Genomic DNA, 72,089 nt, shown 5'->3' on the forward strand with positions numbered 1-72,089 from the left:
CGATAAAAACATTCCCAAACCAGAAACCGTGGATTGATGGCAGCATTCGCGTGAAACTGAAAGCGCGAACCACTGCTTTTAATCAGGGCAAGGTGTCTGGTAACATGTCCGAATATAAACAATGCAGCTATTCCCTCCGCAAGGCTATTAAACAAGCTAAGCGTCAGTACAGAGACAAAGTGGAATCTCAATTCAATGGCTCAGACACAAGAGGCATGTGGCAGGGTCTACAGTCAATCACGGACTACAAGAAGAAACCCAGCCCAGTCACGGACCAGGATGTCTTGCTCCCAGGCAGACTAAATAACTTTTTGCCCGCTTTGAGGACAATACAGTGCCACTGACACGGCCTGCAACGAAAACATGCGGTCTCTCCTTCACTGCAGCCGAGGTGAGTAAGACATTTAAACGTGTTAACCCTCGCAAGGCTGCAGGCCCAGACGGCATCCCCAGCCGCGCCCTCAGAGCATGCGCAGACCAGCTGGCCGGTGTGTTTACGGACATATTCAATCAATCCCTATACCAGTCTGCTGTTCCCACATGCTTCAAGAGGGCCACCATTGTTCCTGTTCCCAAGAAAGCTAAGGTAACTGAGCTAAACGACTACCGCCCCGTAGCACTCACTTCCGTCATCATGAAGTGCTTTGAGAGACTAGTCAAGGACCATATCACCTCCACCCTACCTGACACCCTAGACCCACTCCAATTTGCTTACCGCCCAAATAGGTCCACAGACGATGCAATCTCAACCACACTGCACACTGCCCTAACCCATCTGGACAAGAGGAATACCTATGTGAGAATGCTGTTCATCGACTACAGCTCAGCATTTAACACCATAGTACCCTCCAAGCTAGTCATCAAGCACTCACACTGACAGCGTCGTGAAGAAGGCGCAGCAGCGCCTCTTCAACCTCAGGAGGCTGAAGAAATTTGGCTTGTCACCAAAAGCACTCACAAACTTCTACAGATGCACAATCGAGAGCATCCTGGCGGGCTGTATCACCGCCTGGTACGGCAACTGCTCCGCCCTCAACCGTAAGGCTCTCCAGAGGGTAGTGAGGTCTGCACAACGCATCACCGGGGGCAAACTACCTGCCCTCCAGGACACCTACACCACCCGATGTTACAGGAAGGCCATAAAGATCATCAAGGACATCAACCATCCGAACCACTGCCTGTTCACCCCGCTATCATCCAGAAGGCGAGGTCAGTACAGGTGCATCAAAGCTGGGACTGAGAGACTGAAAAACAGCTTCTATCTCAAGGCTATCAGACTGTTAAACAGCCACCATTGAGTGGCTGCTGCCAACACACTGTCATTGACACTGACCCAACTCCAGCCACTTTAATAATGGGAATTGATGGGAAATGATGTAAATATATCACTAGCCACTTTAAACAATGCTACCTTATATAATGTTACTTACCCTAAATTATTCATCTCATATGCATACGTATATACTGTACTCTACATCATCGACTGCATCCTTATGTAATACATGTATCACTAGCCACTTTAACTATGCCACTTTGTTTACTTTGTCTACATACTCATCTCATATGTATATACTGTACTCGATACCATCTACTGTATGCTGCTCTGTACCATCACTCACTCATATATCCTTATGTACATATTCTTTATCCCCTTACACTGTGTATAAGACAGTAGTTTTAGAATTGTTAGTTAGATTACTTGTTGGTTATCACTGCATTGTCGGAACTAGAAGCACAAGCATTTCGCTACACTCGCATTAACATCTGCTAACCATGTGTATGTGACAAATAAAATTTGATTTGATTTGAATTTGATTTGATGATTTTGATTTGACTTAGTGTGGACACCAGGTGAGACCACACACACACAATAACTGTCTCTCTCCTTCACTTCATCCCTCTACCAATTCTCCCAAAATCCTCTAGGTTATATCAGCTGTGTCGGTGAACCCCTCCCGCATCTGATCTGGCTGACAGAGGACACAGCATGATCATAGGTGAGAGGTCAGGTCAACAGGAAGTATTATTAAAGAGATGCTTTACATTGAAAATACAGATAGAGATGTAGTAGTACCAGAGTTAATGAGCCAAGGTCAGTTTTGAGTTTCACTTCCTGATTATCATGACTGAAAAAACAATGCCTAATCATGCTCTCTATCCATCTGGCTCTCGTCTGCATGTATGTTTTGATGTGAGTGAGGAAGCCATTCCCCCCCATCACCACCTCACCCGCTCTTAAGATAACCTTCGGGCCAACCGGGGGCTGGTTAGGAGACACCGCTAGAGACACTGAGAGAGAATATTAGGGTAGCACTGTAATTCATGAATCATATGCTGTCTGCCTCTGTTTTACCTCTTTCTGTCTTCTACACCTCTCTCCCCACCTTGTCTTTCTTACTCGTTTTATAATGCACACCATATGTGCATTTAAGTACAGATTGAACTTGTATTTATAATATAACATTACAATTTTCATAATTATAATGCATTATGTATTTATAACACCTGGATAATGAACTTCTTTCAATAAAGCGTTTCAAATTCTCCACTGGTTAAGTATCTTGTTGAAAAACTATCCTGTGTCCTCAGATTAATGCAGATAAAGGGAGTTAGATATGCATAGTTTTCTTCTTCTGGATATGTGAATTACAAAGCAGCCTTTACTTTAAATCATGTTTCTAGTCTATTGCATAGTTACAATGTGTAATCATTGATGTCCCAGGAGCAGGAGTGGTAAACACTGTTGAAGTGTATAATTGTAATACATACATGCAGACACAGCATCATTCAAATAATGGAGTTTGATACACGTGGTATTGGATATGACTGAAAAAGATTATCTCTGAGATTTATACCTGAACCACACCTTTATTTGCCAAGGAAGAGTAGATGATCAGTGAATATATTCAATGTAGAGGCTACAATGTGGGGGATCTCATGCGTGGTAATAACTACAGAACATGTATATAAGACTTGCGTCCTTGGCACAATAAAATGATTATATTCTACTCAATCCATAGGCTTCATTAATGCCACTCAGCCTTGAAGTTTGATACAACAACTTTGATAGCTGAGGTTCATAGATAGGTTCTGACCTAATATTCATACCAAACATTTTAGGGTCCAAACACAGATCGGCAACATACTGCTAGCTACAAATCCATAGGCATAAAGTAATTTTTATCCTCCACTACACAATAAGCAAGTAAATAGTTAGCTAGCTATGTTACTTCAGCTGCATTGGAAGGCAAGCTTACGTATTTGTACTTTTCAATTTGCAGTAAATGCGTTAGCTAGCTAGATTCTTTACATCCACTGTTTCACAAGACGACAGCCTGGTTTTCTCAGAATTCCCTAAAACATTAAACCACAAGAATTACAAATTCAATTTAGCTAGCTAATTGTAGCTAGTCAGAACATGCTAAATAGCGATTTTCATGAAATAACTTTATGACAAAATGCACAAACATTTGTCTCTACATTAACTAACATATTCCTCTCAATTGTACATATTTTGCTTGACTTATGACGTTATAACAACTTACATTTGGTGACACTTATGTTGTCAGCCATCTTTGCTGAAGAAAGTCACCAGGGACCGGTGGCTCGCATCAAAATTCGTCATTGGAACCACTCGATATGATTGGTCATATAAAAACCTTGGGACCTAAATGCATAATGGGTGCTCTACCTCCCCCTTGTGGTTGTCTGGAGCAATGAAGCCGTGATGCTGGGTACCTCTAAGTCCCTCTGTGTAAGCTTGCAACTTTTAAAGGAGGAACCACTGTATGTTATCCAGAGCGTTGGTGACTGTGACTGTGCTGTCAGATTCTCCCCTCATAAATTCAAAATGTGTCCCTCTCGGAGTGTTCAGAGCGCACACCAGACGCTCTGGCAGATGAGTAGGGTTGATCCGAACGTTCTGACTTCACAGCGGCCATCAAGCACCCAAGCTAACTGGCTAACATTGGCAAGCTTGTTAGATACTTCCAGACACATAATGAGAGAACCCCCAACTCTGACCATTTTTCTTGCCCTAGCAGAGCTAGTTAGACTGTTTTCATGTCATCCAGAGCGTGACTAACTGTGCTGCTGGCAACAATTTAAACACGCTTTTTTTGACAATGTTTACTGACACGGCCATATTGAACAGGTGTTGAGCATTCGTAAATTTGTCAGTTGTTCTGCGCTCTGACACACTCAGACGAGACTGGTCTGAAATCGGTGTTGATAGCCAGAGCGAATTTACCACCTATGTCAATCAACAGTTGTCTCGGGGACCTCATGAACATTCTATTGAAATGGTTATTTGCATAGTGGAGTCTTTTGTTAAGACATGTAGCTAGCTAGCTAAACAATGAAACATAATCCCAACTCATGATGTTACTACCCTGCATGAATCTGCAGGTAGCGAACCAACCAGGTTCAATGTTAACTAGCTAACAATAGGCTATAACTAGCAAAGCAAATGGGTCTGTGATACGAATAATATTACTACACAGATCATACACGTAATGTTAGTTAGCGAGCCAGCCAGCTAACATTAGCTAGCTAGCTAACAGTTTGCTTTAACTGTAAATGAAAATTACTTTCTGACAAAATTTGAAACGTGAAATCTGAAAAATGTAGCTCGCTAGACTATGTTACCCGTATACATGGATGGACGCTTCTCCCTCTCTGTCACGAATGCCATGGTTGCCCTTAGTTTGAAGATGTAATCTGCAGACAGGTGTTTTCTCCATCTCTTTAGCTATCATACTCAAATTCCACTGATTTCAAAACCCGGTCCTCCAGAAAGTGGAGAGCAACAAACATTTATGCAGTTCACCTATGTGATATCTTTAAAAAAAAAAGTCAGAAAGAATTACCTATAAATACTGACCAGCTCAAATAAAATGGCGCACGACATAGCAGGTGACCTTAATCATACATTCAATTAGATGCAGCAATAAAAAAGGCAAATTCAAGCAAATCCAAAGTGCAATCTAAAACGTGACAATTTGAGATTACTCCTCCCAACTCAAAAAGACTAGTCCTTTTTTCTCTCAAAGTAAAACAAGCTGTTCAAGAATTGACTACATTTTTATTTCCAAAAATGCTCTGAACAATTTACTGAAAATGTTCTGAACAATCATGCTTAACTATACCAATAGAAATTACACTTAGCGACAGAATATAGATAATGAACAGAGCATCTTGAAGACCCGAAATGTATTAATTAAAAACCTAAATTAAAAAAGAAAATTTTACCAATACAAATGTAGACATAGAGAACAGTGAAAAGCCACCCCCCAATATAATTTGGGATTCTTTTAAGGTGTACATTAGGGGAATGATAATCAAACTCTGCAAAAGTTCAATCTAAATTAGACGTTTTAATTAAAGAAAAATAAATCACTATTTTAGAAAAAGCACACAAAAAATGTTACAAGGTAAAGAAGAAAATAGCATTTCTGAACTGATTTTTTACTTTTGAAGAGAGCTAACATCTACAGGTTAAACACAAATAAAGAGTCCATGCAACTTATTATGTGACCTCTTAAGCACATTTTTACTCCTGAATGCATTTATGCTTACCATAACAATGGGGCTGAATACTTATTGACACAAGACATTTCAGCTTTTTATTTTTTATTAATTTGTAAAAATGCCGCTTGCAGAAAGAATTAGACAGGACCAAAAAAATATATAAAATACTTAAGATGCTTAATAAGTAACAGGAAACAATATAAATATTTATAATAAATATAAATATAATATATAGAATCTTATAGGTAGAATAAATCTCTTCAGAATGGCTTGACTCCCAAAGTTTTTACATTTATTCTGGGTAATCCCAATTAACCCACTGAAGATATTCTTTCAAAAATAATATTCAATCATAACAGTCTTTATCTGGACAAATAAAAGGAAAAGGAAAGTTTTACATCTTCCTAAATCAGAGGGTGGTTTTAACCTTCCAGTCTTTGAATTGTATAACTCGCCACCCAGGGCTTTTACTTGCAACATTTAGTTAAATGCAATAAAGAGGAACAATGGGTAGATATTGAAGAAGCGCATGCTCACCCACAGAATCATTTTAATTGTCTATTTTCTAAGCGCAAAGCTAAGAACATGAACAACTTCATAGTTAAGATCACTATAACTATACGGCAGAAAATGAAACGTATTCTACAAGAACCAACATCACTCCCTAAAAACACAACCATATGGAAACATAATTTGATAGCTTTTCAGAATTCACCAATAAATTGGCTTCCATGGATAACTAAAGACATAGAAACCGTAAATGACTTGGTAACATGAAATACATTTATTACTGACCAATGCAGATCTTTTCAAATACATGCAACTTAAAGACATTTCTATTTGAAATCTTTTGGACATCAGAGTAATCTTTGGAACCCAATTTGAGTCAGAAAAGAATGTACATGTCAGAGGTAAGATATGCAAACCTTGCAGAGAGCCTATCCAACTGACAATCTCAGAGAAAAAAATATACCCGGACAAAAAATATAAATGCAACATGCAACAATTTCAAAGAATTTCCTGAGTTACAGTTCATATAAGGAAATCACTCAGTTGATATGAATTCATTAGGCCCTAATCTATGGATTTCATATAAATACATGGCGACGTGCATTATCATCCTGAAACATGAGGTGATGGCGGCGGATGACTGGCACGACAATGGGCCTCAGGATCTCGTCATGGTATCTCTGTGCTTTGAAATTGCCATTGATAAAATGCAATTGAGTTCGTTGTTTGTAGCTTATGCGTGCCCATACCATTACCCCACCGGTGCCATGGGGCACTCTGTTCACAACGTTGACATCAGCAAACCGCTAGCCCACACAACAGCATACTGTCTGCAGTTGTGAGGCCGGGTGGACATACTCCCAAATTCTCAAAACGATGTTGGAGGCGACTTATGGTAGATACATGTATGTATTGTCCCCAGCACAAGGTGCACCTGTGTAATGATCATTCTGTTTAATCAGATTCTTGATATGTCACAATGTCAGGTGGATGGATTATCTTTGCAAAGGAAAAATGCTCACCAACAGGGATATTTCAGCTCAGGAAACATGGGACCAAAGCTTTACCTGTTGCGTTTATATTTTTGTTTAGTGTTCAAACTACTGGAACCAAGACTAAGAAATAACTGATATTGGCACAAGATGGAGAGAATGTTGGAACATAACTAACAAAGTTACAGTTAACGAAAGTGTACGCTTAATCCAGTATAGACTATTGTATTGAATTTATTATACAAGAGTGTCACGATCGTCTAAGGTGAAAACAGTGGACCAAGGTGCAGCGTGGGGAGCGTACATACTTCTTTATTGTAAGATGTCACCAACAAAACATTGGTTAAATAAACATCAAACGAAACCATGACGCCAACGTAGTGCTCACAGGCAACTATACATGGACAACTACCCACAAATACATGTGGGGAAAAAAGGTACCTAAGTATGGTTCTCAATCAGAGACAACGATAGACAGCTGCCTCTGATTGAGAACCACACCCGGCCAAACACACAGAAATACAAATCATAGAACAAGGAACATAGAATGCCCACCCTAGTCACACCCTGACCAAACCAAAATAGAGACATATTAAGCTCTCTACGGTCAGGGCGTGACAAAGAGACAAAATTCACAATTTTACAGCACAACGGCAGAGTCATGACTGAAGTGTAAAACTAACAATGACTCAATAATCCATGCCTCCTGGAATGCTATGAAGTCCAAAAGTTATGGGTGGAGTTAGAAATTTGGCTCTCAGAAGTATTACAATGTAAATATACTTTTAATCCATCTGTCTGTATATTTCAACCCAAAAGCTAACGGGGATCCAAATAAATAAATACACCCCCCCCCAACACACACACACACACATACTATACAGTCAAACACAGTACACATCCCATCCCCCATCCCCCCTCTCCCAGTCACACTGTATACACAGGGGTAAACAGGTTAGTATAGACTCTCCCTCTAAATAGAGAGAGCATGGCAGCAGTGTCCCGCGGAGGAGTAGAAGAAGGAGGGAGGACGATGTGCTGGTGATAAGACGGCAGCAACACGGGCGTCTTGGTTATCCCCCGTGGGCCCCTGGAGGCTGGGTGAAACACCGTGAGCTCTATTCCCGGAAAGGTTCCTGTCCTGACTGGACAACTAGCCTCTTTAATGGCCCCGGGCGGAGAGAGTGGTCCTCGTATAAGGGCCTCACTGTTGGGCCTTTACGGCCCCAGCTCTTACTGACATGCAAATATTTCCAGTGGTGGCCCAGATAGAAAACACAAACACGCAACCGTTGAAATTAGCTCGGAGGGAGGGGAGAGAGGGAAAGAAGGGGGGGGGGGGGAAGCCCTGCAGTTTCTCTCTCTCTCTCACGCTTTCTCTCTCTTGCTCTCTCAGTCATGTATACAGAGAGATATACAAACACTCACAAACATTCTGTACAGTGTACACACACTATACAGACTTGCACAGACAAATGCATACACTCATTGGTTTATGTCTGTATGTGTTTAATATTTCTAACACGAGTACGGAAATAAAGAAATGTGCTTAAAATGAACACGAGCCCGCACACACAAACGTGCAGATAATCAATTACATATGTTACATATACAATAACGTATACATATTGAATGTGTTCTAAAAGCCAGAGTACAAACAGTCTATTCTCCAGTCATACACTCTTTCCTACCATGGACATTCAAGTCAGGTATTGAGAGACCTAAGAAAGTCAACACCAGTTGACGCACTGAGGTTTTTAGGCACACACTCTAAAACTCATCCCACACCTTGCCGTCAGGAATCCCACTCGGAATGTGGAAGCGACTGAGGGCCGGGTACATCTAAATAGCCTAAATGGGCTTCCTCTCCTTGTGTCCTTACTGAGAGAGAGAGAGAGAGAGAGATTAAGGGAATGAGAGAGAGAGGAGAGGAAGAGACAGAGCTCGAAAGAGAGAGTGCGAAAGAAAAAGGGAGATGAAGGAGATAAAGGAAGAGAAACAGATATCGAAAGATCGAGAGAGAAGAAGAGAAATAGAGAGCTGTTCTGGCCACTCATCTCTTCAGCTGTTGACTTGGATGACTTCACACCACTGATCTCATTGGCCCAAACACACGGCTATGGTTACACACACTGACATCCGGCCTGGATGGGGGGTCCAGCTGCCAACCACCACCCACCCAATACCATGGAAGACGGAAAGTTGAAACAACGTTGGCATTGGAAATTCTGCTCAGAGGACACATTAGATGGTTCAATGAGAATGACACACACATTAATGGACACATAGGCACGAACACACACACACACACACACACACACACACACACACACACACACACACACACACACACACACACACACACAAAGGAGGGGATAGAGAGGTGGACTTACTGGAGGGGGAAGCGCAGGACAGGGTGGAGGTCTGGGCAGGACCCCATCCCTTCATGTTGTAGGCAGACACCTGGACATAGTAATATGTCCCCTGTCACAGAACAACACAAAGAGATGGCATTAGCACAATGCACTATGAAATACAATGTAATTAAATCAATTATACAAAATAAATTAATAAAATGTTAACATTTTAATGGGTCTTTTTAATTATTACTTGAGTGTCTCTAATAGTGATACAGTTGACAAATTAAATATTCTCTTTCATAGCATATACAGTGCGTTGGGTGGCAATGTTTGTCCCTGCATGTCTTATACTGTGTGTGTGTGTGCTTTGGTGTAACAAAGCCCAGCGGAAAAGCATTGTAGAGATTGTATTTAATATGCGTGTGTGCTGCTTACTATCGAGTGCCTCCGCAGCTGACCATAACTCACTGAGGCCAGGCCCAACATCCTTGACCCCTCGATGAACTACAGCTATTACAGCATGACCCAACAGCCACTTCCATTTCCATGTCTCTATGCATCCCTACGTGTCTGTGATGCAGTGTGTATGTGTTTCTATCGCCATCTCTATGTGTGCAAGCGTCCCTATGTATCATGCATCCCAGTGTGTGTGGGAGGCTCCCATTCCATGTCTACAACAGCCTACCACTACAAGTAACACGACACATGGTCTTGCTGTGGAACCAGCCTGCCCTCCCCTTTTCAGCCAGATCGATCAGGCAGCCGCCAGCCACTTCCTGACCCCACGCTGACTGCTGTCATGTGACGGTGGCTCCCGGGTCATACTGCACTGTGCCAGGGGGCGGTATATGGTGACAGGAGACACTCTTTTCACACCACTTCGATACAGCTACGACAGGAAGTGATTTTCTTGGCAGGTGAGTAGAGAATTTTCAAAATCAAATCAAATCCAATCAAATTTTAATGGTCACATACACGTGTTTAGTGTAATGCGGGTACAGCGAAATGCTTGTCCTTCTAGTTCCGTCAGTGCAGCAATATCTAACAAGTAATATCTAACAATATCACAACAAATACCTAATACACACAAATCTATGTAAAACAATTGGATTTAAAATGTATAAATATATGGATGAGCAATGTCAGAGCGGCATAGACTAGGATACAGTAGATAGTGTAGAATACAGTGTAAACATATGAGATGAATAATGCAAGAAATGTAAACATTATTAAAGTGACTAGTGCTATTATTTAAAATGACTAGTGATCCATTTATTAAGTGGCCAGAGAATTGAGTCAGTATGTTGGCAGCAGCCTCTCTGTGTTAGTGAATGCTGTTTAACAGTCTGATGGCCTTGAGATAGAAGCTATTTTTCAGTCTCTCGGTTCCAGCTTTGATGCACCTGTACTGACCTCGCCTTCTGGATGATAGCGAGTTGAACAGGCAGTTACTCAGGTGGTTGTTGTCCTTGGTGATCTTTTTGGCATTCCTGTGACATCGGGTGCTGTAGGTGTCCTGGAGGGCAGGTAGTTTTCCCCAGTTGTGCAGACCTCACTACCCTCTGGAGAGCCTCATGGTTGTGGGTGGTGCAGTTGCTGTATCAGGCGGTGATACAGCCCGACAAGATTCTCTCAATTGTGCAGCTGTAAAAGTTTGTGAGTGCTTTTGGTGACAAGCCAAAATTCTTCAGCCTCCTGGGGTTGAAGAGGCGCTGCTGCGCCTTCTTCACGACGCTGTCTGTGTGGGTGGACCAATTCAGTTTGGCCATGATGTGTACGCCGAGGAACTTAAAACTTACTACCCTCTCCACCACTGTCCCGTTTATGTGGATAGGGGGGGTGCTCCCTCTGCTATTTCCTGAAGTCCACGATCATCTCCTTTGTTTTCTTGATGTTGAGTGAGAGGTTATTTTCCTAACACCACACTCCCAGAGCCCTCACCTCCTCCCTGTAGGCTGTCTCGTCATTGTTGTTAATCAAGCCTACTACTGTTGTGTCGTCTGTAAACTTGATGATTGAGTTGGAGGCTTGCATGGCCACGCAGTCATGGGTGAACAGGGAGTACTGGCACCCCGTGCGGCCCCAGTGTTGAGGATCAGTGAAGTGGAGATGTTGTTTCCTACCTTCACCACCTGGGGGCAGCCCGTCAGGAAGTCCAGGACCCAATTGCACATGGTGGGGTTCAGACCCAGGGCCTCAAGCTTAATGATGAGCTTGGAGGGTAGCTTGGAGGGTACAATGGTGTTGAATGCATTCTTACAATTGAATGGTAGATTTGATTTGATTTGAATTGTTTGGGGTCACTTAGAAATGTCCATGTTTTTGAAAGAAAAGCACATTTTCTGTCCATTAAAAGAAGATCACATTGATCAGAAATACAGTGGAGACAATGTTAAATGTCTACACAGTGTAGACAATGTAGGAAATTACTACTGTAGCTGGAAGCGGCTGATTTTTTATGGAATATTGACATGGGCGTACAGAGGGCCATTATCAGCAACCGTCACTCCTGTGTTCGCTAATCCAAGTTTGTCATCTTAAAAGGCTAATTGATCATTAGAAAACCATTTTGCAATTATGTTAGCACAGCTGAAAACTGTTGTTCTCATTAAAGAAACAATAAAACTGGCCTTCTTTAGACTAGTTGAGTATCTGGAGCATCAGCATTTGTGGATTTGATTACAGGCTCGAAATGGCCAGAAACAGAGAACTTTCTTCTGAAACTCGTCAGTCTATTCTTATTCTGAGAAATGAAGGCTATCCCATGCGAGAAATTGCCAAGAAACTGAAGATCTCGTACAACGCTGTGTACTACTCCCTTCACAGAACAGAGCAAACTGGCCCTAACCAGAATGGAAGTACATTAAAGTGTCTAGTTTGAGAAACAGACACCTCACAAGTCCTCAAATGGCAGCTTCATTAAATAGTACACAAAACACCAGTCTCAAAGCCAATAGTGAAGAGGCAACCCCCGGGATACAGGCCTTCCAGACAGAGTTCTTCTGTCCAGTGTCTGTGTTCTTTTCCCATCTTAATCTTTTCTTTTTGTTGGCTGGTCTAAAATATTGCTTTTTCTTTGCAACTCTGCTAGAGGGACAGCATCCCGGAGTCACCTCTTCACTGTTGACATTGAGACTGGTGTTTTGCGGGTACATTTACATTTAAGTCATTTAGCAGACGCTCTTATCCAGAGCGACTTACAAATTGGGTACTATTTAATGAAGCTGCCTGTTGAGGACTTGTGAGGCGTCTGTAAGCACACCAGCCAGCTGGTCTGCGCATGCTCTGAGGACATGGCTAGGGATGCCGTCTGTGCTGGCAGCCTTGCGAGGGTTAACACGTTTAAATGTTTTACTCACATCGGACATGGGGAAGGAGAGCTCACACTCCTTGGTTATTGGCTGTGTCGGTGGCACTGTGTTATCCTCTAAGTGGGCAAAGATCGTGTTTAGCTTCTCCGGAAGCAAGACGTTGGTGTCCGCGACGTGGATGGTTTTTCTTTTGTAGTCCGTGATTGTCTGTAGACCCTGCCAGATACGTCATTGAATTGCAACTCCACTTTGTCTCTATACTGACGTGTTGCCTGTTTGATTGCATTGCGGAGTGAATCACTATTCTGTTTGTATTCTGCCATATTCCCAGTCACCTTGCCATGGTTAAATAGGGTGCTTCCTGCTTTCAGTTGTTTTGTTTTTTTTTCCCGAAAGGAGGGTGTGGGAGGGTCTTGCATGAAGTTGGAATAACAATGGTTGAGTGTTTTTCTAACGCGAGTACTACAGTCAATATGCTGATGGAATTTAGGTAGCCTTTTCCTCAAATTTGCTTTGTTACAATCCACAAATACAATAAATGCAGCCTTAGGATATATGGTTTTCAGTTTGCATAAAGTCCAGTGAAGTTCCTCCTCAAACCCTTGTGGTATCGGTTTGAGGGGGGAAATATGTGGCTGTGACAATAACCGAAGAGAATTCTATTGGGAGATAATATGGTCGGCATTTGATTGTGAGGTATTTTAGGTTGGTTGAACAAAAGGACTTGAGTTCCTGTATGTTATTACAAATACACCATGAGTTGTTAATCATGAAAAATACACCCCCACCCTTCTTCTTCCCGGAGAGATGTTTATTCCTGTCGGCGTGATGATCTGAGAACCCAGATGGCTGGACCGACTCCAACAGTATATCCCGAGAGAGCCATGTTTCCGTGAAACAGTATGTTACAATCCCTGATGTCTCTCTGGAAAGAAACCCTTGCCCTGATCTCATCAACTTTTTTATCCACAGACTGAACATTAGTAAGTAATATACTCGGGTGGTGTGAGCGCCTCCTAAGTCGGACTAGAAGACTGCTTCAAGTTCCTCTTTTTCGCTAACCCTGATCCTTTTCCTAACCTTAACCTAAATATCCTAACCTGCTACATTAACCTGCTGTGTAAAATCTCCTAACCTGCTACGAAAAAGTAACTTCTGTATCGAAGTGGTGTTAACCTCTTGCTTCTACCTGAGACGCTTGCGTCCCAACTAGAGCTCTGGAAATGCAAATGCGCTACGCTGAATGCTAATAGTATTAGTTAAAACTCAAACGTTCATTAAAATACACATGTAGGGTATCGAATTAAAGCTACACTCGTTGTGAATCCAGGCAACAAGTCAGATTTTTAAAATGCTTTTCGGCGAAAGCATGAGAAGCTATTATCTGATAGCATGCACCAATACACTACAACACAAAAGCCACGCAGGGGACGTAAACAAAATAATAAGCATTTCGGCGTTACACAAACCGCACAATAAAATAGAAAACAGTCCTTACCTTTCACCATCTTCTTTGTTGGCACTCCTAGATGTCCCATAAACACTATTGGGTCTTTATTTCGATTAAATCGGTCCATATAAAGCCTGTGTGATGTAGACTGTGTGATAAACGAAAAAAACATTGTTTCAAAACGTAACGTCATTTTTTAAAATTCAAAAAGTCGACGATAAACTTTCACAAAACACTTCGAAATACTTTTGTAATGCAACTTTAGGTATTAGTAAACGTTAATAAGCGATAAAATTCATCAGGAGGCGATGTAAAGATCATTAGCTGTCCGTCTGGAAAAATGTCCGGCTAGAAACTCAACGAAAATATCCGGTCCTAGACCTGAAGAAATACGGTGCCTCGCATGTGTTTGACCAAGAAAAAACTCAAAGGGAAATGACAAGACTCTAGACACCGTGTGGAAGCTGTAGGTACTGCAACCTCAGTCAATTAATTGTGGTTCACCTTTATCAATGGGTTCAAGTAGCGCATGGATATATTTTCCCATTTTCAGTGATCAGTTTTTCCTGTGCTTTTCGATGTAAATGCCGTTCTGGTAAAGCCACAGCAGTGATTTAACCAGTTTTATAAATGTCTGAGTGTTTTCTATCCACACAGACTAAGCAAATGCATATACTATATTCCTGGCATGAGTAGCAGGGCGCTGAAATGTTGCGCGATTTTTAACAGAATGTTCAAAAAAGTAGAGGGTCGACTTAAGAGGTTAAAAGAGTGTTTCTCATGGTGACAGGGCTTACTGCACAATAATGTCGGGGGAGTGGGGGCGTCTGTCTAAAACCAGGTTGTGTATTAGGGGGGAGCTGCTCTTTAATTATGATATATCAAATCAATCACTAAATCAAAGTTTATTAGTCACCTACACATAAACTCAGCACTGTCCTCTCCTTCCAGTTCTCTGCTGCCAATGACTGGAACGAACTACAAAAATCTCTTAAATTGGAAACACTTATCTCCCTCACTAGCTTTAAGCACCAACTGTCAGAGCATCTTACAGATTACTGCACCTGTACATAGCCCACCTATAATTTAGCCCAAACAACTACCTCTTTCCCAACTGTATTTAATTTATTTATTTATTTTGCTCCTTTGCACCCCATTATTTTTATTTCTACTTTGCACATTCTTCCATTGCAAAACTACCATTCCAGTGTTTTACTTGCTATATTGTATTTACTTTGCCACCATGGCCTTTTTTGCCTTTACCTCCCTTCTCACCTAATTTGCTCACATTGTATATAGACTTTTTTTTTTTACTGTATTATTGACTGTATGTTTGTTTTACTCCATGTGTAACTCTGTGTCGTTGTATGTGTCGAACTGCTTTGCTTTATCTTGGCCAGGTCGCAATTGTAAATGAGAACTTGTTCTCAACTTGCTTACCTGGTTAAATAAAGGTGAAATAAAAAATTAAAAAAACTGTCAAATGTGTTTACTTTCAGCAAACTTAACATGTGTAAATATTTGTATGAACATTACAAGATTCAACAACTGAGACATACACTGAACAAGTTCCACATACATATGACTAACATAAATGGAATAATGTGTCCCTGAACAAAGGAGGGGTCAAAATCCAAAGTAACAGTCAGTATCTGGTGTGGCCACCAGCTGCATTAAGCACTGCAGTGCATCTCCTCCTCATGGACTGCACCAGATTTGCCAGTTCTTGCTGTGAGATCTTACCCCACTCTTCCACCAAGGCACCTGCAAGTTCCCGGACATTTCTGGGGGAATGGCCCTCACCCTCTGATCCAACAGGTCCCAGACGTGCTCAATGGGATTGAGATCCGGGCTCTTCGTTGGCCGTTGCAGAACACTGACATTCCTGTCTTGCAGGAAATCACGCACAGAACGAGTAGTATGGCTGGTGGCATTGTCATGCTGGAGGGTCATGTCAGGATTAGCCTGAAGGAAGGGTACCACATGAGGGAGGAGGATGTCTTCCCTGTAATGCACAGTGTTGAGATTGTCTGCAATGACAACAAGCTCAGTCCGATGATGCTGTGACACATCGCCCTAGACCATCACCCCTGGTGAGACAAAACCGCAACTCGTCAGTGAAGAGCACTTTTTGCCAGTCCTGTCTGGTCCAGCGACTGTGGGTTTGTGCCGGTGATATCTGGTGAGGATCTGCCTTACAACAGGCTACAAGCCCTCAGTCCAGCCTCTCTCAGCCTATTGCAGACAGTCTGAGCACTGATGGAGGGATTGTGTGTTCTTGGTGTAACTCGGGCAGTTGTTGTTGCCATCCTGTATCTGTCCCGCAGGTGGGATGTTCGGATGTACTGATCTTGTGCAGGTGTTGTTACACGTGGTCTGCCACTGCAAAAACGATCAGCTGTCCGTCCTGTCTCCCTGTAGCGCTTTCTTAGGCGTCTCACAGTACGGACATTGCAATTTATTGCCCTGGCCACATCTGTAGTCCTCATGCCTGCTTGCAGCATTCCTAAGGCGCGTTCACACAGATGAGAAGGGACCCTGGGCATCTTTCTTTTGGTGTTCTTCAGAGTCAGTAGAAAGACCTCTTTAGTGTTCAAAGTTTTCATAACTGTGACCTTAATTGCCTCAGGGTCCTGAAAAGGGGACGTTTCTTTTTTTGCCTAGTTTATTTTCAGATGTTATCGCAGGTGCAGTAAAATGCTTGTGTTTCTAGCTCCAACAGTGCGGTAATAATACCTAGCAATACAAAACAATACAAACAAAATCCACAAAGTAGAAAGAAAGAATATTAAGAATTATCGGAATGAGCAATGTCAGACTCTGGAAGAAATATACATTGAGTATACAAAACATTAAGGACACCTTCTTCATATTGAGTTGCGCCCCACCATTTGCCCTCATAGACTCTACAAGGCGTCGAAGGCGTTCCACAGGGATGCTGGCCTATGTTGACTACAATGCTTCCCAAAGTTGTGTCCACTTGGCTGGATGCCCTTTTCTTGACACTTGTTGAGCATCAAATCTCAGCAGCTTTTCAGTTATTCACACAAACCAGTGCATCTGGCACATACTACCATACCCAGTTCAAAGGCACGTAAATAGTTTGCCTTGCCCATTCCAACTTCTGAATGGCACCCATACACACTCCCATGTCTCAATTGTCTCAAGGCTTAAATCTCCTCCCTCTACAAATCAAATTCAATCAAATCCCACTTTAACAGACCTTACAGAGAAATGCTTACTTACAAGCCCTTAACCAACAATGCAGTTCAAGGAAGAAATAAGAAAATATTTACAAATTAAACTAAAGTAACCAATAATAAAAAGTAACACAATAAAATAAAAATAACGAGGGTATCTACAGAGGGTGCTGGTACTGAGTCAAAGTGCAGGGGTACAGGTTAGTCGAGGCAATTTGTACATGTAAGTAGGGGTAAAGTGACTATGCATAGATAATAAACAGCAAGGAGCAACAGTGTAAAACTGGGTCAATGTAAATAGTCCGGGTGGCCAATTGATTAATTGTTCAGCAGTCTTATGGCTTGGGGATAGAAGCTGTTTAAGGAGGCTTTTGGTCCTAGACTTGGCCCTCCGGTACCGCTTGCCAATAAAGAGGCTTGGACCCTTTATTGTCGACACGGAGCCCCGCAGATCCATCACGACTGGACTGCCGACGTGATCGCTCTGTTACGATGTCGGCGAAGAAACATCTACTAGCCCCGACCCGCTAGCTTTTCTGAACGCTGTGTCCCCTGCTCGCCTAGCGTAGTAGTGACTACAGAACGGCACCCTGACTCACCTATTGCTGCTCTTTTGACCCTATGATCACTCGGCTACACAGCTGATGCCCCCTGGACTGTTTCAACAGCATGGTACCTCATTTTGTTTACCTGTCGGCCCCAGCCTCGAACTCAGGTCCTGTATGTATCTAACTGACCCGCTCTGCCCATTCATCGCCATGTACCCGCTGTTGTCTTAGCTCTCCTGATCAACCCCTGTGATTGCTGTATGCCTCACTCTAATGTCAATATGACTTGTCTACTGGTGTCTTCGCTAGTTCTAATTGTTTTATTTCACAGTAGAGCCTCATTCCTGCTCAAAATGCCTTAGATAGCTCTTTTGTCCCACCCCACACACATGCGGAGACCTCACCTGCCTTAACTGGTGCCTCCAAAGACAAAACCTTTCTCATCTTCACTTAAGGCCTAGGTTTACCTCCACTGTACTCTCATCCTACCATACAATTGTCTGTACATTGTGCCCTGAATCTATTCTACCATGCCCAGAAATCTGCTCCTTTTATTCTCTGTTCCAAACACACTAGACGACCAGTTCGTATAGCCTTTAGCCGTACCCTTATCCTACTCCTCCTCTGTTCCTCTGGTGATGTAGAGGTTAGCCCAGGCCATGTAGCCCCCAGTTCCACTCCTATTCCCCAGGCGCTATCATGTGTTGACTTTCATGCATGTTAACATCAGAAGCCTCCTCCCTAAGTTTGTTTTATTCACTGCTGATGTGAATATCAGCATCCTGATGTCCTAGCCGTGTCTGAATCCTGGCTTAGGAAGGCCACCAAAAATTCTGAAATTTCCATCCCCAACTACAACATTTTCCTCCAAGATAGAACTGCCAAAAGGGGTAGAGTTGCAATCTATTCCAGAGATAGCCTGCAGAGTTCTGTCCTACTATCCATATCTGTGCCCAAACAGTTCAAGCTTCTTCTTTTAAAAATACACCTTTCCAGAAATAAGTCTCTCACTGTTGCCGCTTGTTATAGACTCCGCTCAGTCCCCAGCTGTGCCCCCGTTTAGCTTCAGAGTTTGTACTGTTAGGTGGCCTAAACGGGGATATGCTTAAATCAAATCAAATCAATTGTATTTAAAGTAGGCCTTTCTAATCAACCTGGCCCGGGTATCCTGGAAATATTTTGACCTTATTCCGTCAGTAGAGGATGTCTGGTTATTCTTAAAAAAGTGCTTTCCTCACCATCTTAAATAAGCATGCCCCATTCAAAAAATGTAGAACTAAGAACAGATATAGCCCTTGGTTCACTCCAGACTTGACTGCCCTTGACAGCCTAAACGGGGATATGCTTAAATCAAATCAAATCAATTTTATTTATATAGCCCTTCGTACATCCGCTGATATCTCAAAGTGCTATACAGAAACCCAGCCTAAAACCCCAAACAGCAAGCAATGCAGGTGTAGAAGCACGGTGGCTAGGAAAAACTCCCTAGAAAGGCCAAAACCTAGGAAGAAACCTAGAGAGGAACCCGGCTATGTGGGGTGGCCAGTCCTCTTCTGGCTGTGCCAGGTGGAGATTATAACAGAACATGGCCAAGATGTTCAAATGACCAGCATGGTCCAATAATAATAAGGCAGAACAGTTGAAACTGGAGCAGCAGCACGGCCAGGTGGACTGGGGACAGCAAGGAGTCATCATGTCAGGTAGTCCTGAGGCATGGTCCTAGGGCTCAGGTCTTCCGAGAGAGAGAAAGAAATAGAGAATTAGAGAGAGCACACTTAAATTCACACAGGACACCGAATAGGACAGGAGAAGTACTCCAGATATAACAAACTGACCCTAGCCCCCCGACACATGAACTACTGCAGCATAAAAAGTGGAGGCTGAGACAGGAGGGGTCAGGAGACACTGTGGCCCCATCCGAGGACACCCCCGGACAGGGCCAAACAGGAAGGATATAACCCCACCTACTTTGCCAAAGCCCAGCCCCCACACCACTAGAGGGATATCTTCAACCACCAACTTACCATCCTGAGACAAGGCCGAGTATAGCCCACAAAGATCTCCGCCACGGCACAACCCAAGGGGGGGGCGCCAACCCAGACAGGAAGATCACATCAGTGACTCAACCCACTCAAGTGACGCACCCCTCCCAGGGACGGTATGAAAGAGCCCCAGTAAGCCAGTGACTCAGCCCCTGTAATAGGGTTAGAGGCAGAGAATCCCAGTGGAAAGAGGGGAACCGGCCAGGCAGAGACAGCAAGGGCGGTTCGTTGCTCCAGAGCCTTTCCATGCACCTTCCCACTCCTGGGCCAGACTACACTCAATCATATGACCCACTGAAGAGATGAGTCTTCAGTAAAGACTTAAAGGTTGAGACCAAGTTTACGTCTCTTACATGGGTAGGCAGACCATTCCATAAAAATGGAGCTCTATAGGAGAAAGCCCTGCCTCCAGCTGTTTGCTTAGAAATTCTAGGGACAATTAGGAGGCCTGCATCTTGTGACCGTAGCGTACGTGTAGGTATGTACGGCAGGACCAAATCAGAGACATAGGTAGGAGCAAGCCCATGTAATGCTTTGTAGGTTAGCAGTAAAACCTTCAAATCAGCCCTTGCCTTGACAGGAAGCCAGTGTAGGGAGGCTAGCACTGGAGTAATATGATCAAATTTTGGGGTTCTAGTCAGGATTCTAGCAGCCGTATTTAGCACTAACTGAAGTTTTATTTAGTGCTTAACACCCCGCCCGTCCTACAATCAGAGCTAGATGCCCTCAATCTCACACAAATTTTCAAGGATCCTACCAGGTACAACCCTAAATCCATAAACATGGGCACACTCATAGATATCATCCTACCCAACCTGCCCTCTGAATAAACTTCTGCTGTCTTCAACCAGGATCTCAGCGATCACTGCCTCATTGTCTGCATCCATTATGGGTCAGCGGTCAAACGACCACCCCTCATCACTGTCAAACGCTCCCTAAAACTCTTCAGCAAGCAGGCCTTTCTAATCGACCTGGCCCGGGTATCCTGGAAATATTTTGACCTTATTCCGTCAGTAGAGGATGTCTGGTTATTCTTAAAAAAGTGCTTTCCTCACCATCTTAAATAAGCATGCCCCATTCAAAAAATTTAGAACTAAGAACAGATATAGCCCTTGGTTCACTCCAGACTTGACTGCCCTTGACCAGCACAAAAACATCCTGTGGTGTACTGCATTAGCATCGAATAGCCCATGCAATGTGCAACTTTTCAGGAAAGTTAGGAACCAATATATACAGGCAGTTAGGAAAGCAAAGGCTAGCTTTCTCAAACATAAATTTGCATCCTGTAGCACAAACTCCCAAAATTTCTGGGTTACTGTAAAGTCCATGGAGAATAAGAGCATCTCCTCCCAGCTGCCCACTGCACTGAGGCTAGGAAACACTGTCACCACCAATGAATCTACGATAATCGAGAATTTCAATAAGCATTTTTCTATGGCTGGCCATATTTTCCACCTGGCTACCCCTAACCCGGTCAACAGCTCTGCACCCCCCACAGCAATTTGCCCAAGTCTCCCCCATTTCTCCTTCACCCAAATCCAGATAGCTGATGTTCGGAAAGAGCTGCAAAATCTGGACCCATACAAATCAGCAGGGCTAGACAATCTGGACCCTCTCTTTCTAAAATTATCTGCACCAATTGTTGCAACCCCTATTGCTAGCCTGTTCAACCTCTCTTTTGTATAGTCTGAGATCCCTGAAGATTGGAAAGCTGCCGCTGTCATTTCCCTCTTCAAAGGGGGAGACACTCTAGACCCAAACTGTTACAGACCTACTGTATATCTATCCTACCCTGCCTTTCTAAAGTCTTCGAAAGCCAAGTTAACAAACAGATCCCAGACCATTTCGAATCCCACCATACCTTCTCCACTATGTAATCTGGTTTCCGAGCTGGTCATGGGTGCACATCAGCCACGCTCAAGGTCCTAAACGATATCATATCCGCCATCGATAAAAGACAATACTGTGCAGCCATCTTCATCGACCTGGCCAAGGCTTTCGACTCTGTCAATCACTACATTCTTATCGGCAGACTCAACAGCCTTGTTTTCTCAAATGACTGCATCGCCTTGTTCACCAACTACTCAGATAGAGTTGTGTGTCAAATCGGAGGACCTGTTGTCCGGACCTCTGCCAGTCTCTGTGGGGGTGCCACTGGGTTCAATTCACAGGCCAACTCTTTTCTCTATACATCAATGATGTTGCTCTTGCTGCTGGTGATTCTCTGATCCACCTCTACGCAGACGACACCATTCTGTATACTTCTGCCCCTTCTTTGGACACTGTGTTAACAAACCTCCAGACAAGCTTCAATGCCATACATCACTCCTTCCGTGGCCTCCAACTGCTCTTAAATGCAAGTAAAACTAAATGCATGCTCTTCAACTCACCACTGCCTGCACCCGTCCGTCTAGCATCACTACTCTGGACTGTTCTGACTTAGAATATGTGGACAACTACAAATACCTTGGTGTCTGGTTATACTGTAAACTCTCCTTCCAGACTCACATTAAGCATCTCCAATCCGAAATTACATTTAGAATCGGCTTCCTATTTCGCTTCAAAGCATCCTGCCAAACATACTCTCGGTAAACTGACTATCCTACCGATCCTTGACTTCGGCGATATCATTTACAAAATAGCCTCCAACACTCTACTCAGAAAATTGGATGTAGTATATCACAGTGCCATCCATTTTATCACCAAATCCCCATATACTACCCACTACTGCGACCTGTATGCTCTTGTTGGCTGGCCCTCGCTTCATATTCTTTGCCAAACCCAGTGGCCCCAGGTCATCTATAAGTCTTTGCTAGGTAAAACCCCGCCTTATCTCAGCTCACTTGTTACCATAGCAGCACCCACCCATAGCACATGTTCCAGCGGGTATATTTCACTGGTCATCCCCAAAGCCAACTCCTCCTTTGGCCGCCTTTCCTTACAGTTCTCTGCTGCCAATGACTGGAACGAATTGCAAAAATCACTGAAGCTGGAGTCGTATATCTCCCTCACTAACTTTGAGCATCAGTTGTCAGAGCATTGCACCTGTACACAGCCCATCTGTAAATAGCCCACCCAACTACCAGTATCTCTACTTGCACATTCATCTTCTGCACATTGTTTAATTGCTAAATTGTAATTATTTCGCCACTGTGGCCTATTTATTGCCTTACCTCCCTAATCTTACCTCATTTGCACACACTGTATATATATATATTTACATCTGTATATATTTATATATATAGATTGTTCTATTGTGTTATTGACTGTACATTTGTTTATTCCATGTGTAACTCTGTGTTGTTTGTGTTGCACTGCTTTGCTTTGTCTTGGCCAGGTTGCAGTTGTAAATGAGAACTTGTTCTCAAATGGCCTACTTGGTTAAATAAATGTTAAATAAATACAAGAAATACGGTAGCAGAGAGAGCAGTCTATGACTTGGGTGAATGGACTCTTTGAAACTTTTGTTGGTCTTTCCTCTGACACCGCCTAGTATATAGGTCCTGGATGGCAGACAGATCTACCCCAGTGATGTACTGGGCCATACGCACTACCCTCTGTACCTCCTTATGGTAAAATGTCGAGCAGTTGCCATACCAGGCGGTGATGCAATCCACCAGGATGCTCTCGATGGGGCAGCTGTAGAATTTTTAGGATTTAAGTGGATTTAACAAGTGAAACCAATAAGGGATCATAGCTTTAACCTGGATTCATATGGTCAGTCTGTCATAGAAAGAGCAGGTGTCCTTAATGTTTGTATTCTCAGTGCATTCGGAAAGTATTGACTGAGACATTGTGACTTTTTGACATTCTGATTGGGCATCTCTCTGATGTGATGGGCCTGTGTGTACATATGTGTGCGCGTGTCAGTGTGTTCCGCCTCTCTGACTGAGGCATTGAACTTGGATGTAAGATTTTCTGGAAACAAAGTTATTTATTTGTCAAGAGTAGTAGGCTAAGGCGTAGTTCTCTGTGACATTTTAGAGACACATTTGCATACACCCACACACACACTCATGAAGAAGTTTCACTTTCAAACACACACAGAGAGCACAAAGAAGGAAGAACATTGAGAGAGAATTGACTTTAACTAAGGAAAATAAGAAAAATAAGTTTAATAAATGAATTGGGACTGGAATTGACGAAAATAATGATTAAAAGGTTAAATATGTTAAATGGTGTTGTTTGAAAGCGTGTGGAAATGTACTGTGGAAGATGCTATTAAATGGGGGATTAAAGTAATGCAGTAAAATGGTTAACACTGTTCTAATGTTGTTTGCATTAAAGTATGATGCATATGGACAAGGTTTGTTGTTAAGGGCCTGTAGGAGGTTGATAATGAAAGGTTATAATGCTGAAATGTTGTAATGATGGGATGTTTAACTTGTTGGATATCTAAGAGGTAGTAAGTTAGGTTAGAGGGGGATTTTAATGGAGCTAAGTGGGGAACGATAATGTTTAAAAATGTATGTTTTAAAAGTTAAGGTTAATAAAGTACATGAATAATGCTGGAAGTTCCCTGGTCAGAGCTGCCAGGAGGAGACATCCTATCAAGGCGGGCATCCTGTGTAGGCGAGCGTCCTGCCTAGGCGAGGAAAGGAGCGATGTCCGCATTAAGTGTTAACCACTGAATGCGTCATCGGAGCAGGTGTCAGTCACGTTGGTCTAGCAGAATGGAGGGTATAAAAGAGCTATGGTTTTTGGAGAGGAGCACTCTCCTTGAGAAAGAAGAACCTGTCGACTGCTGGAAAAAGATTTTTGCTGTAGCTTTTAAACTTCAAATATCTTTAGATTTTTATTGCACTTATATTTAGATTTGTATTATACTCAGTTAAAGTAAAATTCTAGGAGGAATCTTTTGTGCGTGGTAAGGTTGGACCCAGGTGCAGAGAAGAGACAGGCGAGGAATCGGTGGTTAAGGATAAACATAATACTTTACTGAGAAACGGTAGCCTGCAGGATCACAGTATACTCGAAAAATCAACAAACACTCAGTCTCGAAACCTCACTCAGGAAACGAAAGCACACGGTAAACAATTCAAGCTTCTGCAAAGGAAACCAGAAAACATACCTATTTTAATAGGCAGAGTAATAGGACACACCTGAGTGTCATTAATCAAATCTAATCAAATGTTATTAGTCACATATGCCGAATACAACAGGTGTAGTGCTTACAGTGAAATTAATACCTTACAGTGAAATGCTTACTTACGAGCCCCTAAACAACAATACAGTTTAAAAAAAATATGGATAAGAATAAGACATAAAAGTAACAAGTAATTAAAGAGCAGCAGTAAAATAACAATAGCGAGACTATATACAAGGCGGGTGCCGATACAGAGTTAATGTGCGTGGGCACCGTTTAGTTGAGGTAGTATGTACATGTAGGTAGAGTTATTAAAGTGACTACTAATGTGCGTAGATGATAACAACAGAGAGTAGCAGTGGTGTAAAGAGGGGGAGGGGCAATGCAAACCGTCTGGGTAGCCATTTGACTAGATGTTCACGAGTCTTATGCCTTGAGGGTAGAAGCTGTTTAGAAGCCTCTTGGACCTAGACTTGGCACTCCGGTACCGCTTGCCGTGCGGTAGCAGAGAGAGCAGTCTATGAATAGGGTGGCTGGAGTCTTTGACAATTTTTAGGGCCTTCCTCTGACACCGCCTGGTATAGAGGTCCTGGATGGCAGGAAGCTTGGCCCCAGAGATGTACTGGGCCATTCGCACTACCCTCTGTAGTGCCTTGCGGTTGGAGGCCGAGCAGTTGCCGTACCAGGCAGTGATGCAACCAGTCAGGATGCTCTCGATGGTGCAGCTGTAGAACCTTTTGTGGATCTGAGGACCCATGCCAAATCTTTTCAGTCTCCTGAGGGGGAATAGGTTTTTTCGTGCCCTATTCACGACCGTCTTGGTATGCTTGGACCATGTTAGTTTGTTGGTGATGTCTCTAGGACTGTCTCTTCCGCCCTCTGGTGACAGGTGGAACCATGACATCCTTAAGGTTACCTCATTCATAGAGATTTGGTAAAGTAGTTGTTAGAATTTTAGATGCCATTTTAGGGACTGAACGTCCTGAGGGGGGAGCCAAAAACTGTTTATAGTGTTGTAAATGGTAAGAAACCATTTTTCTTGTTATTAAATATTGTGCTTCTCATAAAATTGTAATAGACAAAAAACTAACATTTTATTGGCGCAGCCCAACGGGTGTTTAAGTAAGGGCGCTGAAGGTGGTCTATCAATTTAATTTACTGTACATGTTTTGCATATCATTGGATTTGTGATGTTGATTTGTGATTGATTGATCTGGGATTTTTTTATGCCTGTTTCTGGAATTCTGAATAACTATGCTTTATTGTTCTGAAACCCTGTGTCATCAAAGAGTCGTACAAGTACATGTTATGTTACTCTAGGTTTTCCGGAATAGACTTGATTGATTGAGGATTTTCATAGCATCTGGTTAGATAGTCTATCAGAGACTCGAGTGGCTGGTATAAAGGAACCTAACCTGAGACCCAACTCTAGGTATTGAGTGCATTGATGGGGGTAGTAGGAGGAGAGATTCTGGGCTAACCCAGGAGAGAGCCTCTCATAGTGTTCTAAAGTTGAAGCTCTGGCCTGGATGATCCTGAAGAGGTGCCGGGTTGCAGGGTAAAGGAGCATAGGCACTCAACTTCGGAGATAGCCCACTCTACTGTAAGGCTCGTACTGTTGAGTTTGAGGGACAGTCCCTAGCTGTATTTTAGCTCAGTAGTAAGGCAGAGCGGCATCTATCAGATCTGTAGGGATTAGGGTCAAGAGATAACGGAACTTCCATTGGGTAGACAGGGCCTAGTTGAGTCAGTTAATCCTGCAGGGGTGGTATTTTAGCTTGGACATATTGATAGAATAAGTTTATTTAAGTTTATTTATTTAATTTGACCCTTATTTTGACAGGGAGTCATGCCTAGAGACCAGTATCTATTTTATAGATGAGCCCTGTATACACATTAATACACATGAATATACACAATACACATCACTATACACATCAATATTCACATCAATACACGAAAAACAAAACACAATCATAGAAAACAAACACATTCTTCAGTAAAAAGATCCTCAATCAATTGCCAAAGAGGCACCAATGCATCCAATTTTAGAGAGCCTTGGAGATCATTCCACAAGTAAGGTACAAACATCTAAAAGCATATATGCCTAACTCAGGGGTGATCGATTGGATCTCCACAGTTAGCCATCCATGAGACTGGGTCTGGTATCTCGCCCTCTTTGGGTTAGGAGGCAGTATTTTCAAGTCCGGATGAAAAGCATGCCCAAAGTAAACTGCCTGTTACTCAGGCCCAGAATCTAGGATACGCATTTAATTGGTAGATTTGGATAGAAAACATTCTAACGTTTCTACAGCTGTTGAAATTATGTCTGTGAGTATAACAGAACTGATAAGGCAGGCGAAACCCCGAGGACAAACCATCCGCCCTCAAAATATTTTCAGTTTACCACTATTTTCAATGGCTAGTACTATACTTATAAGCCCAAATCCTTCCAAATTGCAGGGCTTCCACTAGATGTCAACAGTCTTTAGAAAGAGTTTCAGGCTGTTTTTTGGAAAAATGAACCAGAAATTGTAGTTTTTCTAGATGGCTCCCATTTTGGATGTAGTGTTTCCAAGCGCATGGAGGAAAGCGTGTTCTTTCTTGTTTATCTCCAGTAAATACAATAACAATTCTCCGTCTTCAATTTTATCATTTACTTACGTATTAGGATACATAATGTTTGATTATAAACGTTGTTTGACTTGTTTGGAAAAGTTTATTAGTAACGTTTGGGATTCATTTTGTATGCATTTTGATGGAGGGAAACTGAGTGGATTATTGACTGAAGCACGCCAGCTAAACTGAGTTTTTATGGATGTAAAGAAGGACATTATTGAACAAAAGGACCATTTGTGATGTAACTGGGACCTTTTAGAGTGCCAGCAGAAGAAGATCATCAAAGGTAAGGCATTTTTTGTATCGCTATTTCTGATTTTCATGTCGCACCTCCCTGGTTGAATATGTTTGTCATGCATTTGTATGATGGGGCGCTGTCCTCAGATAATCGCATGGTTTGCTTTCGCCGTAAAGCCTTTTTGAAATCTGGTGGCTGGATTAACAAGAATTTAAGCTTCATTTTTGATGTATTGCACTTGTGATTTTATGAAAGTTAAACATTTAGAATAATTTAATTTGAATTTTGTGCTCTGCAATTTCACCGGATGTTGTCGAGATGTTCCGCTAGCAGAACGTCTAGCCGTAACAGGTTTTAATAATGAAGAAAGGTATGGTGGAAGTTTATGCAGGAGGGCTATTCACTGGTAGCTGGGGGGGAAACAACATCAGTGCTTTGGAATAGCCTTGGGTTGAGTTCAGTAGGTAGAAAACAGAGTAAAACGGGTAGGTGTCATCTAAACTTGTCCAATAAGAGCATAGACTTTTTGCCACGGAATTGAGTTTTTCCATTGCAAAACGTTTTGTGTGCCCTACTGGGCAAACATGACTCTGATGTTTGAGTATACTCACAGGTGTGAGGTCAGTAATGTTGCACTGCAGTAGACTGTTGTCCTTTACTAACGTCTCACCCAACAGAGGACTGTGGGAAGGGGAACTGCTCTACCTCACTGTGGAGCACACATGCACACGCATTCACACACGCACGTGAATGCGAACGCACATACGCACACTCACAGTTACATTTGTGCATAGGGAATAAACTTTCCGTTGCGAGGTAGAATAGTAGAATAAACAAGGTGCAATTTAGAAATTTGGTCCTGTATCAACAGTTTTATCTTCTTATTTTCTTATGGCTGCAGGGGCAGTATTGAGTAGCTTGGATGAAAGGTGCCCAGAGTAAACTGCCTGCTCCTCAGTCCCAGTTGCTAATATATGTATAGTATTATTAGTATTGGATAGTTTCTAAAACTGTTTGAATGATGTATGTGAGTATAACAGAACTCATATGGCAGGCAGAAACCTGAGAGGAAATCCAAACAGGAAGAGGGAAATCTGAGGTTGGTCGATTTTCAACCCAGCCCCTATTGAATACACCTTGGGATATGGATAAAGTTGCACTAGATGTCAACCGTCTTTAGAAACTCGAATGAGGCTTCTACTGTGTTGTGGAGCCGGATGGGAGCTCTTCGAGTCAGTGGTCTGGCAGAGAGCCAGGTCCTTGTCATGCGCATTTCACATGATAGCGACCAGCGTTCCATGGCTTCTCTACAGTCCTAGGAATTCTCCGGTTGGAACTTTATTGAAGATTTATGATAACATCATAAAGATTGATTCTATACTTAGTTTGACAAGTTTCTTTGACATGTAATATAACTTTTTGAAGTTTTCGTCCGACATTCGTATGTACCTGCACGAGCGTTTGGATTTGTGTACTAAACGCGCTAACAAAATTAGCTACTTGGACATAAATAATGGACATTATCAAACAAATCAAGTATTTATTGTGGAACTAGGATTCCTGGGAGTGCATTCTGATGAAGATCGTCAAAGGTAAGGGAATATTTATAATGTGATTTCTGATTTCTGTTGACTCCAACATGGTGGATAATTTTATTTGTTTTCTGAGTGCCGTCTCAGATTATTGCATGGTTTGCTTTTTCCATAAAGTTTTTTCGAAATCTGACACAGCGGTTGCATTAACCTTTATAGCGCAGGCTCGACAACATTCCGCTGAAAAGGCAGTGCGCGAAATAAAAAAATATTTTCAGAAATATGTAACTTTCACACATTAACAAGTCCAATACAGCAAATGAAAGATAAACATCTTGTTAAAACATGTTATGGCTGCTGTCCCTGTACAGGGACCAACATCAGGGGAAATGTCAGATTGACAACAAAAAATACAATTTTGTAACATTAAACATTCTTGAAAATGCAAGTGTTTTACACCCTTCAAAAGATTAGAATCTTGGTAATCAAACTACGTTTTCCAATTTAAAATAGCTATTACAGAGAACAAATCCAATGCTTTTGTTTGAGAAGAGCAATCAAGAACAGAAACATTTTCTGCCATGACAGTTTTTACACATTTACATCTGAAGGTAAAATTATGACTTACATTCTGATATCTTGCTCTTATTTCTCTTCCTGAGTATCAAATGATCAAATGAAGTGCCGTTTTCTTTGATGAAATACATTTTTATAGCCTAAATCTAAACATTTTGTAAACTATTTGTGCAGTGAATTCCATCTCTATCAATTTTTTACAGAGCATTCGGCGTGATTCGCCCCTGTAAACAATCATTTACATAGCCATGGTGGGTGTCAGTGCATTCCTCTGGATGCAACACAGTCAAACAACGTTGTTTTTTTTGCGGGGAGAATTGACCGAAGTGAGCTGATTTGAAGACAACGATAAATGACTACCTGACGCATCAATAATTTTAGCGAAGCTTCATTGATTGACTATATTTCTGCCCAATGACCACTGATCTTCTTGAAATCTAGCTGGGTAGATAGCCAATGAGCTGAGGTAAACGCCAGTATGTAATGGTTTGGGGTTGGGGTTGGACCACAATTCCTTGGTTGTAATCGCACGCGTAGGGAACTCCATTTTCACCTTGACGATCAGAGGGGTTGCTGTCAGGCTTTTTTTTCCCGGAAAGTTGTAGTTTCCACGATTTCATTGAAGATATCCTGGCGAATACTTCATGTAAAGCGAAGTCAAACTCTAAAGTAAAAGTGAAAGTGAGACAGATTTTTAGTTTGAGGAATCTTGGAGTGTTATCATTCAAACGAACTGAGGAGTTGTTTCTGCAAGGACAGGACGTACTTCTGGACGGGTAAGTGCTAATGCCGTTTTATGAAATATAAAAATATATATATTATATATTATTTTATATATTTTGTGTGTGTGTGTGTTGGTTTGTTTGGGTGTGTGTGTGTGTATATATATATATATATATATATATATATATATATATATATATATATATATATATACACACAACAATGGCCGGAGTTGAATGGAACACCTTAGTGACTGTTCCCTCTGCTCTATACAATCAATACATATCTGTTTATTTTATGTGATGATAAAAGGCTCATACAATACAAATATTTGTTTAATGTTTTCTTTCACAGTGATAGCGACTCCGACTGGGAGGCCCCGGTGCCAAGCTGCCCGCTCTACCTGTGCCCCCAGTGGTGTTCATATGCCACAGTTCATTACTGAAGGCATGACTGTGCCTCAGAGCCAAAAGGGCACAGCATGGAGGCGTCGTTGTGTTCTGTCGCATGAAATGCACCACTTGTTCAGTTTGCCTCTGCTTTACATCAGAAAGAGACTGCTATGGGACATGGCACAGGCAGCAAACTATTATGACGAGGACTTCCAAGGGGTGTGTACTGTTTTTTAAAAATATTTATTTTCTAATATTTTTTAAAACATTTTTTGTGTGTGTGTGTGTGTGTTAGAATTGCTTTTTGATATGTTGTATATAGTTATTTGTACTGCTGTATATAGTTATAGGTCATTTCACCAATTCGGCCACTTGGGTACATTTGGGCAACTTGTGTGGGACACCTGGGTGACTTCATGCTAAATGTCATGTAGCTCACCCATTCCTGAAGTTATCAGTCTCAAACTTTGCACACCTACAGTTGCCCTCTTGTGTTATCCATCAAAATTATCTCCAGCATCCTATCTGACTGTGTGGCTATTCTAGTACATGTGAAAGATGATACTACAACAATAAAAAACAGAAAACGTATGCTCTTTCTTTCTCTTTTCTTCCACCAGATCTACTGTGTTATATTCTCCTAGATTCAATTAACATTTCCACAAATTTCTGAATGTTTCCATTCAAATGATACCTAGAATATGCATATCCTTGCCTCTGGGGCTGAGCTACAGGCAGTTAGATTTGGGTATGTCTTCAGGCGGAAATTGAGAACAAAGGGTTGCAGCCATATTAATCTACCCATCGTGTCCAATTTAAAAAATGCTTTACAGCGAAACCAGCACATATGATTATGTTAGGTCATAGCCAAGTCGAAAAAACACAGCCATTTTTCCAGCCAAAATAGGAGTCACAAAAAGCAGAAATATAGATCAAATGAATCACTAAATGTTGATGATCTCCATCAGATGACACTCATAGGACATCATGTCACACAATACATGTATGTTTTGTTCGATAATGTGCCTATTTATATAAAAAAAATCTCAGTTTACATTGGCGCTTTACGTGCAGTAATGTTTTTATTCCAAAACATCAGGTGATTTTGCAGAAATACTCATAATAAACATTGATAAAAGATACAAGTATTATTCACAGAATTAAAGATAGACTTCTCCTTAATGCAACTGCTGTGTCAGATTTTTTTTTAAACTGTACGGAAAAAGCATAATCTGAGAATGGCGCTCAGAACCCAAAAGGAATATCAGTGGGAGTGTTGAGCTAACGTAGGCTAATGTGGTTAGCATGAGGTTGTAAGTAACAAGAAATTTCCCAGGACATAGACATATCAGATATGGGCAGGAAGTTTATATTCTTGTTAATCTAACTGCACTTTGCAATTTACAGTAGCTATCACAGTGAAATAATATGCTATTGTTAGAGTGCACAGTTATGATCTTGCAAATGTATTAATAAACCAATTAGGTACATTTGGGAAGTCTTGATACAACATTTTGAACAGAAATGCAATGCTTCATTGGATCAGTCTAATTTACACATACACTGCTGCCATCTAGTGGCCAAAATCTAAGTTGCGCCTAGATTCCTAAATCATATATTGGCCTTTCTCTTGCGTTTCAAAGATGATGATTTTTTTCTTGTATTATCTTTTACCAGATCTAATGTGTTATATTGTTCTACATTAATTTCACATTTCCACAAACTTCAAAGTGTTTCCTTTCAAATGAAAGGAATATGCATTTCCTTGCTTCAGGTCCTGGGTATGGCATTTTAGGCGAAAATTGAAACAAAGGGTCCAATCCTTAAGAGGTTTTAAAGGAGAACAGACACACTACACACACTCATATAAGAAGCACACCCACACACATAGGCCTACACACTCATACACACACGCATGTACTGTATGCATACATACACCAGGGAGGACGGTTATGTTCATGAGCATGGCCTTATTTCTATTACAGCATATTGGATGATTGTCATTCATATTCCATTCACCCAGTTCAATGTAACATCGATAGGTTTAGCCTTCTACATGATACAAAAATGTTTCCTATACCCATCATGAGGTTTCTACAACTTTGCCTGTGAATGAAAGTTTACAATGTAGGTGCACACATGTCAAGAAAAACATGTGAGGTGACAGACACCTACACATGGACAGACACTGACACATTCAATATCGCACACTCTGGGCTGCATCTATCTGATCTAGGATGTAATCATTAGTCCAACAGTTGCAAACAAGAGTTTCCGCTGGACACATTCAGGTATGTTTATCCCTGTTTTCTTCATTTTGCTTCCGTTTAAGAAACGTTGTCCAACAGAATTGACCCCTGATCACACGTAAACACAGTCCACTAACATAGCAGCCACATTCCTTCTTGCATCTACACGCTTTCTTCTCACCTTTTCCCTTCACTTGTGGACTTCAATGCACAACACATCAGCTGTATGTGACCAAGTGAAAAAAAAACATTCCAAGCCAAACCATATCATAACCGCTACTCACAGCCTACATTGTTGTCACCATATTAGCTAAATTAACGCCATAGTCAACATAGCTAATATAACTAACGCGTTAGTAAACCCGCTACAATCATACAGTAACGTTACTTACAGTGTACAGTCAGTAAGCACTTACACCGGTGGTCCCTGGTTAAACCAAACACTTACTTTGACGTTGAAGAGTTCCAGTGTTGTGTTGTATAATCATAGCCAGCTAGCTAACATAGCATCCCTCTGTTTGAGCAGGGTGTTTGAGTAGGCTAAACTATATAACTGCATTTGCTAGCTAAGTAAGTGAAAGTGAAAATAAATGATGAAATATCTCTCTCTTTCTTTCTCTCTTTCTCTCTCTCTCTTGCTTCTCCTTCATTTTTGAAGAAATTCATTTGTTAAAAACTGTTCAACTATTGTCTTTCTCTCTTTTTGAGTCAACAACTCAGTACTAGATTAATTCTCTGATGCTTTGATTGGGTGGACAACATGTCAGTTCATGCTGCAAGAGCTCTGATAGGTTGGAGGACATTCTCCGGAAGTTGTCATAATTACCGTGTAAGTCTATGGAAGGGGTGGAACCATGAGCCTCCTAGGTTTTGTATTGACGGAAAGTAGCTGTCCTCCGGTTACACCATGGTACAGAGTGCTGTTGAGGCTACTGTAGACCTTCATTGGAAAAAAGTATGCTTTCATCAATTATTTGGTGATATGTCAATATATTTATATATATATTATTTATTTTTTAAACGAATTCACTGAGGAGGATGGTCCTCCCCTTCCTCCTCTGAGGAGCCTCCACTGACATACACACACACACACACGCACAAACACACATGCTTGCGCGTACACACTACACACACCTACATGCACACACACACGCACACCCCCGCTCTGCCCCAACCATCACAACGTGGAACCCATTATCAACTCAGCCCAGACAGAATGCCATCAAAAAAAAGAACAGAACATTTGAAATCAAGGAAATGCTGGACACACACACACACACACACACACACACAAACACACACACACACACACGTACACACACGTACACACACACACAGTATATTTTACAATTAAGTTGCACAAGGTAGTGCCCCTGGGTGTGTACTATGTGTGTTTTGGGTCTGCATGTGTGTGTGTGTGTGTATCTACTGACTGGTATGCTCAAAGCCCGTCTCCATGCGTCTGAAGAGCCGGTGCCTCCACTCGCAGGCTTTGAGTTGCCTCTCATGGTCCGACGACTCCCGCTCCCCGGGGCCCTCAGTACGCACCTGGGACTGTTGGTCCACCATGCGCTCCTCTGCCTCATGGACCAATGTGGCCAGGTGCACAGCCCTCAAGGCTCACGACTGCTGGGCACAACAACAGTTGTAATTGATATTAAGACTAGAATCGCCGAGGTGATCAACACATTACTTTATCAGCCATGCTCTTTGAAATTAAATTATAACTTTTGGGGGAATAAAGAGTGCAGATATCCTTGTTTTCATTTCTTCAACATATTGTTCTTCCCTCAGAAAACGAGACCGAATAATAGATGTGCTGAAAACACACAACTCTTTAATTCTAAGAAACCTCCTGTTTTCCCATAACCCACTGGTATAACACTCTAGCCTTTTTAATGTCTTTGTTTGTCAGAGGCACTAACGCAAATTCCCAATTAAAGCCCATTTAACTGCGGAGTCACCCTTTAACCTCTTGAGTGTAGGGGGAAGTATTTTGATGTTTAGATGAAAAACGTACCCAAATGAAACTGCCTATTTCTCAGGCCCAGAATCTAGAATATTCGGAGGCTGCTAGATCACAGGCGGCAGAACGGCCTTATGAAGATGACTAATATCGCATCAAGATGACTAACCACACCGCCTGAGCACCATTGTGTTTTTCGTCTCTCTTTCTTTTTTCTCTCTCTGCCAACTTTGGGAATGTGCTGTTGTTTTGTGTGTGGTGAGAGGTTGGTTGTTCTGCTGGTTGTGATTGCTGTGGCAACTGACCTGAATAAGACTCACATTTACCTCGATTTTATCAGCAATGCAGAGAATAATATTTTGTTTCTTAAAAAAAAAAAAAGAACCACCAATCGAGGATACAGACAGCTCAAGAGGTATGCTTAGATATGGAGAAAAATATGATTTTTTTTTACATAGAATTAAGCAAAATTATTATGGCTCTAGATTGCAGGAAAAAGCTGTTTCATGTGTTTGAAATATGCTAAATTCTCCATCTTCCAGAACCCCCCCCACAGCCATCCTCATGTACTTCGTGCCCCCTTAGATTTTTGGGGTGCATGACAGCCCTGTGCATGTCTCAGTATGTCTCAGTGTTTTGTCCCTTTCTTGTACCATCTGAGCAACACAGGACCACTATGAGTCTATGCCTGTCTATGAATGCCTATATCTGTCTCCCTCTGTTTGTCTCTGTACAGTATGTCTCTCTGACGTCTCTGTCCCTGTCTGTCTCAGGGAACCACAGACAGACTCTGTGAAGTATCCTACAGCAGAATCAATGGCTTCCTTTCAAAGCCCAACGAAAACCATGCATTGTCTTTGATCTCAATTCTCCTCCGATGGAGTTTGATTACAATGTTCTTATAAAAACGCTGACACTGTATCCTGACTAGGGCTGATGGGAGATACCTTTATCTCGCTCTCCCTCTCTTTCTATTTCCCTCTCCTGTGGTATTTGGGCTCCGGAGAGCAATCAAAGAGCAAACTCCAGTAAACACCACTTTCCCTCAAGTGTTTTCAATTTGGTGATACCTTTATAAAATGTCTGGACAGGTTCTGGAAAGGGAGTGCAAACACAAATAGTCTGGGAGAGCTTGGTGAGGCCTAATCGTTAGCAGAGAGTGAGACGGCGGAGGCTGCTAGATCACAGGCAGCAGAACGGCCTTATGAAGATGACTAATATCGCATCAAGATGACTAACAACACCCCCTTTCTTTCTTCTCTCTCTGCCAACTTTGACATACTCTGTAGTGTGGGAACGTGCTGTTGTTTGGTGCGTGGTGAGAGGTTGGTTTCCTGCTGGTTGTGGATGCCGTGGCAACTGCTCTGGTTGCCGTGGCGGTGGGTACAGTGTCCGCGAGGATGGCCATGCTTGCCAAAGTTAGAATGAAGTCACTTTTAGACACTGATCGAAAGTCAGTTTTGCGGGCCTCCCGAGTGGCGCAGCAGTCTAAGGCACTGTATCGCATTGCTAGAGGCGTCACTACAGCCCCGGGTTTGATGCCGAGTTGTAACACAACCGGCCATGATTGGGAGTCCCATAGGGCGAGGCACAATTGGCCCAGCGTCATCCAGGTTAGGGAAGGGTTTGGCTGAGGGGGGTCTTTACTTGGCTCATTGCGCTCTAGCAACTCCTTGTGGCAGGCTGGGTGCCTGCAGGCTGACCTCGGTCACAAGTCGAACAGTGTTTCCTCCTACACATTGGTGAGGCTGGCTTCCGGGTTAAGCAGGCGGGTGTTAAGAAGCGCGGTTTGGCGGGTCATGTTTCGGAGGATGCATGACTCGACCTTCGCCTCCCGAGCCCACTGGGGAGTTGCAGCAATTAGACAAATTGGGGAGAAAATTCAGTTTTGTGTTTTACAGGTTAAGATTTGGGGAGGGTAAGCTTATCCTAAATCAGTACCAGAAGTGCAACTTCTACTCATACTATGGTTTATGATGGAACATGCTCTATATTTTCTTCAATAAACAACTGTTATGATCCTATAAGCTAAGGAGCGGGCGTGCAAGTGGGCACACAGACAGACAGAAAGTCAGTCAGTCAGAACAAACACAGCCAGACAGAAAGACAGACAGATAGCCAGTCAGCCAACCAACCAGCAAACCAGAACAGGTACCCACAGTGGGGGCTTTCCTTGGCTCCGGCGTGGAGCAGCAGCCTCTCCATGGGTATGGTGTTGGTCATGACGGCCATGTCCAGGGGCAGCAGGCCCTCACTGTTTGGGATGTTGAGGTCCATCTCCTGGTGCTCCACCGCCTCGAACAGAACCTCGTTGCTCTGGAACTAACACACATAAACACATGTTTAAAGAGATACTTCAGGATGTTGGCAATCAAGCCCTTTAACTCCTGGATTCCATTTTTATATCTGTGTGCAATTTGAAGGAATTCGTTTACCAGCGTTAGCACAATGACTGGAAGTCTATGGTAACTGCTAGCATGCTAGTATATACCATGGACTTTCAGTCATTGTGCTAACGCTAGTAAACATTGGCTTGCAAAACTAACTCTAACTTATATCATACTGGATGCAGAGATATAACAAATGGTATCCATGAGTTCATCTGACTAATTGACAAAATCCTGAAATATCCCTTTAATGAGACTTTGGTTTTAGGGGCTGTGTTGAGCATGTCTTGAGCCTGTGTTGTGTCAGTGTTGAGCCTGTGTTGTGTCAGTGTTGAGCCTGTGTTGTGTCTTTGTTTAGTCTGTGTTGTGTCTGTTGAGCCTGTGTCTCGCTTGTATCTCACCTGTGTTTAAACCTGTATTGACCGTGTGTTGAGCCTGTGTCCCTCACCATGGTGGACTCGCGGAGGTGCTCCTTGTCACACCGTCCTGACACCACACTGTCCTCCAGGTCAGGCAGGTTGCCCGCAAGGAAACTCCCCGACAAGTTCCTGTAGAGGCGGCAGGCAGCGCTCGGGGATGACAGGCCGGTGGACTTGTTCCGGGTGGGAAGAGGGTGAGGCTTTCGCATCTCTCGCTGGGTCATCTTTGCTGAATCATCCCTGTGGGGAGGAAGCGGTGCATCGATGCAGGGGAGGGTCGAAAGTGGCTTTTGGTGAGTATTAGTATCAATCATTATATCAGTCATAGTATGATATTTTAGCAGACACCTTCATCCAAGGTGACTCAGAGTATATTTTGGCAACTATAGTGTATTCAGTATTTGTGGACCATGAGGGAATCAAAACCATAAGCCCGGTATTGCTTGGACTTACCCACTGAGCCACTGGAACCACAGTGGGAATGGGGTGAGTATTATTGTACTTCTGCTATTTTTGAATCACTGGTGGTTACCAACACTTTTGAAGAATGCACCAAACATTGCCTACAGTATGTTTGGTGGGCCACATGTTTGACGCTTCTGCCTTGGATGTTGTTATAATGAACAGTACCTTGCTTGTTAACGTCTTCAAAATGTCTTGTTTAGAATGTCCTTAACATGGAGGCTCTGACGAAGACTAAGAAAACACATTAGATCCTACACCAGCTATAGAATGAATGCACTATTTTTGAAGTGACATACCTCTTTCTTTATGTGTTATGAGGTAGGGCCAAGAGTTTTTCTTAACCAAATGACCAGGCAAGGAAAAACTCTGGGCCTTAATAATGGACTATAAGGTTATAACTTGGACCTGACGTTTTTCCTGGTCAGCTGGTCAGGACAAACTCCTGGTCCCGGTCCTGACACGTTTTCTTAATTCCATGCCAATGTGCTGGCAAACCAGGTGGGTATCGCAATGGCATAATTTCTAAGTAATTATGATAGTTAACATATGAGTCATCATTGGCACTGCCATCGCTGTTCCTCTGCCAGTCCTGCCCTCTCAACCTGACACCTCTTTCTCATGAGAGGCTGAGATGAGCTCATTCCTTCTCATTCCTTCCTATCTTGGCATCTGAGGCATGGCAGATATGCTGCCCTCTCCACTCTGCCACAGGAACAATGTGAATGACTGGGGAGCTTGGGCTGTGATGCTATCACACGCGCTGACGGAAATGTCAATTGGATGCCGAGGCGGTGGTGGCGCATTCCGTAACCCGATCCCACATAAGATAGATGAAGGAAGAAAGACAGAAAGTGTGAAAAAATAAAGAAACACCTCCTTCGGCCACCTTTCCTTCCAGTCCTCTGCTGCCAATGACTGGAACGAATTGCAAAAAATCACTGAAGTTGGAGACTTATATCTCCCTCACTAACTTTAAACATCAGTTGTCAGAGCAGCTTACCGAGCTCTGCAGCTGTACACAGCCCATCTGTAAATAGCCCATCCAACCAACTTCCTGCCTCATCCCCATATTTGTTTTTGTTTTTATGCTCTTTTGCACACCAGTACTTCTACTTGTACATCCTCATCTGCACATATATCACTCCAGTGTAAATTGCTAAATTGTAATTACTTCCCTTACCTCCTTACTTCATTTGCACGCATTGTATACAGACTTTTCTATTGATTTATTGACTGTACGTTTGTTTATCCCATGTGTAACTCTGTGTTGTGGTTTCTGTCACACTGCTGTGCTTTATCTTGGCCAGGTCGCAGTTGTGAATGAGAACTTGTTCTCAACTGGCCTACCTGGCTAAATAAAGGTGAAATCAAATTAAAAGAAAGAAATGAAAGAAAAAAGAAAGAAAGAGCCTCGCTATGCTTAGTCAATAGTGAATCACCTATTGAATGTGTGTGTGTCATGGACCAAATACACATGACACATATTGAGCCTATGGTGAAATCAGTGTAAAGAGTCCATTTCCAACGCTCGTCCGATGTTTATGAGTGTTAACAGGGAATAGAGAATTAATAGAGAATTTAAATGAGTTATAGTGTATCTGTAATCAGGATTAGCACAGACACGCGCGGGCACACACACCAAACAACAGTTGACAGTGGCGTCAGAGCCCACATATCTCCAAGATAAAGGCTACAGTCGGTGGAGCCATCAACCCCTTTCACAGGCAGGGCGACACACCAAACAACAGCTGACAGTGGCGGCAGAGCCCACATATCTCCAAGATAAAGGCTACAGTCGGTGGAGCCATCAACCCCTTTCACAGGCAGGGCGACACACCAAACAACAGCTGACAGTGGCGGCAGAGCCCACATATCTCCAAGATAAAGGCTACAGTCGGTGAAGCCATCAACCCCTTTCACAGGCAGGGCGACACACCAAAATACACCCATCACTTCCCCATTCTCTCCCTCTCTCCTCTCCCTCAGTAAATGTTCTGTCCCATAATAGAGGCCCTTATTTTAGGCTGCCTCGTGTTCCCTGTGCAAGCCTATTCCAGGGGCAGATAAACGACGCAGGTATTTGGGATAATTTTTCCATGGGGCCTGAGGCACAGATAAAACAGAGATATATTTGTAATGTTCTGAGTATCCATTTCAAAGAGGCGGTAGTATAGTAATTTCCAGCAGGCTTATTGTTGTTTGTTGTCTGATTTCTTTTTGTCAGCCACAAGAAGGCACGTCACTCTTTGACGACATTAGCGTGGGGCGGTGGCGAGGGGTTGGTGGCGGTGACTTTCAAAGTTCAACGGATGCCACTGCCCGCCACGTAGATACGCAACTTGTCCAAAAGTCACTCATCAATGACAGTCACTGATTCCCCCAGTGACTCCATACTGTCCCCAACACCAGAGAGAAATAGGGAAAGAGAGAAAGGGAAATGGAGAGGAAAGCAGGGAGAGAGAAAGTTTAAGAGCGTGGGGGGGGGAGTTAAGAGTTTGAGCTTTGAGAGACAGTGATAGGTGAGGGCAAGAATGAGAGTGAAAGAAAGAGAGAGAGAGAGCGAGATCGAGAAGGATAGTGAGAACAAATGAACGAGAGAGCACACTATAGCCACGCAGCATTGAAAGCCACAACATTCGAACACGACACCTCTCAACACCCAATTTGTCAAAGATAGGGGTAAGGGAACATAATTACTTTAGAGAACAAAGAAGAACTCTGACCTAAGTCGGTCCGCTTCTGGTAAAGACCAGCACCCAGCAGGGACACAGAGGTGCTGAAAATCCCCATGAACAACAGGACAATGGCAGATCTAGGACATACTGGAGATGATCAAATATATATACTGATATAGTCCATCAGGACTGGAATCCAACATGGCTAAGGCACCTATCAGTGACACCCAGCACACAATAGAAAACTCTTCATCTGGGGAATGTTACAAGAGGGTAGAACATACGCTGTATAAGCCTCCGTCAGGTATATTACAAACACACCCCACCCCATTCCACACAGCGAGCAGGAAACAGTCCTGGTGGGAACAAAGCCCTACCAGAATCCTGGGTTCATGCTTGGCCCCTCACCAAGCCCACATCAAATAGCACAGTTACAGCCCCACCACTGACACTCACACACAATGTACATGCTCTCCCATCCTCCCCTCTCCTCTACCACCTCTCTCTTTCTCTCTCATACTCCCACCCTCCCCTCTCCACTACCACCTCTCTCTTTCTCTCCCATCCTCCCCTCTCTCCCTCTCCCCTACCACCTCTCTCTTTCACTCCCATCCTCCCCTCTCCTCTACCACCTCTCTTTCTCTCCCATCCTCCCCTCCTCTCCTCTACCACCTCTCTCTTTCTCTCCCATCCTCCCCTCTCTCCCTCTCCCCTATCACCTCTCTCTTTCTCTCTCATCCTCCCACCCTCCCCTCTCCACTACCACCTCTCTCTTTCTCTCCCATCCTCCCCTCTCCTCTACCACCTCTCTCTTTCTCTCTCATCCTCCCACCCTCCCCTCTCCACTACCACCTCTCTCTTTCTCTCCCATCCTCCCCTCTCTCCCTCTCCCCTACCACCTCTCTCTTTCACTCCCATCCTCCCCTCTCCTCTACCACCTCTCTTTCTCTCCCATCCTCCCCTCCTCTCCTCTACCACCTCTCTCTTTCTCTCCCATCCTCCCTCTCTCCCTCTCCCCTATCACCTCTCTCTTTCTCTCCCATCCTCCCCTCTCCTCTACCACCTCTCTCTTTCTCTCCCATCCTCCCCTCTCTCTCTCCTCTACCACATCTCTCTTTCTCTCCCATCCTCCCCTCTCTCCCTCTCCCCTACCACCTCTCTCTTTCTCTCCCATCCTCCCCTCTCCTCTACCACCTCTCTCTTTCTCTCCCATCCTCCCCTCTCTCTGTCCTCTACCACATCTCTCTTTCTCTCCCATCCTCCCCTCTCTCCCTCTCCCCTACCACCTCTCTCTTTCTCTCCCATCCTCCCCTCTCTCCCTCTCCCCTACCACCTCTCTCTTTCTCTCCCATCCTCCCCTCTCTCCCTCTCCCCTACCACCTCTCTCTTTCTCTCCCATCCTCCCCTCTCCTCTACTACCTCTCTCTTTCGCTCCCATCCCCCTCTCTCTCTCTTCTACCACCTCTCTCTTTCTCTCCCTTCCTCCCCTCTCTCCCTCTCCCCTACCACCTCTCTCTTTCTCTCCCATCCTCCCCTCTCTCCCTCTCTCCTACCACCTCTCTCTTTCTCTCCCATCCTCCCCTCTCCTCTACCACCTCTCTCTTTCTCTCCCATCCTCCCCTCTCTCTCTCCTCTACCACCTCTCTCTTTCTCTCCCATACTCCCCTACCACCTCTCTCTTTCTCTCCCATCCTCCCCCTCTCCCCTACCACCTCTCTCTTTCTCTCCCATCCTCCCCTCTCCTCTACTACCTCTCTCTTTCGCTCCCATCCCCCTCTCTCTCTCTTCTACCACCTCTCTCTTTCTCTCCCTTCCTCCCCTCTCTCCCTCTCCCCTACCACCTCTCTCTTTCTCTCCCATCCTCCCCTCTCTCCCTCTCTCCTACCACCTCTCTCTTTCTCTCCCATCCTCCCCTCTCCTCTACCACCTCTCTCTTTCTCTCCCATCCTCCCCTCTCTCTCTCCTCTACCACCTCTCTCTTTCTCTCCCATACTCCCCTACCACCTCTCTCTTTCTCTCCCATCCTCCCCTCTCTCCCTCTCCTCTACCACCTCTCTCTTTCTCTCCCACCCTCCCCTCTCTCCCTCTCCTCTACCACCTCTCCCTTTCTCTCCCATCCTCCCCTCTCTCTTTCTCCCCTACCACGTCTCTCTTTTTCTCCCATCCTCCCCTCTCCCCCTCTCCCCTACCACCTCTCTCTTTCTCTCCCTTCCTCCCCTATTTTTCCCTCTCACTCTGCATGTCTTCTTCCCTCTTTGACTGCCCTCTCCTTGCCTCCTCTCTTTCTCGCTTTCTGACTCCCCTTACTCCCTCCCTCCCTTGTGTATGTGTGTGTGTGCATATCCCTGTGTGTGTGTTTGTGCTTCTGTGCCTATGTGTGCGAATACATGCGTGTGTGCCGCTGTGCGTGTGTGCATGTGTGTGTGTGTATGCCTGTGTGTGTGCGTCTGTGCCAGTGGAGGCTCCTCAGAGGAGGAACGGGAGGACAGTGAATTTCATAAAAATAAAACATTTAAATAACTATACTCACATATCACCAAATAATTGATTAAGCATACTTTTTTTGCAAGAAGGTATACAGTAGCCTCAACAGCACTCTGTATGGTGGCATCATGGTGTAGCTGGAGGACAGATAGCTTCCATCCTCCTCTGGGTAGATTGACTTCAATATAAAACCTACTGTATGACAACTTCCAGATGACATCCTCCAACCTATCAGAGCTCTTGTAGCATGAACTGACATGTTGTCCACCCAATCAGGGGATCAGAGAATTAGTCTAGTACTGAAAGCATAAGCTACAGCTAGCTAGCACTGCAGTGCATGACATGTGGTGAGTAGTTGATGCAAAGTGAAAGAAAGAGAATAGTTGAACAGTTTTTAACAAACTCATTTATTCCAAAATTAAGAAGAAAGAGAGATAAAGAGTGAGATTGTAATTTTTTTTCACGTTCAGTTTCACTTACTTAGCTAAAAAATGCAGCTATCTAGTTTAGCCTACACAAACACTGCTCAAACAGAGGGATGCTATGTTAGCTAGCTGGCTATGACAGAGGGATGCTATGTTAGCTAGCTGGCTATAACAGAGGGATGCTATTAGTTAGCTGGCTATGACAGAGGGATGCTATGTTAGCTAGCTAGCTATAACAGAGGGATGCTATGTTAGCTAGCTGGCTATAACAGAGGGATGCTATGTTAGCTAGCTGGCTATGACAGAGGGATGCTATGTTAGCTAGCTGGCTATGACAGAGGGATGCTATGTTAGCTAGCTGGCTATGACAGAGGGATGCTATATTAGCTAGCTGGCTATAACAGAGGGATGCTATGTTAGCTAGCTGGCTATAACAGAGGGATGATATGTTAGCTAGCTGGCTATGACTATCCAACACAACACTGGAACTCTTCCAAGTCAAGGTAAGCTTTTGGTTTAACTAATTTATTGCCACCAGGGACCGGTGCTAAACTCCTTTCTGACTGTACACTGTAAGTAACGTTACTGCCTGATTGTAGCGGGCTTACTAATGTGTTAGTTCTATGAGCTATGTTGACTATGACGTTACTTAAGCTAATATGGTGACAACAATGTAGGCTGTGTGTAGTGGTTATGATATGTTTTGGAAACGTTTTTTTCCTTGGTCACATTCATATGCTTCAATGCCATACAACACTCCTTCTGTGGCCTCCAACTGCGCTTAAATGCTAGTAAAACCAAATGCATGCTTTTCAACCGTTTGCTGCCTGCACCCGCACGCCCGACTAGCATCACCACCCTGGATGGTTCCGACCTAGAATATGTGGACATAAGTACCTAGGTGTCTGGCTAGACTGTAAACTCTCCTTCCAGACTAATATCAAACATCTCCAATCTAAAATCAAATCTAGTCGGCTTTCAATTCCGCAACAAAGCCTCCTTCACTCACGCCGCCAAACTTACCCTAGTAAAACTGACTATCCTACCGATCCTCGATGTCATCTACAAAATAGCTTCCAACACTCTACTCAGCTAACTGGATGCAGTTTATCACAGTGCCATCTGTTTTGTTACTAAAGCACCTTATACCACCCACCACTGCGACCTGTATGCTCTAGTCGGCTGGCCCTCGCTACATATTCGTCGCCAGACCCACTGGCTCCAGGTCATCTACAAGTCCATGCTAGGTAAAGCTCCGCCTTATCACAGTTCACTGGTCACGATGGCAACACCCACCCGTAGCACGCGCTCCAGCAGGTGTATCTCACTGATCATCCCTAAAGCCAACACCTCATTTGGCCGCCTTTCGTTCCAGTTCTCTGCTGCCTGTGACTGGAACGAATTGCAAAAATCGCTGAAGTTGGAGACTTTTATCTCCCTCACCAATTTCAAACATCTGCTATCTGAGCAGCTAACCGATCGCTGCAGCTGTATATAGTCTATCGGTAAATAGCCCACATAATTTTACCTACCTCATCCCCATACTGTTTTATTTATTTACTTTTCTGCTCTTTTGCACACCAATATCTCTACCTGTACATGACCATCTGATCATTTATCACTCCAGTGTTAATCAGCAAAATTGTAATTATTCGCCTACCTCCTCATGCCTTTTGCACACAATGTATATAGACTCTCTTTTCTTTCTACTGTGTTATTGACTTGTTAATTGTTTACTCCATGTGAAACTCTGTTGTCTGTTCACACTGCTATGCTTTATCTTGGCCAGGTCGCAGTTGCAAATGAGAACTTGTTCTCAACTAGCCTACCTGGTTAAATAAAGGTGAAATAAAATAAAATAAAAATATGATGTCCACAAGTGAAGGAAAAAGGTGAGAGGAGGAGCGCCCATAGATGTGAGAATGAAAACAACGTGGCTGATGTGAAAGTGAACTGTGTTTACGCGTGTATTCATTTCACCGATTCTGTTGAAAACCGTTTCTTAAACGGAAGCAAAAGGAAGAAAACAGGGATAAACATACCTGAATTTGTCCAAAAGTAATTATTGTTTTCAACTGTTTGACTCATCATCATGGTATTAAATGTGCCACTGTCTGTCCATGTGTCACTGTCTGTCGCCTCCAATTTTCTCTCGACCTGTTTGCACCTACATTGTAAACATTCATTCATAGGCTAGGGTGTAGAAACCTCATGATGGTTCTCGGGAAAATGTGAGTATTATGTAGTAACTTAAACCTATTGCTTTTACAATGAACTGGGTGAATGGAATATGAATGACAGTCATTTCTATTACGGCATTTGGATAAGGCCATGCTCATGAAATTGGTTTTATCCTCCTTCATCTTAAACGGCACCGACTGCCACTTTTCTGTGCATATGTGTGTGTGTGCGCCCGTGCGTTTGTGTGTGTCGTGCTCCCAGGCTGGACCCTCCACACCAGGCCAGTCTGCCGCCACAGGACTACATAAATCTCTACTAGGCCGTATGGCAGCAGGGGGCGCTGGGGTTGGTTGTGCGTGTAGAGGGCAGGACAACTCCTCTTCCCCCTCAGGAGGCTGAAAAGATTTGTCATGGGCCCTCAGATCCTCAAAAAGTTCTATAGCTGCACTATTGAGAGCATCTTGACTGGTTGCATCACCGCTTGATATGTTAACTGTTTGGCATCTGACCGCAAGGCCCTACAGAGGTTAATGTGGCCCAGTACATCTCTCGGACCGAACTCCCTGGAGTCCAGGACCTCTATACCAGGCAGTGTCCGAGAAATCCCTGGAGCGTCAAGTCTGGGATCTTAAGGCTCCTGAACAACCTCTACCCTCAAGACATAAGACTGCAAAAACGTTAACCAAATAGCTACCCGGACTATTGGCATCGACCATTTTTGCACTAACTCTTTTTGACTCTATTCTCACACTGGACTACCCACACACTCACACAAAGTGCATTCGGAAAGTCTTTAGGCACCTTGACTTTTTCTACATTTTGTCACATTACAGTCCAATTCTAAAATGGATTAAATTGTTTTTTTTCTCATCCATCTACATAAAATACCCCATAATGACAAAGCAAAAACATTTTTTTTCACATTTTTGCAAATTTATTTAGAAAACAAAACAGTTATCACATTTAAAATAACATCACATTTACATACGTTTTCAAACCTTCTACTGAGTACTTTTTTGAAGTGCCTTTGGCAGTGATTACAGCCTCGAGTCGTCTTGGGTATGACGCTACAAGCTTGGCACACCTGTATTTGGGGAGTTTCTCCCAATCTTCTTTGCAGATGCTCTCAAGCTCTGTCAAGCTGTATGGGGAGCGTCACTGCACAGCTATTTCAAGTCTCTCCAGAGATGTTTGATCGGGTTCAAGTCCGGGCTCTACATGGGCCACTCAAGGACATTCAGAGACTTGTCCCGAAGCCACTCTTGCATTGTCTTGGCCGTGTGTTTAGGGTCATTGTCCTGTTGGAAGGTGATGCTGCCACCATCATGCTCCCCCGTAGGGATGGTGCCAGGTTTCCTCTAAAGTGGCGCTAAGCATTCAGGCCAAAGAGCTCAATTTTGGTTTCATCAGACCAGAATTTTATTTCTCATGGTCTGAGAATCCTTTAGATGCCTTTTGGCAAACTCCAAGCAGGCTGTCATGTGCATTTTACTGAGGAGTGGCTTCCATTTGACCACTCTAACATAAAGGACTGATTAAAGTGCTGCAGAGATGGTTGTCCTTCTGGAAGGTTCTCCTATCTCCACAGAGGAACTCTAGAGCTCTGTCGGTGTGACTATCTGGTTCTTGGTCACCTCCCTGACCAAGGCCCTTCTCCCCCGATTGTTCAGTTTGGCCTGGCTGCCAGCTCTAGGAAGAGTCTTGGTGGTTCCAAACTTCTTCCATTTAAGAATGATGGAGGCCACTGTGCTCTTGGGGACCTTCTATGCTGCAGACATGTTTTGGTACCCTTCCTCAGATCTGTGCCTTGACAGATTCCTGTCCCGGAGCTCTATAGACAATATCTTTTAATCTCATGGCTTGGTTTTGCTCTGACATGCACTGTCATCTGTTGGACCTTATATGTGTGTGCCTTTCCAAATCATGTCAAATCAGTTGAATTTACCACAGGTGGACTCTCAATATAGGTGTAGAAACATCTCAAGGATGGTCAATGGAAACAGGAGGAACCTGAGCTCAAATTCGAATCTCACTGCAAAGGGTCTGAATACTTTGTCATTGTGTGTGGTGTTGTGTGTAGATAGATGAGGAACATATTTCATTTGATCCGTTTTAGAATAAGTCTGTAATATAACAAAGTGTAAAAAGGAAGGTCTCTGAATACTTTCAGAAGGCACTGTACTTGACACTCCAACACATATACACACACACACACACACACACACACACACACACACTGACACACTCACTCACACATAGGCACAGTATCACCGCACACACACTTACACACTCAACACATACATTGCTGCTACTGTTTATTGCCTAGTCACTTTAACCCATAGTGTGTCTACCTCAAGTCGGTACTGGTACCACATTTACTCTATATAGCCAAGCTGTCATTGCTCATTGGGTATTATAATGTGGTGTTCGTTTTTGATTTGGTTAGAGGTAACGTTTATAATGATCATTGTTTTCATTTCACGGAAGGTGAAGTGTTGTGTGTTCGCAGTTGCGCGTGTGCACGAGAGAGAGAGATGCATAGTGAGGCAGAGAGACAGAGATGCATAATGAGGCAGACGGACAGTACTGACAGAGAGGGGTGAAGGGCAAGGTAGAGACAGCCAGAAAGAGTGTGTGAGAGAGCCAGAAAGATAGCAAGAGAGACAGAGAGAGAACGATTGAAAGAGAGAGAGGGGCAAGGGGATGTGTGGACTCTGCTGGCTGACTCGAAACGTGGCTTGTAGAAGGGAATTCTGAAATCTGATTCTTGGCACCAGACAGACTGGAGGCAGGCAGGCTGGACAGGGATATGAGGGAGGGAGAAGGGGGGCAGTGTTACTAGGAATCACATAGTCCCCCCCCCCCCTCTTATCTGCTTATAGGCAAAGACGGAGCCACGAAAACCTTCTGACCCACAACCACAGACAAGGGGTTGGCATGGGAACACAACAAACTGCAGACAAAACATGCACACACATACACACAGACCGGCACACACACACACACACACACACATATCCTCTCATCAGAGAGCATATTCTGTTGGATAAAGTGCATAAAACATGGAGCAGCTCATTAGAGATTTAACAAAGATAAAAACAACTATCTCTGATCTTAGATAAGATCTTATAGATGGGCAGATATAATTCATGAGATGAGTTGTAGACCTTAACGCCATGATCAATGAAATGGGTGGTGAAGGGATGCATCTTCAGGACTGCCACCGTGCATAGAGACTGGGACCAGTCTGTGTCATTATAGGTGTCATTACTGGACCAGTCTGTGTCATTATATTATGTGAAATAGCAAGATTCTATCCTGTATTTGAGCGTTATCCTGAAATTAGATTTACACCAAAAATTAAAGCAAGTGTCTGTGGATGGTGTTGGACCATCTGACATGACAAGAAAACGGGACAGTTTGATGGAAAATCTTTAAATAAAAGTTCAAATCCAGGCATGTCACATGATTGCACAAAACACAGGGCCCAAGCATGAAGTCAAACTGATCCAGGATCAGCTTCACCAGTTGTCCACCCCCAGCTTGGCAGCATTCGTACAGGAGCAAACCAGAGAGAAAGAGAGAGAAGGGGTTAGTGGTGATGACACAAACGACATGGCCAATACTTAGACTAGGACCTTTTAACACTAGGTAAGAATCTCTCTCTCTCTTTCTCTCTCTTTCTCTATTTCTCTCCACCTTGGGAAAAGGCCCAAAAAATAGCCCACACTCCTCTGTATGTTTAACTTTTGAAGGGCCCTGCTGAGCAGAGCAAGGCCTGCCACCTGTTCAGCATGTGTGTGTGTGTGTGTGTGTGTGTGTGTGTGTGTGTGTGTGTGTGTGTGTGTGTTGGGGGTAGGTAAATCTCCCTAATTTTGATGAACAGAGACAGCAGTGAGTCGCCATGGGGATGTGCGATTGAGCGTTCTCAGGAGGGGGGGGTGACAAGGTGGGATTTGGGTTGTCTCCACTCGCACCCAACACACACAAACACACACACACACACACATACTCAAACCCGCACCCCTAAACCCCACTGATCATCAACTGTTCCCAGTCAGACAACGGTCTCTATCTCTCCTCTTTCTCTCTCGGGTTGGTGATGGCTTGGTGACGGCTTGGTGACACGGATTGGTGACGGCTTGGTGACACGGCTTGGTGACGGTTTGGTGACACGGCATCTCTGGCGGCGACCGGGGCCTAGCCTGGGTGGCTCCAGGGCTCCTGTGTGTGTTAGTCTGATATGTGTGTGTGACACACCAAAGGGGTCTCGCCTGGATCTCCCTCTGTCTCCCCTCAGTCCGCCATATGCCAGCCACCTAGGGGGGGCCGACCCCAGCCATTGACTTGAATGGCGACCGCCACCAGTTGGCGGATTCTCACACGGAGCCCGGGGGCCGACGCTGGTGTCCCACAGCCGTAACTCTGAGAATAAACACTTAGTGAGGGTCCCACGCGTGCCCCATGACTCCACCAGAGACTACCGTCTACCTTCCCTAATGTCTTGTGGCTCCTGTCTCCGTCAGGCTCCCCAAAAGCCCCCAATGTAAAGTCTGAGGCCCTGCCATCCTCAGTCAAATAAATAAGGAGGTGTTGGAGTGTTATTGTACTGGGTTTCTGGAGGAAATGAAAGACAAACTGGAATAGACACCCTCCCCGGAGTGGAAGCACACACACACACATGGGGGAGTGTGTGGGCGCACATGCATGCTGATAGGCAGGCAGGGAGACACACAAATGCAGGGAGGCAGGCAGGCCCGCACACATGCACAAACCACAGGAGGTTGGTGGCAAATTAATTGCGGAGGACGGGCTCATGATAATGACTGGAGAGGAATTAGTGGAATGGTATCAAATACATCAAACTCATGGTTTCCAGGTATTTTATGCCATTCCCTTCGCCCTGTTCCGGGCCATTATTATGAGCCGCCCTCCCCTCAGCAGCCTCCTGTGGCACGCAGGCACACATACATACACACAGTGAGAAAATCCAGTAGGTGTGAGAGGGTGGAAAGGAAAGGGGGTATTGGGATAGAATATAGAAAGGAGGGAGGGAGAGAGGGCAACTCAAGGGAAGCAGGGGAAAGATTGGAGAGGAATAGGGGGAGGGAGAGAGGGCAACTCAAGGGAAGCAGGGGAAAGATTGGAGAGGAATAGGGGGAGGGAGAGAGGGCATCTCAAGGGAAGCAGGGGAAAGATTGGAGAGGAATAGGGGGAGGGAGAGAGGGCAACTCAAGGGAAGCAGGGGAAAGATTGGAGAGGAATAGGAGGAGGGCGAGAACAAAGGGATCAGAACGTAGGGGCAATTGGGTTAGAGTGATGGAAAGAAAGAGAGAAAGAGGTAAGGAGGGAGTTGAGGATGGTAGAGGGAGACACAGGGGAGGGGTAGACTAATTAGTTCAGTAGTACAATGTACAATGTCCATACTTGGACATATTATGTCCAGAGCTGCAGGTATAGTTGCCCTGAGGCTCAGATCTAGGACTGCTTTACATGGTTTTGAGTTAGAATGAAAGGGAGGGAGGAGGAGGAGACAGGGTGAATGGCTACCTGAGTTCTAACCGATATTACTCCTGCCCCTGCCAACTACCGGCACACTTGTGTGGGGCGACACTAAGAGACACAAAGAGACACACACGATACATGGATTGTCTGCCTGGGGGCGGAGCAAGCAAAGACAAAACTCACTAACCCTGAGTACTGCATGCTCTGCCAGCTCTTCACAAGGCCGGCCCTTAAGCAAAGACAAAACTCACTAACCCTGAGTACTGCATGCTCTGCCAGCTCTTCACAAGGCCGGCCCTTAAGGAAAGACAAAACTCACTAACCCTGAGTACTGCATGCTCTGCCAGCTCTTCACAAGGCCGGCCCTTAAGCAAAGACAAAACTCACTAACCCTGAGTACTGCATGCTCTGCCAGCTCTTCACAAGGCCGGCCCTTAAGCAAAGACAAAACTCACTAACCCTGAGTACTACATGCTCTGCCAGCTCTTCACAATGCCGGCCCTTAAGGAAAGACAAAACTCACTAACCCTGAGTACTGCATGCTCTGCCAGCTCTTCACAAGGCCGGCACTTAAGCAAAGACAAAACTCACTAACCCTGAGTACTGCATGCTCTGCCAGCTCTTCACAAGGCCGGCCCTTAAGCAAAGACAAAACTCACTAACCCTGAGTACTGCATGCTCTGCCAGCTCTTCACAAGGCCGGCCCTTAAGCAAAGACTTAAGAGGGTAGACGTCACGTCACTGTAATGGCTTACCAGTCCGATTTGGTATAGCCAACCAGGACCTATGGGAAAAGATCTCACCCTCAGAGCCTCCAGAGGCATGCCATAAGCCTTGCGGTGGTGGGCAGAGAGCCTTGTGGCTTCACCTGTGCAGCCTCTCGGACAAGGGAAAATCTGAATTCCTTCGATGCTCCTATCACGCCAAAATAACTGTTTCGGCCTTCTGTTGCCACCATGGTGCGAACTGCGGTAATTCTAATTGCTCCGTAGGTCTGAGTACCGTGGCAGCCAGGTTTACCCCACCGTGGCAGCCTGGTTTAACATTCCACGAGCCAAGGATTCGCACCAGGGAGAAGGCTGCAAGCTGGCACAAAGGTTTTGCTTAATGCGAAACCCTCAGCTATGCAGCAGGCTACGAACCCACAGTTTGTCTCTCCCAGAGGCCGACAATGGGTGGAGTGGTCCTTCGCTGCGACTGCATCGAGTGCATCCCACTCACCTGACTCCCCTGAAGGGAAGCCCGACCTAGACTCCCAAGTGGTCATTCTCTCTTTCTCCCCTTACCCATCTGTCTATCGCCTCCTTTGAATTCCATGCTGTCACAGTTACCAGCCCTTTCAAGCTTAACATCCTTATCATTTATCGCCCTCCAGGTTCCCTCGGAGAGTTCATCAATGAGCTTGATGCCTTGATAAGCTCCTTTCCTGAGGACGGCTCACCTCTCACAGTTCTGGGCGACTTTAACCTCCCCACGTCTACCTTTGACTCATTCCTCTCTGCCTCCTTCTTTCCACTCCTCTCCTCTTTTGACCTCACCCTCTCACCTTCCCCCCCTACTCACAAGGCAGGCAATACGCTCAACCTCATCTTTACTAGATGCTGTTCCTCCACTAACCTCATTGCAACTCCCCTCCAAGTCTCTGACCACTACCTTGTATCCTTTTCCCTCTCGCTCTCATCCAACACTTCCCACACTGCCCCTACTCGGATAGTATCGCGCCGTCCCAACCTTCGCTCTCTCCCCCCTACTCTCTCCTCTTCCATCCTATCATCTCTTCCCTCTGCTCAAACCTTCTCCAACCTATCTCCTGATTCTGCCTCCTCAACCCTCCTCTCCTCCCTTTCTGCATCCTTTGACTCTCTATGTCCCCTATCCTCCAGGCCGGCTCGGTCCTCCCTCCCGCTCTGTGGCTCGACGACTCATTGCGAGCTCACAGAACAGGGCTCCGGGCAGCCGAGCGGAAATGGAGGAAAACTCGCCTCCCTGCGGACCTGGCATCCTTTCACTCCCTCCTCTCTACATTTTCCTCCTCTGTCTCTGCTGCTAAAGCCACTTTCTACCACTCTAAATTCCAAGCATCTGCCTCTAACCCTAGGAAGCTCTTTGCCACCTTCTCCTCCCTCTTGAATCCTCCTCCCCCTCCCCCCCTCCTCCCTCTCTGCAGATGACTTCGTCAACCATTTTGAAAAGAAGGTCGACGACATCCGATCCTCGCTTGCTAAGTCAAACGACACCGCTGGTTCTGCTCACACTGCCCTACCCTGTGCTCTGACCTCTTTCTCCCCTCTCTCTCCAGATGACATCTCGCGTCTTGTGACGGCCGGCCGCCCAACAACCTGCCCGCTTGACCCTATCCCCTCCTCTCTTCTCCAGACCATCTCCGGTGACCTTCTCCCTTACCTCACCTCGCTCATCAACTCATCCCTGACCGCTGGCTACGTCCCTCCCGTCTTCAAGAGAGCGAGAGTTGCACCCCTTCTGAAAAAACCTACACTCGATCCCTCCGATGTCAACAACTACAGACCAGTATCCCTTCTTTCTTTTCTCTCCAAAACTCTTGAACGTGCCGTCCTTGGCCAGCTCTCCCGCTATCTCTCTCAGAATGACCTTCTTGATCCAAATCAGTCAGGTTTCAAGACTAGTCATTCAACTGAGACTGCTCTTCTCTGTATCACGGAGGCGCTCCGCACTGCTAAAGCTAACTCTCTCCTCTGCTCTCATCCTTCTAGACCTATCGGCTGCCTTCGATACTGTGAACCATCAGATCCTCCTCTCCACCCTCTCCGAGTTGGGCATCTCCGGCGCGGCCCACGCTTGGATTGCGTCCTACCTGACAGGTCGCTCCTACCAGGTGGCGTGGCGAGAATCCGTCTCCTCACCACGTGCTCTCACCACTGGTGTCCCCCAGGGCTCTGTTCTAGGCCCTCTCCTATTCTCGCTATACACCAAGTCACTTGGCTCTGTCATAACCTCACATGGTCTCTCCTATCATTGCTATGCAGACGACACACAATTAATCTTCTCCTTTCCCCCTTCTGACGACCAGGTGGCGAATCGCATCTCTGCATGTCTGGCAGACATATCAGTGTGGATGACGGATCATCACCTCAAGCTGAACTCGGCAAGACGGAGCTGCTCTTCCTCCCGGGAAGGACTGCCCGTTCCATGATCTCGCCATCACGGTTGACAACTCCATTGTGTCCTCGTCCCAGAGCGCTAAGAACCTTGGCGTGATCCTGGACAACACCCTGTCGTTCTCAAATAACATCAAGGCGGTGGCCCGTTCCTGTAGGTTCATGCTCTACAACATCCGCAGAGTACGACCCTGCCTCACACAGGAAGCGGCGCAGGTCCTAATCCAGGCACTTGTCATCTCCCGTCTGGATTACTGCAACTCGCTGTTGGCTGGGCTCCTGCCTGTGCCATTAAACCCCTACAACTCATCCAGAACGCCGCAGCCCGTCTGGTGTTCAACCTTCCCAAGTTCTCTCACGTCACCCCGCTCCTCCGCTCTCTCCACTGGCTTCCAGTTGAAGCTCGCATCCACTACAAGACCATGGTGCTTGCCTACGGAGCTGTGAGGGGAACGGCACCTCACTACCTCCAGGCTCTGATCAGGCCCTACACCCAAACAAGGGCACTGTGTTCATCCACCTCTGGCCTGCTCGCCTCCCTACCACTGAGGAAGTACAGTTCCCGCTCAGCCCAGTCAAAACTGTTCGCTGCTCTGGCCCCCCAATGGTGGAACAAACTCCCTCACGACGCCAGGACAGCGGAGTCAATCACCACCTTCCGGAGACACCTGAAACCCCACCTCTTTAAGGAATACCTAGGATAGGATAAAGTAATCCTTCTCCCCCCCCCCCTTAAAAGACCTAGATGCACTATTGTAAAGTGGCTGTTCCACTGGATGTCATAAGGTGAAAGCACCAATTTGTAAGTCGCTCTGGATAAGAGCGTCTGCTAAATGACTTAAATGTAATGTAAATGTAGAGTTACGTCCCTAGAGAGGGCGGCCCACTCGACCCCCGTGCCACAGCTCTCCCCTCTTTCACAAGCAGCCGAGTCAGGAAGACAAATGGACAGTTGCCTATTTAGCCGATCTCGGCCTGCCAACACAGTCCAAAGTGTGTCTCCAAGTCTTTAGCCCCGTCTTGGGTCTTGTTTATTGTGCTTGAGGCAGTTTCACAGCATGGAGATAAAAGATATCTGCTTCACTCACTCTCCACAAAGCGAGTGATTGGGCTGTCAGTTCACCATTTGTGACTACAGTTTGCCCCAGAGTTCTCCAAGGTACACTGTTACCCGACCCCTTCTTCATGACTAAGGTCAGTGGCAATTACAATTGTGTAGCCTTTTAGCTAATGCCTTTCCACCTGTCGCCCTTCACTTCAAGGGAAGAAGAGTGTCTCCACTGTTTGTGTCCAGTACATGCTTTGTGCATCTACTTGGATAGACCGAGAGTATGTCGAAAGAGTGACCAATTCTTAATTTCCTGGGCGCCCCCCAACTCTTCGTTTCCTCTCTCATCAACTTCTACCCAATTAAATAGTTGAGGCCAATATACTGCCTTATAATTGCAAGGGTTTGCAAACCTCTGAGGGCTTGAAGGCTCATTCCACCAGATGTATGGCTACCTCTTGGGCCCTGTTTAAGGTCATCTGTTGGCAAGAGATGGCGATGCTGCATGTTGGGCCAACCCTCATACATTTCTGAGGTTTTAACGGCTGGATGTCACTGCACCTTTGTTGGCACACACTGTCCTCAGTGTCTCCGAGGGGTGATGTTGTTGGGAATAGTCTGGCTTCAGAGAGCATGCCTGGGTTACGAGGGTAGTCTATATCTCCCTTTATGTAAGATAGAAACAATATATTGGAAATAGAACTTGCTTTTTCACTGCTCGCAAGAGCGCAAGGAAGAGAGGCATGCTTGAGAATGACCAGAGGAAGAGAGGCATGCTTGAGAATGACCAGAGGAAGAGAGGCATGCTTGAGAATGACCAGAGGAAGAGAGGCATGCTTGAGAATGACCAGAGGAAGAGAGGCATGCTTGAGAATGACCAGAGGAAGAGAGGCATGCTTGAGAATGACCAGAGGAAGAGAGGCATGCTTGAGAATGACCAGAGGAAGAGAGGCATTCTTGAGAATGACCAGAGGCGGGAGAGTGGCTCACCTCATTCAGGACTTGACCTGTCTTTCTCCAACAGAAGCTGTGATTGATACTTCAATAAGATAATTTTCTAGAGCGAATCCCCAAGTGAGATATCTCACTCATATTATCATAGAACCGGGGTTACCCAAGAAACCCTACATTTTTCATGCAAGAGCAATTTTATTATACAACAATAAAACCCAATTCTATAACAATGCAACAACTTTATCACAAAGCCAGATGTATGTCTAGAACCCATCTTAAGTAGGTCTAAGAGAGCCATTACTGTACTTTCTAACTCCCTCATTTGCTCTGAGTAGAAGAAAGAAAAAGAAAGGAATATTAAAACAAATTAGAATCAAATGAGCAGGCCAGTGCTCCATCCAAAACAGCTTTACACTTGGGCCCCTCGAGCATCGTCCTGAATTTTCCACCTAGACTTTGACTTGAGCCGTGCCCTCTTTTATCCCGTTTGTGCACAGTTCAGAGGGATTAGCGCTTGGCATTAGCCTCTCACTAACAAAATGCTAACCATCCCAATGCGTGTGTGCGTATGCATGTCCATGTGTTTTAAGAGAGTAAGAGGGAGAGTGTGGGGGGGGAAAGAAACTGTGTGTGTATGTAAATATATAGGTTGAGTAGAAGGGGTCTGTTTCACTTCTGACATCCAAGTAAAGTGAGTGAGCTGTCAACAAGGAGGCATCCCAGAAGACAGAGTGGCACAGGGGCCTCGCTTATTAATATTGCATAGAAACTATTCTAAAATACTACTTATGAACGGAATTTAGAATGTACGTGTACATAGAATTTTGTACTTGATCAAAACAATCCTATGATTGTCATACGCAAACCAGTAGAGATCACCATTGATAAATACCAGATCCTTTCAGCCTCAGTGCTCGTGCACGACCATGGCTATTTGCATTACAAAACTCCCCTAATTAATCATATATGGTCAAAATCCCTTCAAAGCCCGTGGGGAACATACAAAGCCATACCATGATATACAATGGCACAACCAAAAAAAGCTAAAAAGAAGTGTCAGAGGTTGAGAACAACCCAAAGGTTTCATTTGGCTCAGTTGTGGCTTGACCAGTTCAAATGAAAACATGGCTACAGAGAGACGACCATTAGAAATATTGAAGTCACATTAGCAATGGCAAATAATACTTTAAAAAAAGTAAGCAACTCTCACCAATAAGCCATCCATCCTCAAGAGCTCCCACATATAGGCCAACATTCTGTAGAATGAATGAGTCGTGCGTTCCACCGGGCCACCTCGACACCACATTGAGCAGTGTCTTTTGCGCATCACATAACCTATCACCTGCACATTAAGTGAGTGGAAGCCTTTTCTGTTCACATAGTTGAACACATTTTGGATGGTGCTTATATGGTGACGTGGGTGCCTTCTATTGCTCCGTTCGTATTTGGGAATCCATTGATAGCAAATAAAGCCATCTTGACTTTAACATGCTATGTGATGGTGTATGGAAATTGAATGTAACTGTTCATTTAGCTGATGATTGCACACAAAACGTCGGCTCATTGAGGGCTGTGAGATGCCGATCAGCAAGCTCCCGTGACAAGTGCCCATTGCCAAAAACCTGAGGGTGGATAGCACTTGGATGTACACCAGAATGGCATGTGTTTTAAATCCTTGCAAAAATCCTATAAGATTCTGGGAAACGATATCTGATGAGACAATCTGTACTTGCTACAAAAAGGTCCCACCTGTCTCTACAAATGTGGTCTCTACGAAATTCAGTTTGTGGCACGTCTTCCAACTGAGCAAGATCAGCCATCTCTCTTTTGATTTCCCATTATCTCAGTCTTTTATAGTATTTTAACAATGTTCTAACTTTCAGGCGTGCCTCTAATTTAACAAATTACTATACTCCATATGGATTATTAACGTTACAAATGCACTTGTGCTCAAATTACAGTGCTGTCAGAAATTCCTACCCCTTGACTTATTCCATATTTTGTTGCGTTACAGCCTGCATTCAAAATGTATTAAATATATTGTTTGTGATCCCATCTACACAATAATGAAAAAAGTTTAAATCATTTTTTGACATTTAAAAAATATCCAATTGAAATAATGATTCACACCCTTGAATCAATACATGTTAGAAATCACCTTTGGCAGCGATTACAGCTGAGAGACTTTCTGGGTACGTTTCTTTCTGGGTACATCCCAAGGAGCACTGTGCAAGCGATAGTATTGAAATGGAAGGAGTATCAGACCACTGCAAATCTACCAAGACCTGGCCGTCCCTCTAAACTTTCAGCTCATACAAGGAGAAGACTGATCAGAGATGCAGCCAAGAGGCCCATGATCACTCTGGATGAACTGCAGAGATCTACAGCTGAGGTGGGAGACTCTGTCCATAGGACAACAATCAGTCGTATATTGCACAAATCTGGCCTTTATGGAAGAATGGCAAGAAGACAGCCATTTCTTAAAGATATCCATAAAAAGTGTTGTTTAAAGTTTGCCACAAGCCACCTGGGAGACACACCAACCATGTGGAAGAAGGTGCTCTGGTCAGATGAACCAAAATTTAACTTTTTGGCAACAATGCAAAACGTTATTGTCACGTTCTGACCTGTATTTCCTTTGTTTTGTCATTATTTAATATGGTCAGGGCGTGAGTTGGGTGGGCAGTCTATGTTTGTTTTTCTATGTTTTGGGGTATTTCTATGTTTCGGCCTAGTATGGTTCTCAATCAGAGGCAGGTGTCGTTAGTTGTCTCTGATTGAGAATCATACTTAGGTAGCCTGGGTTTCACTGTGTTTGTGGGTGACTGTTCCTGTCTCTGTGTTTTGCACCAGATAGGGCTGTTTTTGGTTTTCCACGTTTATTGTTTTGTAGTGTTCATGTTTATCTGTTTTTATTAAACATGAATCAATATAACCACGCTGCGTTTTGGTCCTCCTCTAATTCACCACAGGAAAACCCTTACAGTTATGTTTGGCGTAAAAGAAACACAGCTCATCACCCTGAACACACCATCCCCACTGTCAAACATGGTGGTGGCAGCATCATGGTTTGGGCCTGCTTTTCTTCAGCAGGGACAGGGAAGATGGTTAAAATTGATGGGAAGATGGATGGAGCCAAATACAGGACCATTCTGGAAGAAAACCTGATGGAGTCTGCAAAAGACCTGAGACTGGGACGGAGATTTGTCTTCCAACAAGACAATGATCCAAAACATAAAGCAAAATCTACAATGGAATGGTTCAAAAATAAACATATCCAGGTGTTAGAATGGCCAAGTCAAAGTCCAGACCTGAATCCAATCGAGAATCTGTGGAAAGAACTGAAACTGCTGTTCACAAATGCTCTCCATCCAACCTCACTGAGCTCGAGCTGTTTTGCAAGGAGGAATGGGAAAAAATGTCAGTCTCTCGATGTGCAAAACTGATAGAGACATACCCCAAGTGACTTACAGCTGTAATCGAAGCAAAAGGTGGCGCTACAAAGTATTAACTTAAGGGGGCCGAATACTTTCGCAAGGCACTGTATATGGAACAAGTTTGGTACCACCAAGACTCTTCCTAGAGCTGGCCGCCCGACCAAAGTGAGCAATCGGTGGAGACATAGCTCAAAAATAAAGAACAAATTACAATTACAAGTTAACTTAGTTTAAAAAAGCACACCTTATTCTTAAATATGACACCACATTCATGTCAACAGGAAAAACACTAATTTGGTCTTCCATTGTTAAAAGACACACTATCAAAATATTCAGGTTTCAAACAATTAAGGAACAGGGAAAAACCTTCTCAATTAAATGTTAACTAGCTACAAAGTAGCTTATGCTTACCTGGCAGAATATAATGATTATTTGCATAAATCCATTGGGCATATGTTATGCCATCTCCATCTCATGTTCTACAGAAACACTGCTAACCTAATAACAATGCTAGGTGTCTGCCACTTGAATTAACTTGTTATGGCTGGGGGCAGTAGTGAGTAGCTTGGATGAATAAGGTGCCCAGAGTAAACTGTCTGCTACTCAGGCCCAGTTGCTAATATATGCATATTATTAGTATATTTGGATATTAAACACTATGAAGTTTCAAAAAACTGTTTGAATGATGTCTGTGAGTACAACAGAACTCATATGGCAGGCAAAAATATGAGAAGAAATCCAACCAGGAAGTGGGAAATCTGAGGTTTTTCGTTTTTCAACCCATTCCCTATCAAATGCACAGTGTCTATGGGGTCAAATTGCACTTCCTAAGTCTTCCACTAGATGTCAACAGTCTTTAGAACCTTATTTGATGCTTCTACTGTGAAGTGGCGGCGATTGAGAGGGGAATGAGTCAGAGGTTGTCACGCCCTGGCCATAGAGAGGCTTTTATTCTCTATTTTGGTTAGGCCAGGATTTGACTAGGGTGGGCATTCTATGTTCAGTTTCTATGTTTTGTATTTCTTTGTTGTTTGTCCGGGTGTGGTTCTCAATTAGAGACAGCTGTCTATCGTTGTCTCTGATTGAGAACCATACTTAGGTAGCTTTTTCCCACAGTTGTTTTCTGTTTTGTGTGTCTACACCAGATAGAACTGTTTCGTTTGTGCCGCTTTGATAATTTTTGTTCTAGTGTTCGGTTATAATAAAAATCATGGACACGTACCACGCTGCACCTTGGTCCTCACCTTCTTCCACCAACAGCTGTTACAGAACTACCCACCACCAACGGATCAAGTAGCATGGTAAAAAGGAGGAATGGACATGGGAGGACATCCTGGACTGCAAGGGATCCTACACATGGGAGGAGATCCTGGCTGGAAGAGATCGCCTCCCATGGGAACAGGTGGAGGCAGCCAGGAGAGCGGAGGCAGCAGGAAAAGGGGACCAGCGATTTGAGGGAACACGGCTGGCAAGAAAGCCCGAGAGGCAGCCTCAAAACATTTTGGGAGGGGCACACGGGGAGTGTGGCAAAGTCAGGTTGGAGACCTGAGCCCACTCCCCGTGCTTATCGTGGCGAGCATGGGATTGGTCAGGCCCCGTGCTATGAGGTGATGCGCATTGTGAATCGGCCGAGTATTCACAGGCCGGTGTGCTTGGTGCCAGTGTCCCGCATTTGCCGGGTGGAAGCTGGCATCCAGCCAGAATGGGTGGGGCCAACTCTGCGCTCGAGACTGCCAGTGCGGATCCAAGGTCCAGTGTATCCGGTGCCTCGGCCAAAGAAGAGGCCGCCTGGATGTCTCCCCAGCCTGGTGAGTCCTGCGCCTGCTCCCAGAGCCACGTCTCCTGTGTGTCTCCCCAGCCCGGTGAGGCCAGAGTCGCCCGCCTGTCCGGAGATGCCAGAGTCGCCCGCCTGTCCGGAGATGCCAGAGTCGCCCGCCTGTCCGGAGCTGCCAGAGTCGCCCGCCGGTCCGGAGCTGCCAGAGTCGCCCGCCTGTCCGGAGCTGCCAGAGTCGCCCGCCTGTCCGGAGCTGCCAGAGTCGCCCGCCTGTCCGGAGCTGCCAGAGTCGCCCGCCTGTCCAGAGCTGCCAGAGTCGCCGCCTGTCCGGAGCTGCCAGAGTCGCACGCCTGTCCGGAGCTGCCAGAGTTGCCCGCCTGTCCGGAGCTGCCAGAGTCGCCCTCCTGTCTGGAGCTGCCCTTCAGTCCAGAGGCACCCTCCAGTCCGGGGCTCTCTACGAGGGCCTTCAGTCCGGGGTCGACGGTGAGGGTCCCCGCTCTAGAGACGTTACCTAAGTGGGCCGAGCCAGAGGTGGAGTGGGGTCCACGATAGTCACCGGAGCCGCCACGAGGAGTAATGCCCACCCAGACCCTCCCCTATAGGTTCAGGTTTTGTGGCCGGAGTCCGCACCTTAGGTGGGGGGAGGTACTGTCACACCCTGGCCATAGAGAGGCTTTTATTCTCTATTTTGGTTAGGCCAGGGTGTGACTTGGGTGGGCATTCTATGTTCAGTTTCTATGTTTTGTATCTCTTTGTTGTTTGGCCGGGGGTGGTTCTCAATCAGAGGCAGCTGTCTATCATTGTCTCTGATTGAGAACCATACTTAGCTACCTTTTTTCCACATGGGTTTTGTGGGTAGTTGTTTTCTGTTTTCTGTGTCTACACCAGATAGAACTGTTTCGTTTGTGCCGCTTTGATAATTCTTGTTCTAGTGTTCGGTTATAATAAAAATCATGGACACGTACCACGCTGCACCTTGGTCCTCAGTTTCTTCCACCAACAGCCGTTACAGAGGTCTGCCAGAGAGTCACGAGCTGGCCACCCGTGTTCACGTGAGAGTTAGCTTGAGTTCCATTGCATTTCTGAAGACAAAGGAATTCTCCAGTTGGAACATTATTGAAGATTTATGTTAAAAACATCCTAAAGATTGATTCTATACTTCGTTTGACATGTTTCTACGTACTGTAATGGAACTTTTGGACTTTGTCTGCTCCTAGTGATCTCACGTCATGAAAATGGATTACTCGGCTAAACGCGTGAACAAAAAGAAGGTATTTGGACATAAATGATGGACGTTATCGAACAAAACTAACATTTATTTTGGAAATTGGATTCTTGGGAGTGCATTCTGATGAAGATCGTCAAAGGTAAGTGAATATTTATAATGCTATTTCTGACTTCTGTTGACTACACAACATGGCGGATATCTGTTTTGGTTGTTTTGGTCTCTGAGCACCGAACTCAGATTATTGCATGGTGTGCTTTTTCGGTAAAGCTTTTTTGAAATCTGACATAGCGTTTGCATTAAGGAGAAGTGTATCTATAATACCGTGCATAATGGTTGTATCATTTATCAATGTTTATTATTGTCACGAGTCCGACCGAGGGTGGTTCCCCTTCCCGGGCGGGTGGCGCTCCCGCACCTCTCAAATTGAATGGAATCAGCAGGAGCAGCAGCCAACCCTCTCCCATCGATGGAGGAACGGGTTCTCCACCACACCACCGTCCTCCATCGGATCGGATCCGCGATGGATCAAGTGATGGAGAGAATGGACAGATGGGAGAGGAGTGGTCTCCTCTCTCCACCTTCGGCACCCCACGGTTCCGGACTCCCCATCTCCCGACTCCAGCACCCTCCGTCTGACGCTAACGAGGACTTATGATGGAGCGGCGGCGGGTTGCCAGGGGTTTCTGCTTCAGCTGGAGCTATACCTGGCCACCATCAGACCCACTCCCTCAGGAGCAGAGAGGGTGAGTGTCCTCATCTCCTGCCTCACGGGTCGTGCTCTGGAGTGGGCGAACGCAGTCTGGAATGTCCCAGACTCAGCGCGGGAGCACTACACAGAGTTTTCCCGCCGCTTCCGTGCCGTGTTTGATCACCCTCTAGACGGCCGAGCGGTGGGAGAACGACTATTTCATCTCAGGCAGGAGAGGAGGAGCGCCCAGGATTACACGCTGGAGTTCCGAACCTTGGCAGCCGGATAGGGGTGGAACGACAGGGCCCTTATGGACCACTACAGGTGTAGTCTCCGAGAGGACGTCCGCCGGGAGTTAGCGTGTCGGGACACCACTCTGTCACTGGATCAGCTGATTGCCATGTCCATTCGACTGGATAATCTGCTGGCTGCCCGCGGGCGTTCAGAGAGGGTCCTGTGCGTTCCACCACCCAGCCCCTCCGCTCCCATTCAAATGGAGTTGGGAGGGGCTGCGCCGAGGGGTACCGGAGGAGGAGGCCTTCCCTGCACCAACTGTGGTCGGAGAGGACACACGTCTGATCGGTGCTGGGGGGTCCGTCTGGGAGTAGATATGGCAGGCGGAACGCTTCTCGGTCACCCCAGGTGAGTCAGCATCAAACTCTCCCAGAAACCCTTGTTGGCCACATGTTTGTCTTAACCTTTTTCCTTCACTTTTTTCCCTCTTCCCAGCATAGGGCGCTAGTCGATTCAGGCGCAGCTGGGAACTTTATGGATCGCGGACTCGCCCTTAAGTTAGGGGTTCCGCTGGTGCCGATAGATTCTCCTTTCCCCGTGCACTCCCTAGATAGCCGGCCATTAGGGTCAGGGATGGTCAGGGAGACCACGGTCCCACTGGACATGGTGACGCAGGGGAATAATAGGGAGCGTATCAGTTTCTTTATTATTGATTTGCCTGCGTTTCCAGTGGTGCTGGGGACTCCCTGGCTGGCCCGGCACAATCCTAAAATTTCGTGGAGACAGGGGGTTCTCCAGGGGTGGTCAGAGGAGTGTTCTGGAAGGTGTTTGGGAGTTTCCATCGGTGCCACGTCGGTGGAGAGTCCAGACCAGGGTTCCACGGTGTGCATTCCCCCCGAGTATGCCGATTTGGCAATCGCTTTCAGTAAAGTGAAAGCGACTAAATTACCACCTTATCAACCGGGAAGGGATTGTACGATAGATCTCCAGGTAGACGCTGCGCTTCCCAAGAGTCACGTGTACCCGCTGTCCCAGGAGGAGACGTTGGCAATGGAGACATATGTCACGGAGTCGCTGGGACAGGGGTACATTCGGCCCTCCATTTCATCCGTCTCCTCGAGTTTCTATTTTGTGAGGAAAAAGGAGGGAGGTTTGCGTCCGTGTATCGATTATAGAGGTCTAAACGCCATCACAGTGGGGTATAGTTACCCTCTACCTTTCATCGCTACGGCGGTGGAATCGTTCCACGGAGCGCAGTTCTTCACAAAACTGGATCTCAGGAGCGCGTATAGTCTGGTGCGTATTCGGAAGGGAGACGAGTGGAAAACCGCATTTAGTACTACATCAGGCCACTATGAGTACCTCGTCATGCCGTATGGGTTAAAAAATGCTCCAGCCGTTTTTCAATCCTTTGTAGACGAGATTCTCAGGGACCTGTGCGGGCAGGGAGTGGTTGTTTATATCGATGACATTCTGATCTACTCGGCCACTCACACCGCGCATGTGTCTCTGGTGCGCAAGGTGCTTGGTAGACTGCTGGAGCATGACCTATATGTCAAGGCTGAGAAATGCGTGTTCTCTAAACGAGCCATCTCTTTTCTGGGATATCGCATTTCCACCTCGGGGGAAGTGATGGAGGGTGACCCCATTAGGGCCGTGCGTAATTGGCCGACTCCGACCACGGTAAAGGAGGTGCAGCGGTTTTTGGGTTTTGCCAACTACTACCGGAGGTTTATCCGGGGTTTTGGCCAGATAGCGGCTCCCATCACCTCACTGCCGAAGGGGGGCCCGGTGCGGTTGCAGTGGTCAGCAGAGGCGGACGGAGCATTCAACAAGTTGAAGGCGCTGTTCACTGATGCGCCCGTGTTGGCGCATCCGGACCCCTCTCTAGCATTCATAGTGGAGGTGGACGCGTCCGAGGCTGGGGTGGGTGCCGTGCTATCACAGCGCTAGGGTACGCCACCAAAACTCCGCCCCTGCGCTTTCTTCTCAAGGAAGCTCAGCCCAACTGAGCGTAACTATGATGTGGGGGACCGGGAGTTGCTAGCGGTGGTTAGAGCTCTGAAGGTGTGGAGACACTGGCTTGAGGGGGCTAAGCACCCCTTTCTCATCTGGACCGACCACCAGAATCTGGAGTATATTCGGGCAGCTAGGAGACTTAACCCACGTCAGGCAAGGTGGGCCATATTCTTCACCCGGTTCCGGTTTACTTTCTCTTATAGACCGGGCTCCCAGAACGTGAAGGCTGACGCACTGTCCCAACTTTACGACACGGAGGATGGGTCCACCGAACCTACTCCCATCCTTCCCGCCTCAAAGCTGGTAACCCCAGTGGTATGGGAGGTGGACTCGGACATCGAGCGGGCGTTACGGGCTGAACCCGCGCCTCCTCAGTGTCCAGCGGTGCGAAGGTACGTGCCGCTTGGTGTTCGGGACAAACTGATTCGGTGGGCTCACGTCCTACCCTCCTCGGGTCACCCTGGGATGACGAGGACAGTGGGGAGCCTTCAGGGGAGGTATTGGTGGCCTACGTTGGCTAAGGACGTTAACCTCTTCAGTCGACCCTCTACTTTTTTGAACATTTTGTTAAAAATCACGCAACATTTCAGCGCCCTGCTACTCATGCCAGGAATATAGTACGTTCATATGGTTAGAATGTGTGGATAGGGAACCCTCGGACGTTTTTAAAACTGGTTAAATCACGACTGTGGCTATTACATAACGTGCGTTACATCGGAAAGCGCAGGAAAACCTGATCACAGAAAATGGAAATAAATATCCTTGCGCCACTTCCAGCAATTGTTAACAGTGAGCCGAATTAGATAAGACCGAGCATTCAACTCCCACAGCATCCCCATGTTGTCGAGATGAATTTAATCATCTTTGATTCTTGGTTGAACCGAAAGAGGGGCACGACGTACCTCCGGTCTCCGCCCAGATCATTCCGGAAGAGCTCTCTCCTGAAATTTTTTCCAAGACGACAGCTAATGATATGTACATCGCCTACGGATGATTTTTATCGCTTATTTACGTTTACTAATACCTAAAGTAGCATTACAAACGTATTTCGAAGTGTTTTGTGAAAGTTTATCGTCTACTTTTTGAATTTTAAAAAATGACGTTACGTTGTGAAATCGCTGTTTTTTTCGTTTATCACACAGTCTACATATAACGATATCTTGGCTTTATATGGCCCGATTTAATCGAAATAAAGACCCAATAGTGTTTATGGGACATCTAGAGTGCCAACAAAGAAGATGGTGAAAGGTAATGACTGTTTTCTATTTTATTGTGCGGTTTGTGTAACGCCGAAATGCTAATTATTTTGTTTACGTCCCTGCTGTGCTTTTCTGTTGTAGTGTATTGGTGCATGCTATCAGATAATAGCTTCTCATGAAAAGCATTTTAAAATCGGACTTGTTGCCTGGATTCACAACGAGTGTAGCTTTAATTTGATACCCTGCATGTGTATTTTAATGAACTTTTGAGTTTTAACTAATACTATTAGCATTTAGCGTAGCGCATTTGCATTTCCAGAGCTCTAGTTGGGACGCAAGCGTCCCAAGTAGAAGCAAGAGGTTAAGGGTTATGTCTTCTCCTGTTCAGTGTGCGCTCAGAGTAAGGCTCCTAGGCACCTTCCTAGAGGGAAGCTACAACCCCTCCCCGTTCCACAGCGGCCATGGTCACATCTGTCCATAGATTTCCTGACCGATCTTCCGCCGTCTCAGGGGAACACCACGGTTCTAGTGATTGTGGATCGGTTCTCTAAGTCCTGCCGTCTCCTCCCGTTGCCCGGTATCCCTACAGCCCTACAGACTGCGGAGGCATTATTCACCCATGTCTTTCGGCACTACGGGGTGCTGGAGGACATCGTTTCTGATCGGGGCCCCCAATTCACGTCTCGGGTATGGAGAGCGTTCATGGAACGCTTGGGGGTCTCTGTCAGCCTGACATCCGGTGAGGGGCCTACAGTACCTCGTGGACTGGGAGGGGTACGGTCCGGAGGAGAGGTGCTGGGTACATCTTGGGGGACATCTTGGATCCATCCATGTTGAGGGATTTCCATCGCCTCCATCCGGATCGCCCTGCACCTCGTCCTCCGGGGTGACCTCGAGGCCGGTGTCGGCGCGCTTCGGGAGCCGCGCGTCAGGGGGGGGGGGTACTGTCACGAGTCCGACCGAGGGTGGTTCCCCTTCCCGGGCGGGTGGCGCTCAGCGGTCGTCGTCACCGGCCTATTAGCTGCCACTGATTGTTTTTCCTCCCCCTCCTTGTATGTTTAAGTGGTAGCACCTGTTCATGTTTAATTAGTTTGTCTTTATTAGACAGCCGACCCGCCTGGTTGTTGTGCGGGATTATTTTAATGTAACATTCGGCTCTGTTGTAGAGGTACGTGTTAGTGCCTGGTCGTGATTTTTTCCATTGTACATTTTGATTCCCTGTGGTTGGGAACGTAACTTTTGTGAGCACCCTGTGGTGCGTTGGTGCTATTAAAAGACTCACAGCATTGAACTCTGTCTCCTGCATTTGACTCCACACCCACGACACCCGGAGCATTACAATTATGAGTATTTCTGTAACTTGATGTGGCTCTCTGCAAAATCACTGGATGTTTTGGAACTACTGAACATAACGCGCCAATGTATACTGAGAGCTTTTTATAGAAATATGAACTTTATTGAACAAAACATGAAGTCCTATGTGTGTCATCTGATGAAGATCATCAAAGGTTAGTGATTAATTTCTCTATTTCTGCTTTTCGTGACTCCTCTCTTTGGCTGGAAAAATGCCTGTGTTTTTTTGTGACTTGGCTTTGACCTAACATAATCGTTTGGTTTGCTTTAGTCGTAAAGCCTTTTTGAAATCGGACACTGTGGTGGGATTAACAAGAAGTGTATCTTTAAAATGGTGTAAATAACTTGTATGTTTGAGGAATTTTAATTATGGGATTTCTGTTTTGAATTTGCCGCCCTGCACTTTTCACCCGTTAGCGGGATCTCAGCCCAAAGAGGTTTTAAAGCGTAGCTACACAAAAATACAAATCTTAGATTTTCGAAGACCTCAAAAGTGGTCTCCTGATGTGACTTAACTATTGTTATGGACTTTTAACATCCAATTTTGTTATTTTTACAATTAAAAAGTGTGACTTTGAGAGCGAAAACCTGGAATGAAATGGAAAAAATATGAAACCTGTGAATTTCTGACTCAAACCTCAAACCTGAGTTGACAGACTAATTGATCTGTTTCAATAGATAGAGTTTGGTAATTCAGAGTGTATGTTTCTCATATAATTTTTCACACAGGGCACCTTTCATTCACCGGGCAGGCCCTTTGAGTAATTTTTGGGCAAAACGTTTGTATCTCCAGGCACCACTGGTCATAGACAACATCTACCAGAAAGTCTTAAAAGGTATACAAAAAATACATCAAAATGCAATAATATTGAAGACCCCTGACAACTAATATTAACACTTATATTTGGTTTTGGAGAAGAGTATTAGCCTTCTGTATGTTTAAGAGACATTACCTTGTGCCTTGTAATTCCATAAATTACTTTCTCATTTCTCTCCCTCATGAGGAGGGATGATAATGAAAGCTCACAGAAGTAACCACTAAAGGTAGACCTTTACCAATTAGTAATAATGCTTTTACTGATATCAAGTTTTTAAAATGAACTCTTAAGTGATTAGAACTCATAATCCACTTACAAAATCAGTAACAGAATTACCGAAAAATCAGTAACGGAATGATCGCAATTGAATTGGCTACAATGGGAAATCACAGTAGCCACATGCAATGTTTGGGTCCCAAGCTGTCTCTTACAGCGCATTTGTTATCTAGCCATGACGGTATGGTCAGTCAGGAATTCCATGCTTCCTTTTTAAAATAAATACTGGTACCTGGGTTATTCATCATCACTTCACCCATCCTCTTTATATGCTGTGTACTTTTGGGCCCATTTTTACAAGGTATGCAAGACTATTAGTGATGATCTAGGACCACTTTTGCTTTTCAGATCATGAACAATAAGATGAGGGGGACCATATCAAGCATCTCAAAGTAGTAATTATATAGGGTGTGCTTTTTTAAAAGTTGAACAGTATATTTTTACCCAATGTTTTTATTTATGTTAGTGTTTCATTCTAAATTATGCATTTCTGACTGGATTTATAAATCTGACGAAAAAAACCATCCTCTCTATTAGTAGAGTATTTGTAAGCCTTCATTTGACCCTTTCCCCCAAAAAAGAAACAAGGATAAAGAACCAGCAAAATTCAGATATATAGCCATACCTTTAACCCTATTTGCCAACAGGGGATAGCTTTGGCTTTGACACAGAATACATTTTTTTCCCCCATCCTCTTCATGTGTTGTGTACTCGTAGCACTCTATTTTATGAATTTCTTTCTTCATCACTAAATTAAAGTATTGTGAATTATTTTAGTTGGATATGTTTTTTGGCAGAAATGGCTTCTGGAACATGTGAACTTTCATGTGCCTTAATGACAAACTTGTATTCCATCTATAAATGCGAATAAAATTGTGAAATTACAGTGGTTCCCCATTTCAAAGTTGCGTCATGCTGTGGCACAACTTGCGTGCTGCCGCAGCATTCAGCACGTCATTTAATTGTCAGATATTTTTTCTGTTACTGCAAGTTATTGCTAGTTTGACCACCAGAGGGCATCTTTGCGAAGCATTTGATACTATTCTGTATTGGCATTACCAGAGAATGTAAAAACTTTTTTGTAATAACATAGTATATGGGATTGATTTTAAGAAATTTGGCTTAATTAATTAGATTACAATTATGGTGTTTCTATTGAGAGAAAAACGAAACAGGATGGAATGGAAAATATGGCGCTGTACAATGTGACAGTTGGCTATAGGATTGGAGGATTCTAAGTTGTTTGCCTTCATTAGACAACTTTGTACATCTGTAAATCAGTGATATTTATTCCCATAGTAATTTGTTATGTATCCATAACTAAATCTACATCTGCATTTTGAAAGAGTATTTTTTTATCATTATTTTATTAACGAAATGTGTTTATTTGTTTACTAGGCTACTGTGCAGTCTAAAATACATACTGTAGTAAACATGGAAAAGTGCCTAGTTCCTCCCATAAGGGAGAGCAGACCATGTCTGTACTACAGAACGTGGGAGACCGGCGTTCAAATCCCAGTTGTGGAGGAAAGTGTAGGCTGTCCTTGTAAATAAGAATTTGTTCTTAACTGATTCCATGTGTTATTTCATAGTTGTGATGTCTTCACTAATATTTTACAATGCAGAAAATAGTAAAAATATAGAAAAATTCTGGAATGAGTAAGTTTGTCCAAACGTTTGACTGGTACTTGCTGGAACGGAAAATATGGCGCTGTACAATGTGATGGTCGGCAGTACGGTACTGGTCTACTTAGCTAAAGAATCCCCACAGGACATGAGGAAGGAGTTGGCTGTCCTTGTAAATAAGAATTTGTTCTTAACTGACTTGCCTAGTTAAATAAAGTTTACACTAAGAGCATAACATTTCTGCACCCTAAGATTCCAATTCTTGTCTAACCAATACCAAAATGGACATTAAGTGAAAATAAAGATCTCATTGATTTATCAAGACCAGTCCCCATGCTTGCCTCAGAGCAGCACGAAATGGTGCCAAAATAGTTGTCGGCTTTTGCTTCTAACTTTTATATGCTCTTTAACTTCTTATGGTATAGGGGACGCTT

General features: G+C 44.7%; 1 long non-coding RNA gene across 1 annotated transcript; it reads left to right on the forward strand.

Annotated features, from left to right (window-relative positions):
- Positions 1–30,266: 30,266 nt before the first annotated feature.
- On the forward strand, positions 30,267–31,699 carry LOC135561198 (uncharacterized). Its single transcript, XR_010459281.1, has 2 exons — positions 30,267–30,769; positions 31,071–31,699. It is a non-coding gene; the product is annotated as an uncharacterized LOC135561198 (long non-coding RNA).
- Positions 31,700–72,089: the final 40,390 nt, after the last annotated feature.

This window comes from Oncorhynchus nerka, linkage group LG16, assembly GCF_034236695.1.
Source record: "Oncorhynchus nerka isolate Pitt River linkage group LG16, Oner_Uvic_2.0, whole genome shotgun sequence".
In the NCBI taxonomy this organism is placed as follows: domain Eukaryota; kingdom Metazoa; phylum Chordata; class Actinopteri; order Salmoniformes; family Salmonidae; genus Oncorhynchus; species Oncorhynchus nerka.